Source organism: Nicotiana sylvestris, chromosome 4 (assembly GCF_000393655.2).
Source record: "Nicotiana sylvestris chromosome 4, ASM39365v2, whole genome shotgun sequence".
Classification (NCBI taxonomy): Eukaryota; Viridiplantae; Streptophyta; class Magnoliopsida; order Solanales; family Solanaceae; genus Nicotiana; species Nicotiana sylvestris.
In genome coordinates, this window is record NC_091060.1 from 4,388,039 (window position 1) to 4,460,127 (window position 72,089).

General features: G+C 38.3%; 2 protein-coding genes across 3 annotated transcripts; one reads left to right on the forward strand and one right to left on the reverse strand.

Annotated features, from left to right (window-relative positions):
• The first annotated feature begins 12,914 nt into the window (after window positions 1-12,914).
• LOC104216854 (putative late blight resistance protein homolog R1B-14) lies at window positions 12,915-27,983 on the forward strand. 2 transcript variants are annotated; one of them, XM_070171730.1, is made up of 3 exons: window positions 12,915-13,492; window positions 18,229-20,470; window positions 27,875-27,983. In XM_070171730.1, exons 1-2 carry the CDS (start codon window positions 13,004-13,006, stop codon window positions 20,455-20,457), a joined length of 2,718 nt encoding a protein of 905 aa, XP_070027831.1. In that variant the 5' UTR covers window positions 12,915-13,003; the 3' UTR covers window positions 20,458-20,470; window positions 27,875-27,983. The 2 variants fall into 2 exon arrangements, with proteins under 2 accessions (XP_070027831.1, XP_070027830.1); XM_070171729.1 differs by lacking the exon at window positions 27,875-27,983 and adding an exon at window positions 20,890-21,186 and having other exon boundaries at window positions 12,916-13,492.
• Window positions 26,924-32,138, reverse strand: LOC104232988 (subtilisin-like protease SBT5.4). Its single transcript, XM_009786271.2, has 10 exons — window positions 32,027-32,138; window positions 31,452-31,561; window positions 31,241-31,338; window positions 30,757-30,921; window positions 30,196-30,307; window positions 29,305-29,937; window positions 28,636-28,881; window positions 28,420-28,534; window positions 27,994-28,207; window positions 26,924-27,615 (listed from the first exon to the last, which is right to left on the reverse strand). The coding sequence occupies exons 1-10, from the start codon at window positions 32,111-32,113 to the stop codon at window positions 27,035-27,037; spliced, it is 2,361 nt and encodes a 786-aa protein (XP_009784573.1). The 5' UTR covers window positions 32,114-32,138; the 3' UTR covers window positions 26,924-27,034.
• Window positions 32,139-72,089: the final 39,951 nt, after the last annotated feature.

Consider the following 72,089-nt stretch of genomic DNA (forward strand, 5'->3'; position numbering starts at 1 on the left):
TAAAATTATCCTGAGTTTGGGCCATTGATGGAGCAGGGTTAGTTGGGTAAGATGGGGGTGACTGCCCTGTAGCTCTCAGCCATTTGCTGCTTGAGTTTAAACATCTCTTCTTTCATTTTCCCGACATCCATCTCCTCTAGCTCAATACCTGTGTCAACATCTGGGATAGACATACTTTCGGGTATTGGTCCTTTTGATCTCGTGTGATAATGATAATATGCCAGTATACTCTTTAGAGAAACTAACTGCTTGAATTCTGGAAATGAACAAACTTGTTAGTTTTGAGAATTTAACACATATATAATTACACGTTGAGATGCAATGCTCCTAGACAAATATCCCCTTTCTATTATGCATTTGCTCGACTGCTTGTGTCGTCCCAGTTTTCTTGAAAATTTTATTCACTTATATTTTATTTTATTTTATTATATATATTTTATTGTGGTGGTCGAATCTTTATAGAGATTGCCTACGTATCATGCCCCCGCACGAATCAGACCTTGCGTAGTTCGGACGTAAGGCAATTGTCAATACTTTTATTTATTTTACAAAGATGGAACAGTCATTACATTTGAAAAACATTATAAAAATGGTTTAAAACTCGACACAAACCCAAATCAAACAAAAGACATAATCAGGACTCATTTTGAAAAATGACACTCATAAATAAAAAGATCATTTTTTTTATTTATTTAACACCTTTTTTTTCAAGATTTAAAACTATTTTTGGGAATTTTCTAAAACAACCCATTTTATTCCTCGGCTCTCACAATGATTTCAATTAAGCTGGTCAACAAGCAAATCCGAGGCAAATGAATGCACAGGTAGCAAGTAGGATGCATCAGGATAGTCTTTTCATTTCGGGTTCACCTGTCCTAGACAGACCCAACCCCTGTGTTGAGTCTCCAAGGCCAAATGCACATGATGCAAATATACGTTCCTACTAGGGATCCGGTACATGGCTTAGTTATTCTAAGTGAAAAACCTGAGGCTGATTGTTCTAAACCTGGCTTACCCAAACGGACAGTTTGAGCCGAAGTGGGGGCAACGTACCGGGAGCACGAAAGTCTACCCGGCCTAGTTACTTGTCCCAACTTCGTCTTATTTGGTATGACTTCTAACAGAAAGGTGGGCCACGCGCACGTGTGCACCATAAATTCAGAAGACTCAGAAAGAAGAAGGGTTTCGTAGCAGTTTTATATACACAATTCAGATAATATTAAAGCGGTAAAAGCATCATTTAGCAAATTAGGCATATATCCTATAAAAATCAGATAATAAATAAAGCCAACTATAACAATTATTTTAAGCTCGAATTCTTGAACCCTGAACCAGTGGTTCTGGGTTACAGTTTTCACTTTTTTGTCCCTAGCAGAGTCGCCAGAGCTGTCGCACCTCCTTTTTACCGCGCCCGCGGGGGCGCAGAGAGTTTTCTCCAATTAAAGGACAGTCGAAACGGGATTTGTTTGTTTGTTTCAGAGTCGCCACTTGGGAATTTTAAGGCGTCCCAAGTCACCAATTTTAATCCCTGAATCGAGGAGAATATGACTCTGTTTATTATTCTGCGAACCAGAAATCCTGAAGTAAGGAATTCTGTTAATCCGGAAGAAGGTGTTAGGCATTTCCGAATTCCGTGGTTCTAGCACGGTCGCTTAACTGTTTTTATTCTTGGCTTAATTATCTCGATTTTACATTTTTATTGCATGATTTTGTTACCGCTTCTGTTTAGATTGTTTATAATTAAAGACCCTTCTTCGAATCGAATCACGCGTACGTGTATTCGTTTTATATATTATATATTTTTTAACGTGAGAAATCGTGTCACGCGTACGTGTACACAATGATATTGATAATATATTTATTATAAAAATAATTATTTTTTCGAAATTGTGTTTAAAAATAAAAACAATCGCCTTGCTTAAAATAGTGGACTGCACCTCTCGAGTTTAATGAAATCAACTTGATATTCTCCGAAGAAACCCATTTTTGTTAAATGTTCGCTCGAAGTTGCGCGAACGCATAATCCGAATTGCTTATAGAAATATAATCAGGTTACGCGAACATATCCCTAATCACAAAAATATTCTTGATGGTAGTATAAATTTGTTTACAAATTGTTTATTACATCCATATTATTTTTATGTGAAAATCATGAGAAATCCCCATTTGAGATGCCCTTAAATTCTTTGAAAAGAATTCACAATTTATTAAATGTTGACCGCTGATTATATTTTTACGTGTGAATTATATTCTTCCGAGCCATTCAAATTTTAGGAGTAAAAATAAACAAAGTGTGATTAATACTACCATTTTTCTCGTAAATCCAATATATGTATACCCAAAAAGTGAATTGCATATGAAACTAAAAAATTGATTTATGAAAGGAAGAGATGTTTTCGAAGAATTTTCATTATTTTATTTATAACGAATGCTATATTACATTCTTAAAATTGTTACAATTTATAAGCCTAATCTCCTTCCACATCACTTGTTCTTAATCCGATATGCATGATTATTTTAGTTAATTCTGCTTATGATTGAGTTTGGGATATACCTAATCGAAACGAATTTTATTCTCAACCTATGCGAACTATTAGCAAACACTAACTTTACACGTAAAAAAAAATTGTTGACTTATTGTTTACATTATTTTTTAAAGAAATGAGGTGATTGCATTCAAATAACTAGGCCATTTATTATTAAGAAAAGAACTAATCTACATGTTGTCTTTAATAAGACGATATCATATATAACATGAATATACCCCTACACCATTCACCATATTCCAACATTGTGAACCTAACGGATTTTATCAATGCATCTTTCGACTATTGATTATAAACATAACCATTATTACGCCATATATGAACAAAATGCAACCAACATCATCTAGCCTTAAACCACAACCAAATAATTAACAAAATATGCTAACAATGTATTTTCTTGACATTTCCATACTATTCTGTACCTAACTAACAATGTCACAAGACTTAATTAATGGCCAACTTTATGCCATGTTCCCTATCTTGACAATTCAGATATAACTATACTAATGAGATTTCGAAATGGATAACATTATTACAAAGCTTTTATACGAATTTCAAAATAAGATAATTAACTTATAGCCATCGTGTCGAACTCACTACTAGTTAACCAACATGAAACAAAGCTGAAATTTAAACTAACGAACTTAAATGTATAGAAGACAGAATTACAATTCGAGCTTCATTTATTTGTCATGTTGAAAGCTTTGCATGACATGAGTTTACAGATATGTACCTGGAAATGAAGGTAGAAGAAGTAAATTTCAGCAGTGACAGCAGTAACAAAATCAGCAGAAAATGCCAGTATTTCCACAGATTTGAGCAACAATACAGAACCCGAGAACCCAGACACAACGTAGAATGACTCTTTAAGAAATTTCAGACTTTAAACTCAACAATGGGATTTGAACAAATCCAGACAGATAAAACACAGTATTTCTGATTTTTCAAGACTTAGGAGAAGGCAAACTAACAATTTCAATCTCAGAAATTCAACCTTAACACTAACTTCTATTGTAGAAATCTGTTTTTTCCTGCTTCTGATTTTTCTTTCTTTATTTCTGTTTTCTTTCTTTTTCTTGAATCAGATTTCTATTTCTGCTTCTGTGTGTTTTTTCCTCTCTTAATTTCTGTCCAGATTTTCTCTCTGTCTCTCTCTGTGTATATGTATTTCTGTGTGTATTAAAATCTCAGTGCTCTCTCTCAAAAAAAATTGCCCCTTCTTTATAAACAGATCCCTGTATTTATACAGGTCTGCCTCTTTTCCTTTCAGTGCTGCCTGGACCCCCTTCTTCTTTTAAAAATCAGAAAATCCCATTAAAATCTGCTTTTACTACTTTAAATCCCATTAAGTGATCTTTTCCTGATTTTCAGCATTCCCATTACCCTTTGTTTCCCATTATCCTATTAGATTATAGCCATTAACAATCCACCAACAGCACACTAACATTATCATATGACTTTCACTGTTTCATTCCCAAAACACCCCTGAAATCCTACTGTTATTACTGCCCTTAATACAAAAATCAGAATCTAGTACAAAACAGATTTAAAAATCTGTTCAAACTTAATTATCAACCTGATTTAAAACAGCTATAACCAATTCTCTTAAGTTCTGGACTGAATCTTAACTGAGAATGCAATTTTCTAACACAATTGTATCTAATCAACATTTGTGAAATTGAATTTAAACCTAACATCACAACAACATCACACAGAATTCAACAGAACAATTTAAACTGAATTTGAAATATGTATGAATGCAGGGGCATTGTCAGTATGTTGACACTGCCTGAAACCAACTGCTCAGAAATTAATACACAAATGTTTGATAAACTTTCTGACTTATTAAACAAGAACCAACTAATTAGCAAGAACTAATTAACTGATTACAACAACATGATAATAGTCAATCAAAACAGGTGAGCAGGTTATTACAATGTATTATCATAAACGGGAATTCATAATGTAACTAATCGACGAACTTAATCGAGTCGATTACACACATTGTAAATAAACATAACCAACAGAAATAATTCACTTATTTGATCAAATATACGGGTATGAGACAGAATCACAGAATTTAAATAAATAAAAAATGTGAAAAATAAATTACACAAGCTACTGAAACAGGCAACAATATACACACAGAGGATACAAAAAGAAATAAGAAAAATACCTCTGAATCTTTAAATTTACACGGACTCAAGCTTGACTTTGAATTCGGACCTTTTTGAGGCTGAACAGACTTTATTCGAAGTATTCTCAATTGAGAATACCTCGATTAAAGTCTCTTAGACCTCAATCCCTTATTTAATTCGGGCAAATTCCATGTTTTGAAATTTTTAGGGTTTCTGATTCTTGGATCTTAAATTCGAACACTTCTGGGCAGATTCGAAGGGAACCAAAGATGACACAAGGGTGAGGGAGGCCTAGGGGTCATTTGGTGTTAGTTTGGAACGAATCTGAGTGAGTTCATGTTTGGTTCGAACCTTCAAAAGAAGATTCGAAGAACTCTGAGGTGATTCGAGCCAAACAAACACCAGATCCATAGCTAGGGTAGTTAGGGGAAGCTACGGTGTTAATTTGGAAGTCATCGGAAAGGGTCGAGTTTTCAGACCAACCTTCGATTTAAGATTCGAAGAGTTGGGGCCTGATTCGAAGGAAACTAATACTAGATCTGTGAATAGGGGGTTGTGAGGAGTCGAGGGTGTTCAGGTGGTGACCGGCGACATTGTTGCCGCCGGGTTTCAGGCGATGGAGAGTTAAGGCGGCTAGGGTTAGGGGTGTGATTCGAAGAGGATGATGAATAGTGGAAAGGGAGGGGTGTTTAGTTAGGGGGCCGGGGTAGGGATTTGGATTTATATAGGGATGGGGTGGATTGATACTGACCGTTAGATCAGGCAGAATGGATGGCCATGATCTATCTACTTACATGAACGGCGTCGTTTTGGTTTAGTTGGGAAATGGGTCGGCCTGGATAATGGATCGGGTAGGGATTACGGGTAAGGGATGTGGGATCTCAGCCGTTGGATGGATATGATCCAACGGTCCTTGATGAAATGTGACCAAACGTCGTCGTTTGGATTTATTCCTGAGTTGGACTGACCTGGGTTGTTTGGATTGGGCTGGGGGGGGTAAATTTGTTTGGGCCTGGATTTCAGTCCAAGTCCGATTTTTTTAGTTTTTTTTTTTAAAACTTATTTTACATTTCCTAATTTTAATCCTAAGTATAAAAATCCTAATAAAAAATTATAAAACAATTTTAACCTTACAAAAATATTAATTACTTTTTTAACAACTATTTAACACATAGACAAAGCGTTAATCACACAGTGAAATATTAAAACTAGAACAAATGCATATTTTTGTGATTTTATTTCAATTATCTTTTAAATGCATAATTAAATCCTAGATATGCATGCAACATGTATTTTTATTTTAGTTTTGTTTAATTATAACAAAGCAAACATTTACGGACAAACACAAACAATTAATAAACGCCGCATAAATTCTAAAAATTGCATACTAAGAGAATTTTATTTTATTTTTTGATTTATTTTAGAGTATTTTTCGTGAGGCAAAAATCACGTGCTCACAACCGCGTATTTGATTGAAAACTATTTGTTATCATCATTATTTGGGTTGAATGCCATATTTGGGCTTCGTGCCAACTCTTTGAACCCTTCGGGGCTTTTTATTGATATTTTCTCACTGTTTTAACTTTATACTCGAACTTAGTCATGTTAATTTCCACTGTTTTACTACTCGGCCATGTTTACTCAGTTTTTAAGACTTAAATGATATTTTAAATGATGTTTAGGCTGAGAAACACTGTTTTACTATTGCCTGAGAGTCTTGTGATGATATTTTGACTGAGTAAGGTCGGGGGCCTACATTATGAGGAAACACTGATACTGATTTGAGGCCGAGGGCCTGAGATATGTACGCCACGAGGTGGCTTGATTGATATGAGGCCGAGGGCCTGGATTTGATGCCATGAGATGGCTTGTTATTGCACTTGGACCGTAAGGGGCCCCTCCAGGAGTCTGTACACCCCCAGTGAGTGCAGGTACCCATTATGATGTAAGATTGAGCTCGAAGGGCTGTTATTGTTCTGAGATGTTGCCCGAGGGGCGGATGTGGTGATACTGTGCCCGAGAGGCGAACTTCTATTTGTTTACTTTACCTTAATTACCTGTCAATTACTTGTTTACTCATTGAAAAGGATTTTACTTGACTTTTCGTTAGTTTACTGCTTTTAAATGGTTTTAGTGCTTCATTATAGAATGTCTTGTGCCTTACGTGTTTTCTTACTTTCAGTCGTTAGTTACATTTGTTATTCACTGAGTTGGAGTACTCACTTTACTCCCTGTACCCTGTGTGCAGATTCAGGCGTAGCTGGTTCCGCTCTCGAGTGTTGATTCCTCCAGCTTCAGGCAGGCTTTCAGAGATTACGAGGTAGTTGTTGACGTCTGCAGCCCCGTGTCTCTACTCCTTTATCGTTTCTATTTCCTTTCAGACAATTGTACTAGTTATGAATTTAGTAGAATTGTATTATGACTTATAGATGCTTATGACTTGTGACACCCCGGTTGGGGCTGTGTCGGGTTGTACTTCCGCATTTTATTGATATTATCTTCTACTTCGTATTATTAAATCATGTTTTAGACTGTATATTGTTTAACTGTTTTAAAAAGTAAATTGGGTTTAATTGGCTGGCCTTGTCTTCACAAGAGACTCCATCACGACCGGGTCCAGGTTAGGGTCGTGACACTAACTCTCAGATATATTGTCACGACCCCAAACCGGCCCGGTCATGATGGCACCTCTCGTGAAAACAAGGCCAGCCGACACAACACTCACCTTAACCCTTTGAGCACTAAGAGTCATTTTTAAGTCTTTAAATTAAACAATGTTTCATAATAAAATCTTGGAATAATAGTGCGGAATAAAATACCAGCCTGACATCGGGGTGTCACTAGTCATGAGAAACTATCAAGGTCTGAATACAACAAAAGTCTAAAAATGTACTAAATACAGTAACAACAATGAGGGGAAGGAAGCGGTGCTGCGAACGTCATGCACCCATCTTGCTAACTCTGATGACTCCGCGACTGAGCTATCAACACCCACTACCGGGTTCCGATATTCCTGAATCTGCACACGAGGTGCAGGGAGTAATGTGAGTACCCCAACCCAATAAGTAATAAGAGTAAATAAAGGCTGAGCAGTAGGAAACAACGAATCCACATTCACGTTAGGCTCAATAAACACAACAGGCCTTCAAATCATAATACGAGTCAATCTTCCCTTTTAAAATTCAGCTTTTAGTAAAAATCATTTTGAAATACTTTCCAGCAGTTTCGGTAGGGGTTCAATACCATTTAAGATAATAATAGAGATTAAAGCCATAATCGACCCCTCGGGCAAAACATAGTTTGTAAAATAGCCCCTCGGGCAAAACAGTAATCATAAACACTTCATAACTTAAAAATCTCAGTGGAAATAACCAATGCCAAATCAGTGATTAATTTCTGAACATCTCATAAACCCCAGTTTAAATAAAAGTTGTTTTAAAATATTTGTTCAATTTTCCGATAGAGGCTCAATATAAAGATGAGTGAAAACAGACGATAAATCAACATATTCGATAGAAATTCACTTTAAAGAGGAGTGAAATCAATAAGTCCATAAACAGGCCTCTCAGGCAAAAACATCACTCATATGCATGTATATATCTATCGCCCCTCGGGCTAGCCTCTCTGTCACTCGTGACTCAACTCTTACCAATCAGTACTCGCACTCAGCATTCACGCTCAATTGGTACCATATAGTAACCGCTGCGGCGTGCAGCCCGATCCGTATATCTCTAACAATAACTGAAATCAAAGTAACCGCTGCGGCGTGCAACCCGATCCATGCATCGCTGTGTCGCACAACCCGATCCATATATATATACACATTGCTGAGCGTGCAGCCCGATCCATAGATATATAATCCTCACAACTAGGCCTTCGGCCTCTCTTAGTCATTAACCTCACCATCAGACTTTCAGTCTATCTCAGTCATCAATCTCACAATCAGACCCTCGGTCTATCTCAGTAAAACAGGGAACTCAACCCAAAACAATTTCCACATTTTAAGAACATAGTGATAAAGCCAAATTTGAGCAATAAATAGGTAAAACATGACTGAGAATATGCTTTCAAATAAATAGAGTGAGTAAAGATAGTAAAAATGCCCCTAAGGGTCTCAACAAGTCGGCACAAGGCCCCAACGTGGCATACAGCCCAAAAATATAATAATGTCAAACAATTAACTATCAAATATGCATTAAAATATTCATTCGGGATGGACTAGGTCACAATCCCCAGCGGTGCTCTACCCCACGCTCGTCATCCAGCGTGCAAGTCACCTCAAAGTAACACGACGACGTATAATCCGAGGTTTCAAACCCTCAGGACAGTATTTACAATCCTTACTTACCTCGATCCGGTCCAAAATCTAGCCCGCGATGCCTCGCCCGCATGAATCAACCTCTGGATGCTCCAAATCTAGCCACAATCAGTACATAATCATTAAAATATGCTAAGGGAGCGAAGCCCACTCGAAAATATCCAATTTAACATCAAAATCGCGAAATTGCTCAAACCCGACCCACGCTTCGGAATTCGACAAAACTCACAAAATCCGACAACCCATTAAACCACGAGTCCAACCATACAAAAATTACTAAATTTCGATAACAATTCGGCCTCCAAATCTAGAATTTTCGTTTTTGAAAAGTTTACAAATTTTCTCCAATTTCTTCCATTTGATTCACTAATTCTTGATGAAAATAACCATGGAATCATTAAATATAATCACTTTTGAATATAGAACACTTACCCCAATCCATATGGTGAAAATCGCTTCGAAAATTGCTTCAATCCGAGCTTCATAGCTCCAAAAATAAGAAAACTCTCGGACTGCCCGAATCATACACTGTCCAAAAAATTTCGCGGTTACTGTTCACGCATTTTACTGTTCATGGGTACTGTATACGGGGGTACTGTTCATATGTACTATACACGGGTACTGTACACGGATACTATTCATGTTATTGTACACGGATACTGTTCACGCAGGTGCGGTTACTGTTCACACGTGTGAAAAATGCAGAAACTGCCCAGAAAATTACAACAGTTTTTCTTTTCACTAAAAAGGCTCTAACTCCATCATACGAACTCGGAATTCGATGATTCTTATTCCTATGAGTCACAAATAATAATACGAACATAGCCCTTCAGTCGAAACTCAATTCGGAGCTCATTTGCTTAGTTCAATACCCATTTCGCTCGTTAAATAATTAACTCATATTTCGTGTCAAAAACCCAATCGCGACTTGATGAAATTAGACAAAACTTTTTAGATCAGTCCTATAATTCATTATCAAAATTCCGGAAGTCTCAAAATCAAATTTTGATCTCTAGAACTAAAAATGGACCTTTGGATCATTACATGCTTATGCTCAAAACGGCAAAAATCTTCCAAAACTTATCCTAGCCTCATGGGACCCCGACCAAACATGCCAACATAATTCATAACATCATTCAAACCTGTTCCAATCATCAAAACACCTCAAACAATATCAAATTACCCAAAACTCATCGAATTCAAGCCTGAGTTTCCAAAAACTTTCGAAATATACTTTCGATCAAAAACCCTACCAAACGATGTCCGAATAACCTGAAATTTTGCACACACATCACAAATGACATAACGAAGCTACAACAACTATTGGAATTCCATTCCGACCCTCGGATCAAAATCTCACCTATCAACCGGAATTCGCCAAAATACTAACTTTGCCAATTCAAACCAAATCCTTCCACGGACTTCCAAAATGCATTCCGATCACGCTTCTAAGTCATAAATCACCCAACGAAACTATCCAAATCATAAAATTTCCGATCCGAGCTCATAAACAAAAAAGTCAACTCTTAGTCAACCTTTCAAATTCAAAGCTTTCAACTGAGACTGTTTCTTCAAATTCATTCTGATTTTTTCCTGAAAACCAAAACCAATGATCTACATCAGTCATAATATGTTACACGAGGCAAGTCATGCCCGAGAACTGGCGATCAAAGTACAAAAGCTCAAAATGACCGGTCGTGTCGTTACATATATTTTTTCTCTGAGATTGGTGTGTAAAATGAGAGCCGAAGCTCTCCTTTTTATAGGCAGAGCCTCGCCTACTACATTTGACATTTCCTTCTGCACGCCTACCGAATTTGACACAAAAAAAAGAAAGAAACGTGGGCTGCTAATCAAGGAAGAATTTCTTCCTTGATTTATGGGATGGATCCCACAAGTAATACAACCAAAGCACATGTTCATAGTTTGGTTGGCTAATCAAAAGAAATTGCTCTTAAAGGAGAGATTGTAGTACATACACATAACAGTGACATACAATACATGCAGCTAATATGGGAATGGAGCAGTGAAAACATTGCAACACCTATCTGTGAATTGTGAGTGGATAGAAAAGATGAGAAGTGTGATAAGTCAATGGACAGGTATTCAATTGACAGTCAGGGGAGTTACACAGAGCCTACATTGGTTGATAAGCAGGAAATGGAAACAACCGAAAGAAGTAGAATCCATATAAGGGCAGCAACATACCACACATGGCAGACATAGAATTGGAAGATATTCAGGAACACAATTGTGAATACAGATATAGCAAATGCACAGCTAAAAAAGGAGCTCAAATACAGATTAGAGGATATACTAATAGGTAGGAAAACACAGCAATGGAGACAATTACTGAACATGTTATGTAATTAGAGGAAAGATTAGAGGTTAGTTTGTGTAGTTAGCAGCATTTTCGTTTCTATTTTTTTTTTTTTTTTTTTTTTTGTATTTGGAGGTTTAAATGTAGAGATGAGTGAACTGGAGCTATCTGAGCTTAAGAGATGTACTAATGTGGTTTGTTAATGGTAATATTTTATATTTATTACCAAAAAAACTCTCTCCATTCCATATTCGTTATTTACCCTTTTCTTTACAAAAATATTTGTTATTATAATCTTTTATAAAGTTTTATAAGGTATTTTAGTTATTTTAAGAAAAGAACAGCTTATAAACATTTTTTTACCAAACACATCAACTGCTTATTATCAATCTCAACACTTCTTTTAAAATACGTAAAAACATATTTAACAAATCAGTTTCAGCACTGCAAGCATAGGCGGATCCACCCCTTTAGGAAGAGGTGGCATGGCACCCGCTAAGATAATAATTCTTTTACATATCGATGCTAAAAAATTTTAAAACTATATTAAATATTTGATTTTGTCACCTGCAGTCGTCAACTAGACAAAGGTACCATGGCTGGTAGATCTTTTTAAAAGTTTTTTTCGAGTGTAAAATTCATTTTCTTGGAATTTATCTTGAACCTTATCTGACTTCCCCATTTTTTGTGCTTTTTATTTCCTTTTGTCCCGGTCATTTGCCCTCTTTCTTAATTTTACTAATTTTATATGTAGTATCTAGCATGAACGCTCAAAAAAGAGACTCCAAAACTTTAAAATTATATAAAATAAGCATTACTCTTAATCTTAAATTTATGAGTTTTCTTCTTTCAAATCCGAAAAAGTTGGGTCTTAATGGGAATTTTTGATTGAGAAAAAAAATCATCTTTTTTTAATTATATCATAAATATTTGTGTTATTGTATGGTTATTTAATATAACTTAATTTCTTTACTATTAAATTATAATAAAAATTTAGTAAGCATTGCTTAAAAAATGAGATTTATGATTTTGATTATTAGGAACTTGTACTTTATTTACTTTTGTACTTATGGGTATAATTTATTTATAGAAGATATTTTTTAAAAAATTTCTTATTCTAATTGATGTAATTCCTTTATGAAGATGTTATCTTACTTGTGTAAATTTATTTTTAATATACAGAAAAAGATGTAATTTCCTAGTAAAATGTTGGTTTTACTTGTATTGTTATAATAAATGTGTTATTCTTTAGTTAAAATACTAATAACGTTTGTTTTTTAATTTTTGAGATGTAATTTTTATATTTGTAAATAAAAAATACCTATTAGGTTGACCTGAATAACTCAGAAAAATCGAATAAACGTTCCTAACAAATTTCATATTAGTCATTACAAGGTATTTAAAGTAAATTATGACACTTGCCACCTTAAAATCCTAGATCGGCCTTTAACTGAAAACTTATCAACTATTTACAATCAGCTAGGCCTTTAACTGTAAGCTTATCAACTATTTACAATCCGCTAATACAAGCGAGGTCTAAGAGTCAACTTAAGAAAATGCATACAATCCAGATCTAAACATGTAGGTTCATATCTATATAAACAGCTATGGTGAAAGCAAGTATATATCCTTAATCCTTTCTATTTACGTTCTTCTTGTTTACCAAAGAAACTAAAGACAGATGGCGGAAAAAATATTGGTTGCAGCGGTGAGTCCAGCCGCTACTAAAGCAGTAAACTTTCTGGTGGACAGCGTTTCGAAACTGCTGATTGAAAATTGTAAGCTGATAGAAGGTGCAGAGGGGGATTTCAAGCGTTTGTTGCGTGAGATCGAACCCCTAAATGAGTTACTAGCTGCAGATTATGCAGAGGTGAAAAGCAATAGCATGATCAACTCGGATAAGTTTTTCCAGAACATCCAACGCACAGCGTATAAAGCTGAGGATGCCATTGACAAATTCCTGGTTCAGAAAATGATTGACCAGGACAAGACAATCGCTAAATTCCTTCCATTCTACAAATGGATCAATAATTGGAAAATGGCACCGGAGTTCAAAGAAATTCTTGAAGAAATGGGGGAAATTCGCCAACTCAGTCAACAAGCTTTTCAGAAAAGCACACAAACTACTCAGCACCCTGACAAAAGTGCCAGTGATGCCCAGGAAACGCAGGTATGCCTGAAACCCAACAATCTTGAAAACTTCTCTAAATAGAAGCTTTTTTCATCTTCTTTTTCAAATAAATTAGATATAAAAGTCAAACCTTTAGTATAAAAGTCTCGTTTATTCCAAATATTTTTGGATATTATAAAGAAACGTTGTTATAGATAGGGGTGTCAAATGAGCGGATTAAGTTGAATTTGGACGGATCAAAATGGATTAGGTCAATAAACGGGTACGTGCGTTGCACGTGAATAATATTTACTAGTAAAACTTCTACCTATTATCAACCACTTTATGTTTGAATAGTTTTGCAAGTCCTTTCTATATAGTGGTAATCATGATAAAAGCAAATATATGCCTTTACCAGGATCTAGTAGCTCTAATTTGATTGATCCCTAAATTCTTATCTTACTACATATCCTTTTGATATTATGATGGTTAATTTGGAAACTTTCATTTATGTATCATTTGCCTAATTTACAATTACTGGGGAAATATTCAACCTGCAATGAAATTAGTGAAAGAAAATTTCTCTTTATTCTTAATTAAAAAGTTCTTTTGACGCACTGAGCATATGCTACTGAGAGAAGATTTTCACTATGTGCTCACTTGCGTTTCCTAAATTGACAACCTATTCAAAGGTAATAGCAGTGGCGAAGCTAGAAATTTTTGCAAGGGTGTTCAAATTTAAAAGAAGTGAAATTTTTTTTCGACAAAAGGTGTTCAATATGTATTATATACCTCTAAAACGTAATTTTACTTATAATTATTAATAAAATTAAAACAGTAAATGAGGTAGAATTTAATCAAAAATATATAGATAGTTAAAATTATGAACTAAATAATAAATGTTGTAGCAGAACAAATTGATTCTCATTTAAAATAAAATTGTAATTTGGAAAAAAAAAATGTTGGAGCTTCCTAAACTCTCATGCTATAAGAATTGTCTCACAATTGATAAAAATATGTTAATATTAATCAAGGTGCTTGGTCCTGTCGTTACCCTTGAAAATAAATCTTGAATGTCAAGCATGTATTTCTAAAGTTTGTAATTTTTTTCATTACTTTTTTCTGATTTATATATTTTCATTCCTAATCATATTTAATACTATATGATAACTTTGATCTCTCTTTCATTCTCCTTGTTTGGGTTCAAGCGTTCTTTTCTTCATGTGAAGGATACATGAAAAAATATCACTCAGAGATCATACTCATTTTCTTTTAATCTCCCACTAAACCAATGAAAAAAAAAATAAATTAGAGTTTATTTATTTTGATAGCAATCTATGAATACTATATAAAACAACACACACAGTGTATATATACATAAGGATATGGTTGCTCAAGCACCCATTAACTTTGGAATCAAACACTAATATTTAGATTGAAAAAATAGTAATTTATATAAATTTATTAACTGAGCACCCAATCTTAATAGCAAATTCAAAGGAAAAATAAGCGACTAAGCAATATCCAATTTTTCTTTAACACTTGTACGCTTGAAGGACCATCCTCTACGGAATGGTACAAAGATAAGGTCTTTGATCTAACTCTTTTTTACATAGAAATGAAAATTCAAAAATTGAGAATTCATCTTTCGGATAACAATATTTTCTAGTAGTACCTACGGCAAAATGTCGGGAATATACATACTCATCATACATATTGACAGTACAATGCAATAAAAACTTCCCACTCAAATTTATTCAAAAAGAACTTGTGAATGAAAAACTCATAACAAAGATAATTTAGAAGAAGAGAACAAAACTCCTAAAGTGACATTGCGGGAATATGAACTGACCTTAATGAGTTTGAACTTTGAAACCTAGTCATTCTCTTCTTCCATTTCCTTTTTTAAATCTTATGGAAATTTTGTTTTTTTTTTTCTGTAAGAAAACAAACACTTAATATCTATTTACAATTTCATCTAATGTAGAATTTTTATATGAAGGGTAAAAAAGGTGAACGATATTTCGTTAAGGGGTTTCGTGCTTTAAACATAGTATAGATAGGTATAGATATAAATAAACGCCTTTGAAACTTTGTCTAGCCTCCCTTTTCATGGAGTTGAATGTCTTCCAATCTAACATTCATATAGATGAAGCTTTCTCATAATTAGTTTATGCTCCAATACGCCCAATCTTTTCTTTTGTTAAGTGTTCTTATATAAAATAACTATATGTATAATTATATAAATAACTATAAATCAACATGTATTGGAGTGTTGTTCGGAGAACGCTATTCCAAAATCGTCTTTTAATTGAATGATTTGATTTTGGTTTTAATCAATTTAAATAATATTAAAACTTTTTACATATTTAAATAAGGAAAATTTGAACTAAAATTTTAGTATATTTCAAACTCCTAAATATTAGGAAAAATAACTAAATGACTATTTTGTCTAGTGCGAAACAAACTTTTATAAGGGTAAAAAAGACGAACGATATTTCGCTAAGGGTCTTCGTGCTTTTAATATAGTATAGATAGATATAGATAAATAGATAGAAAAAATGTTATTGCAACCTTAAATGGACAAATTTACCCCTTATATGATATTTTTATATTTACTTCTATTTTGGATAACAAAACTAATTTATTATTTTCAAGTTCTCATCAATGGATGCACAACATTTAATCTAATCTTGCTACCCAGTATGATATGTATAAGAAAACTATAATTTAATTAGTGAACGAATTTATCATTTAAGCTTCACTTTTATTTTTTAAAATGGTGGCAAAACTATATTTTTGCGTTCTTTTGGACTTTCATCAATTAATTTAATTTAATTTCTTCAAATAAATTTCGGATCTTAAAAGAATGAGTATAAACAAATAATCCAAATGACTCTCTCTCTTTTTTTATGTATATTTTAAAATTGTATTTTCTTCTTCATTTGCTTATGTATAAGAATTGAATATGATTTAAGCATACCGAGTGGCATATATAGATGAATTGATTGTAAGGATCCAATGAAAAAATTAAAATAGAATAAGTGAGTTTGCTAAAACCTATGTTTCGTGGACTCTCCAAAATGTTGTCGTACTCGTATCGGATCCTCCAAAAATATATTACTTTTGGAGAATTCGCCACGCACCCAGCAATATTTTCTGAGGGTCCGAGCAATATAGGCCAGCCCCACATATTCATCGAACGAAATTAAAAAATAGCCAGATTTACAACTGGTCGTTCAAAAATAGCCCAGTTTCAAAAGTAATCGAAATTTAGCCACTTTTCATGTAAAGACAAATCTGAGCGAAAATACTGTTCAAAACCCGGAAAATACGCCAGTATATTATACTGGAGTAAGTATGCTTGAACTCCAGCATATTATACTGGAGTTCCAGGATAAGTATGCTGAAACTCCAACATAATATGATGGAGTTCCAACATAAGTACACTAGAACTCCAGCATAATATACTGGAGTTCCAGCAAGTATAATTGTCCAGTATAATATGCTGGAGTTTGGAGCACCGGTGCTCTAGTCTCCAGTATATTATACTGGAGTCAGCAAAGTATACCGGTCTAGCATAATATGCTGGAGTTCATACACAGGTGCACCGAACTCCAGTATATTATGCTGGATCGGTCTCTGTTGCAGCAAAATAGTGGCTATTTTTCATTGACTTCATAAACGCTGGCTATTTTTGAATGACTAGTCCGAAAACTAGCTATACCGTGCTATTTTTACATATTCATCTGCACCCTATCCAACTACGTCTACCTCAGTTCTAAGGATAAAAATTCAGCAGCTCAAGCTTCCTATATGTGCAGATGAGTTTCATCGAAAATAGATGTGATATATTTTCATTTTCAGTATATATAGAGGACAATTTTGTGGAATACTCAACCCCTATTGTAGCAACCTATCCCTAGTATTCAACTTCGCTTGTGCTATTAATCTCATTAAGAGTATCCATTTAGGAGCTCCAAGGTTATTATCAGTGGCGAAGCCGAAAAATTCAATAAACACCCTTTGCCAGTGGGCTATGCAAGGATATTCAAAGTCAATTTTTAATTAATAACAAGTAATATTTTACCTTATACATAGTATAATTTTTCGGCGAAGGGCGATCAGTTAACCACCCTTGGGTCAACATAGCTTCACCTTAGGTTATTACACTCTAATTTCTCCCATGACACCTTAGGGAAAACACCTCTAATCGAGATATACGTTTTCTTGATAGAAATATTGTCATTGCCTGAAACTCAGCTTCCCCGATTCCTGCTTGTTCTACATACCTTCTAGTCTTCAAAATTTTCTGCACTACCCCGGCTTGGAGACATCAGAGGAAGACCATCATCTCTATCCGGGTACGATCATAGCTTCATTCGTTGAACCTTGGGGACCACTATTAGCATTGAGTTCAATCACCACACTACCTCTATCATACATACGACATTACACGAAGCTTGTTTTAGTCCAGCTTGTTTATTTTAAGGTACAATAGAGTCTTGTAATACTAAATACAAGAGAAGGAAGGTTTGCATAACATCTAAAACCATAAGGGAACGAATTCCTATTTTTTGTAATCAAAATAACCAATATTTTCCGATCAAGTTAATATAACTTCTTGGAAGCGTTTAATTAGTTTGGAAATTTATATCACAAGACAAATATACTGCGAAGTTGTTACTACTCAACATGTTTAGATGGAATAGACTTTTATTTAGTTATAATCGCAACGGAAGAAGACTTTTAAATGCTCGTGTTTTGATATCCAATCTATTTGATCATTTCAAAAGGGTCCTGCGGAGGAGGATATCGAAGTGGTTGGATTTGATGAGCCTGCAAACGAAGTGATGAAGCGACTTCGTGAAGGATCAGAGGATCTAGATGTTGTCCCTATTGTGGGCATGCCGGGGCTTGGCAAAACTACACTGGCAAGAAAAGTCTATAATGATGATTACATTGATGATCATTTTTACAAAAGAATTTGGGTTTATGTCGGCCAGTCATATAAGCTAAAGAATATTCTTCTTGATATTCTGAAAGAGTTCGCGCCACGCACTGAAGAATTCAAAGACAAGAATGAGGACCAATTAACTGAGGTCATACGTAATCTTGTGGTTGAAGGAGGTAAATATCTCATTGTCTTGGACGATGTGTGGGAAGCAGAAGTTGTGGCTTTTGTCAAGAAAGTTTTCCCGAACAAGAAAGGTCGCTGCGACCGAATCATGGTGACCACTCGCCTAGACCGTGTGGCTAACGCTAAAGGCGCAGTTCCTCACGTTCTTGAACCTTTGTCTCCAGTGGAAAGTTTTGAGTTGTTAGAAAACAGAGTTTTTGGCAAAACAAATAAGTGTCCTATTGAGTTAAAAGAATACGGGGAGAAAATTGTAAAACATTGTGGTGGTGTACCACTTGCAATAGTGGTGATTGCAGGAGCTTTGGGAGGTTGTATGGACGAAAGCGAATGGCGAGTAGTTGAGAAAAATGTGGGGAAACATCTTATGAACAAAAACGACCATAAAAGCTGCTTGAAATTTGTTGAAACGAGTTATAATCATTTGCCTACAGAGAAAAAGGCGGCTTTCTTGTATTTCGGAGTTTTTCCTCAAGGCTTTGATATCCCTGCTTGGAAGCTGATTCGCTTATGGATTGCTGAGGGACTGATAGAGTCCGACTTTGAAGGCAGTGAAATCGAGGAGATTGCAGAGTCTTACTTGAGCGACTTTGCCAGTAGGAATTTAGTGATGGTGATGCAGAAAAAATCTAACAGTACTCAAATCAAAACATGTCGTGTTCACGACATGTTGCATGAGTTCTGCAATGTTGAGGCTAAAAGAATAAGTCTCTTTCAACAAGTAAATCTCAAACCTGGTGTTCGAGTTTTTCCTTCTATAGAAGATCCTAGTACTTCTCGTCGATTATGTATTCAATCATCTATTCCGTATAATTTTATCCCTAACGATAGAATTGTACAACATGTTAGGTCTCTCTTATGCTTTTCCTCAACACAAAAGCAAATCGACTTGACTAATCTAGAGGTCGACCTCATCCCCAGTGCATTTCCACTCATCAGGGTGTTGGACATTCAATCCCTCGTATTTGAATTCTCTGAGATATTTTATCGGCTATTTCACTTGAAGTATATTGCTATCTCAGGTGAATTCCCGGTCCTTCCTCCACTCATTGGTAATTTTTGGAATTTACAAACCCTTATACTTCATACCTCACATTCCACCCTTAAGATAGCAGATGACATTTGGAAAATGCTACGATTGAGACATCTGCACACCAACATTCCTGCGAAATTGCCGCCCCCTCCTACCCAAACAAGCAAAAGTTCTTGCCTACAAACTCTTTCTAAGGTTACACCAGACAGTTGCAAGGAAACTATGCTTGCGAAGGCTTGTCATCTCAAAAAATTGGGCATCGAAGGGAGATTGACATCTCTTCTTGGAACTAACAAGGGTGGATTCGACAGTTTCGAAAAGCTAAGATGCCTGGAACATTTGAAATTGTTGAACGATATTGATTGTATTGAAGAGCTTCACCTTCCTCCAAAATTCTTCAGTTTACAACAAACACTGAAGAAGTTAACTTTGTCAAGTACATATTTTGAGTGGAGTGAGGCAGATACGTTGGGACAATTGGAATGTCTTAAGGTCCTAAAGTTGAAAGACAATGCATTCACAGGAGAGACGTGGAAGCCGAAGAAAGGAAGTTTTAGCAAGCTCCAAGTCCTGTGGATTGACCGGGCAGAAAGCTGGGAAACTTGGGACGCATCAAATCGTCCCTTCCAAAATCTTAAGCGCCTTGTTCTTCTCTCCTGTTATAAGCTTAAGGCTGTGCCACATGAGCTGGCTGATTTACCTTACCTTCAAGAAATGAGGCTGGAGCGCACATTCGAAGCAGTCAATTCTGCAAAAGAGATCAAAAGAGAGAAACTAGGGAAGCAAGCTCCTGGAAGCAATTACAAATTCAATCTCATTATATTCCCTCAAGGAGATGCCAAGGCCATACAATGAAGTTGAAATTAAGGTCAGTAAAATTCATTCATTTTGTCTTGAAATGATTTTACATCTTCATCATAAATTGTGTTGGCCGTTTTCATAAAATAAGTTACTTTCTAGGTTGTACCAAATGTCGCCTTTTTTTGCCAATCCATGAATTCAATAAGTACTCCACCTTAGTATATAATTTTGGTGCCATCTACTTCATCATCATGATAACCAGTTTTTAAAACTTGTTACTACTAGTCCATATGGTTCGACCATGATTCAGAATAGAAAATACAATCTCTTTTTTTATTCTAACTAATATCGACTTATATGGTACTATATAGAGTATTGTGAATAATTTAGTGATTTCTTTCCAAACCATAAAATGGTCTCTTACCAAAGAAAACTATCAAAACTTCACTGGCCCTATCATATTTTTCTTTTTCCTCATTTTTGCAGGACAGAATTAAGGCATGATGTTGCTCATTGATCTGGAGTTTCTTCCTTTCTGCAATCCTTTCCTCTGATAAACTTGTTCCAATAAAACAAACCTTTTGTCTTTTATTTATTCAAGCATTGTGAAGTTGAAATTAAGTTTCTGCGTGGTTTTAGAGATGTTGAATAAATGCTCCACTATGGGCTTGAACTACCCTTCTTGCATGGTTTTTGAGTTTCATATCACGTGGAGCGTTTATTTCTTGTAGAACTCTTCCAGTTTTCATGTTTTGACTTTTGCTGCGCGTTGCATTGCTTCAATTCAGTTTCATTTTTTTTTTGTGCGCGCTTAAGATTGGATACCAATGTGAATATATATATATATATATGCATATATTTCTGCAGCAACTGGCTCCAAATACACAACAACAACCCAGTATAATCTCACCAATGGGGTCTGGGGAGGGTAGTGTGTACGCAGAACTTACCCCTACCCTGGGGTAGAGAGGCTGCTTCCGATAAACCCTCGGCATCCCTCCCTCCAAGAACTCCCCACTTAGTTGGAAGTGGAGCTTGCTCACCACTAGAGCAACCCGCTCTTGTCGCAACTCGCTCCAAATGCAGACTAACTTTTAGTAGCTTTTACAATGTACTACTAATTATAACTTCCCTTATCCTGTTCGGATAATTTCCTATAAATTTTGATCGACTGGGGGTAGATATATATATAGTATTAGGATTAGACATAGGAATAATGGGATGTGATTAAAGATTATTTTTCTGCTGCAGCTGATTGACTATTGATATTACATATACCATTATACTGTTGCGGAAGCCAAATGTATATAGTGTGAATAAGTCACAACTACTATACCAAAAATTATGACAGCCACCAAATAATAAATAAGACAATAAAACAACAATAAAGGGAACACCAGAATTTACGAGGTTCGGCTAATTTTGCCTACTCCTCGGACACAACCAATATTTTATTTCACTCCAAAAATACAAGTGAAATAATACTAAAGAGAGAAGATACAAATGCCTTAAACAGATGAGAAGGCAAATGAGAGGTGTGTTTAAATCCTAAACATTAAGCCTTCTTTTATAGGGGAAAAGTTTCCCACCAACTCCTTAACCCACCGATGTGGGATGGAAATTTGACATAATTCAACAAATCTCCACCTTGGCAAAATTCCACATCTTCAATTTTCTCTCGGTAACAAATTTTGGTTGTGTCTTCATCTTCAATCTTCAGTGTTCAACAATGTTGATCAAATCCAAACAATGTTGAAACTTGACCGCAGTCACCACCTTTGTCAGCATATCAGCAGGATTCTCCGTAGTATGAATTTTCTTCACCGTGACTCCACCTTCTTCTATGATTTCTCGTACAAAATGATACCGAACATCAATGTGCTTCGTCCTTGCATGATAAACTTGGTTCTTCGCTAATTGAATAGCACTTTGACTATCACAAAAAATTGTGATACCTTTTTGTTCAACACCAAGCTCCTTTAGCAATCCTTGAAGCCAAATTGCCTCCTTCACAGCCTCTGTAATAGCCATGTACTCTGCCTCTGTTGTAGACAAAGCAACTGTTGACTGCAAAGTAGACTTCCAACTAACTGGTGCCTTTGCAAAAGTAAACACATAACCAGTAGTTGATCTTCGTTTGTCCAGATCACCCGCAAAATCTGAGTCACAATATCCAATTACAGACTGATTGTCTTCCTGCTCAAAAACTAACCCGACATCTACAGTATTATGAATATACCGTAGAATCCACTTCACAGCTTGCCAATGCTCCTTCCCTGGATTGTGCATATATCTGCTAATAACTCCAACAGCTTGTGAAATGTCAGGCCTTGTGCAAACCATTGCATACATCAAGCTACCAACAACATTTGCGTATGGTACCTTTGACATATACTTTCGTTCAGCTTCATCCATTGGCGACATAGTAGTACTTAGCTTAAAATGGGAAGCAAGTGGAGTACTAACTGGCTTAGTCTTGTCATCTATGCCAAAACGTTGAAGTACTCTCTTCAAATATTCCTTTTGAGATAAACAGAGTTTCTTTGAACGTCTATCTCTAATTATCTCCATGCCAAGAATTTTCTTTGCCTCACCCAAATCCTTCATCTCGAACTCCTTCTTCAGTTGAATCTTCAACTTATCAATTTCTTCCAAATTCTTGGAAGCTATCAACATATCATCAACATATAGGAGAAGATATACAAAGGAACCATCTTTAAGCTTGTGCAAATACACACAATGATCGTATTTGCTTCTCTTGTACCCTTGCCGCAACATAAACTCGTCAAATCGCTTGTACCATTGTCTAGAAGATTGTTTCAATCCGTACAACGATTTTTCAAGTTTGCACACCATATTTTCTTTTCCAGCAACTTTGAATCCTTCTGGCTGAGTCATGTAGATTTCCTCCTCCAAGTTTCCATGTAAAAACGCAGTTTTTACATCCATCTGAACTAGTTCCAAATCCAATTGTGCTACCAAAGCCAACATAATTCTAATGGAGGAATGTTTTACAACTGGAGAAAACACTTCATTGTAATCAATTCCCTCCTTTTGAGCATATCCTTTGGCCACCAATCTTGCTTTGTAGCGAACATCTAATTGGTTAGGAAATCCTTCTTTCTTTGCAAATACCCATTTGCACCCAATTGCTTTCTTTCCCTTCGGGAGATTGGCCAATCTCCATGTATGATTCTGATGAAGGGACTGTATTTCATCATTCATGGCAATCCTCCACTTATCTTCTTCTGAACTTTGGACAGCGTCTTTATAAGTAGTAGGAACATCATCAGCTACAATTGAGGTTGCACAAGCAACCGTCTCTATGAGACGAACAGGTTTCGTTATTGTTCTTTTTGGCCTGCTGGTTGCTATTGATTCAAGTTGTTGTTGAGGTTCCTGAGTTGGAATCTCCTCTACTGGCTCTCCTTCCAGAGGGTAATCTTCATTTGTTTCCTCCTCTGCTTCTTGTGTAGGAAAAATAAATTTTCCCTCAAACTCCACCTGCTTAAAAGCACCTTTATTTTGTTTGGTATCTTCTGTTACCTTATTTACCATAGCAGATTCATCAAAGGTAACATCCCTGCTGAATATTACTTTCTTTGTCATAGGACACCATAAGCGATATCCTTTGACTCCAGAAGTAATTCCCATAAAAATAGCCTTCTTTGCCCTTGGATCCAATTTTGACTCCGTCACATGATAATATGCAGTTGAGCCAAACACGTGCAAAGAGTTATAATCTACAGCAGGTTTTCCATACCATTTTTCAAATGGTGTCTTGCCATCAATAGCAGCAGATGGTAGACGATTAATGAGGTGGCATGCATATGTAATTGCCTCAGCCCAAAATTCTTTGCCCAAGCCAGCATTGGACAACATACACCGTACCTTCTCCAGCAAGGTCCGGTTCATACGTTCTGCCACTCCATTCTGTTGTGGTGTATGTCTAACAGTGAAGTGTCGGACGATGCCATCATTTTCACAGACCTTATTGAAATGATCATTTTTGTATTCACCTCCATTGTCTGTGCGAATACACTTGATCCTCTTGCCTGTTTGATTTTCCACCATCGTCTTCCATTTGAGAAAAATTCCCAACACTTCATCTTTGCTCTTCATTGTATACACCCATACTCTTCGGGAAAAATCATCAACAAAGGTTACAAAATAGTGCTTCCCACCCAATGAAGGTGTTTTGGAAGGACCCCAAACATCAGAGTGTACATAATCCAAAATGCCTTTAGTATTATGGATCGTTGTACCAAATTTAACCCTTGTCTGTTTCCCTTTAACACAATGCTCACAAAACTCCAAGTTGCAAGCCTTGACTCCTTTTAACAATCCTTGATCTGATAGAGTTTTCAAGGATTTTCCTCCAGCATGTCCCAAGCGCATGTGCCATAGCTTGGTTGCTTCTGCCTCTTTGTCGTCACTGGATGTCACTGTCGCTGTCCCAATAACTGTACTGCCACAATAGCGGTACATATTATTATTCTTCCGATTAGCCTTCATTACCACTAGTGCACCGGAACATACTCTCATCACTCCATTTTCTGCAATGATTTTAAACCCTTTTGATTCCAGGGCTCCCACAGAGATGAGATTCTTCTTCAAATCCGGTACATATCGAACATCTGTTAATGTTCTGATCATTCCATCATGGTTCCTTAATCGTATTGAACCAATGCCATATGAGGTAAGAGGGCTGTTATCCGCTGTGTGGACGACTCCATATTCTCCTTCTTGAAATTCCACGAACCAGTCCCTGTTGGGACACATATGATAGCTACAAGCCGAGTCCATCAACCATATGTCTGATGATGTTGATGACTCTGTTGTAACTAATGAGAAGTCTGAATCATCACAATCAGCTACATTTGAATCCATAATAGCCTTTCCATTGTTATGTTTGGCCTTATTCTTCAACTTCGGACAGTCTTTCTTCCAGTGCCCTTTTTCTCGACAAAAGGCACATTCATCTTTGCTGGGTCTGGATCTTGACTTGGATCTTCCCTTCTTTGTCCTCGTTTGATTTTGAGGACGACCCCTCACAAACAGTGCTTCTCCTTCTCCGCCCTTCTGTTTTTCTCGCTTTCTTTGTTCATAGCTGTACAAAGCCGAACAAACTTCTCTGAGAGAAATTTCGTCATTTCCATGGAGTAGAGTAGTTTCAAGGTGCTCGTACTCATCAGGAAGTGACGCCAACAACATTAAGGCCAAGTCACCATCATCATAAGTTGTATCCATATTTTGCAAATCTGTGACCAACTTATTGAAACTGGTGATATGTTCATTCATCGTGGTACCAGGAACATAGGTGAAGTGAAACAGTCTCTTCTTCATGTACAATTTATTTTGACTATTTTTCTTCAAAAATTTATCCTCCAGTGCTTTCCATAATTTACTTGCAGAAGTTTCCTTTGTGTATGGATATTTCTGCTCTCTAGCAAGGTAGGATCGAATGGTACCGCAAGCAACACGGTTGATAATTCTCCAATCTTCTTCTCCAATAACATCTGGTTTCTTTTCTTCAATGGCCAGATCTAGCCCTTGTTGAAAAAGGACATCTAGAACCTCGCCTTGCCACATCCCAAAATGTCCGGACCCGTCAAAAATTTCTACCGCAAATTTCGCATTTGACACAATTCTTGTCATAAGCGAAGATGCCAATGATGACGTATTGTTGACACTTGATGTAGATTCTTCTTGTTTATTGTCTCCCATATTTGACACAAATATTATTTAATAGCTGACGACACAAATCAAGATTATTTCCTTTCTGATGTAGAAGATCAGACTAAGCTGCAACTACAGAGCATACTCAGACAGAACCTTGACTCAGTTACCAAGATAAATCTTTTCTGATGTGGAAGATCAGACTATGCTGCAACCACAGAGCATACTTAGACAGTACCTTGGCTCTGATACCAATTGTTGCGGAAGCCAAATGTATATAGTGTGAATAAGTCACAACTACTATACCAAAAATTATGACAGCCACCAAATAATAAATAAGACAATAAAACAACAATAAAGGGAACACCAGAATTTACGAGGTTCGGCTAATTTTGCCTACTCCTCGGACACAACCAATATTTTATTTCACTCCAAAAATACAAGTGAAATAATACTAAAGAGAGAAGATACAAATGCCTTAAACAGATGAGAAGGCAAATGAGAGGTGTGTTTAAATCCTAAACATTAAGCCTTCTTTTATAGGGGGAAAATCCCCCCAACTTTTGTTTTCCCACCGATGTGGGACAAACATTTTGTCAAATTCAACATATACCACATGTTCTTCAAGGCAACATTCCACTGTAGCGTCATTGATATTGCCTGAATATCAATGAAGCATTAAAGATTTGTTAAAAAGAGAATCTTTTTGCTAATACAACACCTTTTTTTTTTGGAATATTTATATTGGAAATGTCTCATACTCAGTAAAATGAAAGATTCACTCCGTCTAATATTTTCTTGAGAATGTCAACTTTAGAAGATAAATCTGCAGGGAATTAATACTCATATTTATGTGAACTTTAAAACTGACAAACAATTAAATAGAGATCAATAATCCACTAGAAATGATTTTAGGAAAAGCAGAAAAAATTATTCACATTTTAGCTAATTTCTAAGGCTTCTTAATGTCACTCAAAGAAGCCACTGCAATTGGACTTCTCACATAATGAAGGCGATCAGTCCATAGCAACTCCCCGGGCACATACCCATCTTTTACTGCCTTAGCATCCTTAACTTCAATTGTCAACTTGAAGCTCTTCTCTTGTCCAATGTGATCGAACATCAAGACGCTCGGCTCTACAGAAACTGAAAACATTCGTCGTGGCAGACGAACGTTGGCAGCGTATACGCCAGGGCTACCAACGTTTTTGAGTGTGCGAGTGATGGTGACAGGAGCTGAGGGAGAGATATTAGGAATTGTTATTGCAGGATTGTTGAAATCCAAGAGATTAAGACCATGTTTCTTGTGACACTGATAAGTTGATCTTGTTCCTGAAAATTTTGTAATGTTCTTTTGGTTGTAACCAAGTGAACAGAGAAAGTCCAAGTAGTCATTCACAGTCAAGTCATAGACCAAGCCAGGATTCATGGCGCGATTCGGGCGCATGTGTCCAGCACCATAATTAAATTGTGTTGCTTTGTCTTTCTCCGTTTCATCACGCATTGGATTACCAGTGTTGTCTCTTGTTCTGGCTGTAAAAAGGTACATTTTAAGTTAGTGAAAGAATGTTGGACAATTGCTAACTAGTAGAGTACCTAATAACCACGACGATCATCAGTAATGGTGGAGCCAAATAGCTGGAAAATTACACTATTTAGATAGGTAATTTTTAATGTGTGTGTATATATATACACACACACACTATGTATTGAGTCACCTTGAGTTATTGTGTATTTACTTCTTTATATTTTGACACCTCTTAATGAAAATCCTGGATTCGCTACTGATCAGGTGTCAGATTTAGCTCATGAAATTATAACTCGCTCAAGTTTGGACGAGTTGAGCTGGACATATATTCATTGGCGGATCAATTTGGGCATAGGAGATCAAGTGGCATTAGTTCAACGTACCTGTAGTCATAATAGCGGATCTAATGGCGGCGGGACTCCAATCAGGATGGAGGCTCTTGAGAAGGCCAACTACACCAGCGACATGGGGGCAAGACATTGAGGTTCCAGAAATCATGTTGAAGCTAGTCTTACGTTTATCGTAGTCTTCCTCTGTAGGATTTGCTGCTTCACTGTACGCAGCTATGATATCCACTCCTGGTGCAGTAACATCAGGCTGCAGGAATAGACAGAGACGGATCCAGAATTTTAGATTTGACGGCTAATACTTTTGAAATTATGAGTTCAGAATTTAATATTCGTTGAGACTATACTAAGTCTACACATATATTTATGTTCCATGATGCAGTTAAGGCTGCATCGGCCCTCAGATCAAAAGGGATGTTTGTTCACAGAATTGATTAGGACATTGAGAATGAAGTTGCTAACCTTGAGAATCTGAGGAGTTACAGAATTAGGACCAGTAGAAGAGAATGAAGCCATGAATGGAGCCGGCTTTGTGCGCAACACTGTCTCAGGAGTTGTGATATACGCACGAGGATCTCTGTAACAATTATCGGCAGTTAGAATTACAAGTACTTGAGGATATACATATATACATTGACACTGAAAAGAAGGAAAAGAAAAAGAGATATATAGACAGACTTAGAAGAACCGATGTATTCAAAGACTTGAACGCCATCTGTATAATTGACATGTATCGCTGGAAGGACGTGAGGGATGGCGAAAATTTCGCTTCCAGTAGTCTTATTGTTACAAAGGATCATTCCAACAGCACCAGCTAGAGCTGCCTGATGTCCTTTATCAATTAACGCGGTTTCTCCTCTGAGGCAGGCTAATATCTTGCCTTTCACTTTCTTTGGATCCAATGTTCCTTTCTTACACCTTATCCTGCATCAGCAAATTATAATACATGTCATGATCACAAAGAAAAACTAGTATAACGTTAATAAGCGAATAATACATAGCATATTACAGTAGTACTCCCTCCATTTTAGTTTATGTGAACCTATTTGACTGGACATGAAGTTTAATAAAGAAAGACAAACTAGTGTGAGGGCATCCAGGTGCAGTGAGCTCCGCTATGCGCAGGGTCCGGGGAAAGGCCAGACAACAAGGGTCTATTGTACGCAGCCTTACCTTGCATCTCTGCATATGTCATGACATTGTGTGACTATAAAAAGATTCTCACTAGGGTAAAATAGGAATTTTGAAGTTAAATTAGAAAGCTATCATTCTACTCGGGATAGACTAATAAGGAAATAGTGTCACATAAACTGAAATAGAGGGAGTAGTAATTAATTTCATCCTTACGCATCATTGGTCGAGGCATTGGCAGCTTTAGCTTGTGCAGCACTGATTAGTGGATAGAAATTTTCTTCGGGCGTGGTTGGTTTCGAAAGGCTTGTTCCCTTTAAGAGCAATCCATTCTGCAATTGAACACTGTTTTGTATATTGCGATCCAGGGTGCTTGCTGCTACTGTTATAATCCAGGGAGCAACATTTGTAACAGTTCCAGAATCAGGTCCATCATTACCAGCTGATGCAACCACAACTATACCATTCTTGACAGCGTGGAACGAACCAATGGCGAGCCCGTCCTCCAAGTAATCAGAAGGCGTTCCACCAAGCGACACAGATATCACATCAACCCCGTCGTGTATGGCTGTATCGAAGGCTTTGAGAATGTCGGCATCCATACATCCTGCACCATCCACAGGAGGCCAACAAACTTTGTATGCAGCCACTCGGGCATGAGGAGAACCTCCCTTTGCTGTCCCATTCGCCACGCCAAGTACACTCGCTCCGTGGACTATGTTTCCAGCAGCAGTTGATAAAGTATGAGAGCCATGACCATCATAGTCGCGTACTGTGCTCATTGATGCACTTACATTTCCTCCGCTCGCGATGTAGCCTTTATTGAAGTACCTCGCTCCAATAAGCTTTCTATATACATTATAGTAAAATTCTTGTTAGCATATTTCTTTAGATCATACTAGTGGTGAAAGAAAAAGAAAAGGGCAACCCGGTGCACTAAGCTCCGGCTATGCGCGGGGTCCGAGAAGTACCAGACCACAATGTTCTGCAAGAGGCTGTCTCCCCTGCTTGAACCCGTGACCTCCTGGTCACATGGAGGCAACTTTACGAGTTACACCAGGGCTCCCCTTCACTAGGGGTGAAAGAGGGATAACAAATAAAGCATACTTATTGCAAGAAAAACCAGCAGTGGTGTTGTCATTTTGACAAATCCCTTTCCATCTTGAAGGAATTGGTCCAAACCCTTCATCACTAAAGCTCTCTGATTCAGGCCAAACACCTGTTGAAAGAGCACAATTATTTAAAACAATGTACTGCAGTAAAATGATGATATTGTTTACTGAGACAAATTAACAAGTTTAACTTCAATGCAGGATAGTAACACTATCACGTCAGCTAAAAGATTAATTAGCAGTCCATAAAAAGTGGTACTAGTAACGCGAAAAATAAGACAGGTTAATAAACTAACGTTGTATATAAGTTAAATCCAAATATCAATGGTGCAGCACAACAAACAGACTAGGAATCATAAAAAGGGCAGACCCGTGCACTAAGCTGGGTCCGGGGAAGGGCCGAACCAGGGTCTATGTATTTTTGCAAGAGGTTGTTTCCACGGCTCGAACGCATGACCTCCTGGTCACATGGAGGCAACTTTACCAGTTACGCCAAGACTCCTCTTCAGACTAGGAATCATGATCGATCAAAATAGGTCTTGGTGGGCATAATTACCTGTATCAAGATTCGCGATGATAATGTCTTGGCCAAATCGAGCCTTCTTCCACAACGAACTTGGATGAACGACGCCATTCTTTTCCAGCATCATGAATTCCCATGAATGAGTTGTGTGTAGTTTTCTAGCTTTATTCAAGAAAATAGAGATCACACTCGGATGCCCTGCATTATATTTTTTTCACAAACTTAGTATGCCTAAAACAACAATAACAACAACAACAACGATCCAGTGCAATCACATTTGGGAGGTTAGTGTTAGAGAGGCTGTTTCTGAAAGACCCTCGACTCAAGAAGACGAAAAGAGACAACAATATATAAGTATCATCGATAAAAACCATAGAAAAAAATAACATCATAAGAACAAGAAAATAGACGAAAAGCACAACAATAACCAAAAGATAAAATCCGGCCTAAAACATTAATCATATATTAATATTACTAGATTAGATTAGTGTTTCAGAGTTCAAAATACAATACACACGTTGAATCTCCTCCACTTGATCATCTTCAAGGACAGCAGCAAAACCATTTATGTGTCTTTTATATGAGTAGAAGATGGCATCCTTAGCCTTCTCTTTACTGCAATATTTTTTTTATACTGTCAGTACATATAACTTAAACTGAAGAAAGAATAGAATTAAAATAAAAACGATGATAAACAAATAATTGACAATATGTAGCACGATAAATACCTTCCCAAAAACGAACCAAGAAACTCATGATGAGAATCTACCACACTATGAAGATCAGCAGATGTTACTCCTGGACCATGAGAGTGCTCCCCCAAGTACACTATATATGACTGTTTAATAATCCCGAAAAAAAACCCACAAAAACTAAGAAAAATAAATGGGATAAAATTAATTGGAAAGAATTAAAGCTAATGGTTATATACAGAGGCAAATCCAGGATGTAATAATAGGTTCAACTTTTAAATACATACTATTGAATACATCACACATTTGAAATTATAAGTTCAACACTTAATATTTATGTTCCTCTAAATATAGTCAAATCTCTCTATAATAACCTCGTTTGTTCTGAATATAAAGATGATGTTATAGAGAGATTTGACTGTATATATAAAAAGTCGACTAGTGGTGCTCATTGCATGCTACAAGTTTTCTGAGTTTTTTGGCTCTGCAAGCTACAAGTTTTTTTCAGTTTTTCAACCAATAGCCAATGGTGAAATCAGGATTTTTGTTTAGCAAAAGTAAAATATGACTTATACACAGTAAAAAATTTCGGCGAAAGGCAAATAACTTACATTCTTGACTGCAAGAGCTGGTGTTAATGATACACAAAAAAGAATTAGGACCAATATTAGATAATTTGACAGTTTGGACGATAACATTCTGCTTCTTCGATGCAAAATTAAATCTTCGTTGGTAATCATGGCAAAAAAATGATAAAAAGGAAGAAGAAAAATTATGCAACTTCTAAAGAGAATATATATAAATATATACTGTACTTAATAGTGGCTTACATCTACAAGGAGTCTTAAAAGGATTAGAATTTTTATGTTATTAGGAGACGGTTAATGGCAAAGTAAAACCAATTCAAATCAAGAGTCGTCCTATGTAATAGATAGCTAAGTACTTAACGGATAATAATTACTATATCATATCATCTTATACAATTAATAACAATAAAAGGCAGCCCGGCGCACTAAGCTGTCGCTATGCGCGGGTTCCGGAAAGGGGAAGGTCCGGACCACAAGGGTCTATTGACCGCAGCCTTACCTTGTATTTCTGCAAGAGGCTGTTTCCACGGCTCGAACCCGTGACCTCCTGGTCACATGGCAACAACTTTAACAGTTACGCCAAGACTCTTCTTAATGACAATTGATGAAAATGTCAACGTTAAATTACTAATTACCTCTCATCTAATTGATGAATTCTACAATACCACTTGTTCAGTTCAAAATTTTTATGATAACATGCCATATTTTTTTCAGACTAGTCTTAGGATACGCGCGTTGCGCGTGTACTTTAGCTCAATTGAGTAAATTATTTTTAAAAATTGCCTAAATATTAATATTAAAAATTGTGTTTGAGTTATAAATTGAAAATGTAATTAAAATAAATTGGAATTGAAACTTTTGGTCAGTTAGAGCACGAAATAGGTTGCATTTTCTTTTATAACTTCTAAAAGATGATAAAATTTGTAACTAAAGGGAAATAAGAAAATTATTTGTAACAATTTATAGTCTAAAGATTAACTAACGGTGAACCAATATTCCACCAAAACTAACTAAATATAAAGACTTAGAATTAAATACTTATATTAAATTAAGAAAGAACCATAATTTCTCATATCCTATAGTTTTGCAAGTAACAAAGATCAACAAAATTAGAAAAAAAAATATAATTAGAAAATACTTTTACTCATTTAAACAATATTTTATTTAATATGAATTGTGTATCTAACCATAACTCATTCTTTACTGTAGTTGAATAATGTATTTAAATCCGGCTACACGAAATTTTTGGACTCCAAGTTTTATCATAAATTATTGTTTTCACTATAGCAATATTTTGATGTGAGCCAATGGCAATCACTAAAAAAGGTGACCTCAAAGTTCATTTTTTTTTTATTTCTACTCAAACATAATGCTACTTCTTTTATTAAAAAAATTAAGAATTGTTAACTGGTAATTTTTTTTATTTTGATGTATTCTAAAATAAGTAATAAACTTGAAATCTATCCTAATTTTACATATTCCGATGAAGGCTTAATATGTTTAAATTTAATTGGAATAACTCAAAGTTCAAGATCTCCTATTTCAATGCAAACTCGGTACTATATTATTTGTTATTACTATGAGTTTATTCATGTTTTTCGACTGGAGTATATAAAAAAATAGCCTCCTCATATAAAGAAATAGTTTTTTAATAGTAATTAAGATGGTCAAAATTCCATAACAATAAAAGTAATAATTTTGTAGTTAAATTCAAAGTTGTTTTTAATAAATGTTTAGTTCATTAAAATTTTAAAATAACTGCAATATCTGACCCAACTCCTACTTATAACCAAACATCAAAAATGAAATACTCGTAATACTGAAAGAAATTAAGACAATAATGTGTGATGGAAAAAATTAAGATAAACAATGTATAATGAGCGACATTGTATTTTTTAAATGTTTTTCTTGTTTTAAATGTGAAGTGGTTATTTGAATTCAAAATATGAAGCAAAAAATAAATATCAGAATTCAAAATATTTTTTACAAATATAATTTCATTCTTTTATTATTTATTAACGGCTATACTTGTTTAACACATCTCTTTTTTCTTTTCGTTTTCTTGCCATCTCGTCTATTCTTTCATTTATCTGTTCTGGTTTCTTCTTCTATCTCTTTCAAAGGAAAAATCAATTTGCCTCATGTCCGATTTTATAGTGAAAATTTCAAATATTAACTCTGTATATTAAGGAAGAAAATTATATTTATTATACATGATTCAACTAACACTGTGTTTGGATCATTGTTCCCCATCGTTTTATAATGTATCGTATTGTATTGTACTGTACTGTATTGTATCGTTTTGATGGATATAACGTTTGGATAGACTGTATCGTTTGCTGTTGTTAAATAACATCTTTATTGTTTGGCTTGACTGTATTGTACTGTACTGTACTGCTAAGTTTACTAAAATACCCTCAATTATTTTATTAAAGGTTGTAAAGAGGTATAACACTTGAGACTAATGGTAGGGTCGAAGCATCTATATCTATGATTATTTTTTGCTATTTACATGTTAAATGGCATGTACTTGTCAAAATATGTAGTCTAAATGCTATTCTTTGAAAAATGATATATCAGATCTAATACGGACACAAGTAGAAGATAATTAAACAACCACAATATAGAGAAAACACATGAAGTGGAATGATATTGTTCCATATCTCAAATAATTCCAAACTTAAAGTGCATAATATAATAAAAATTTCTAGCAACATGACATATAAAATTCATATCGATCTAGTCAAAGTCTATAAAATCCTCAATAGCTAAAGCACAAAAAATATTTAGTCTAACTCAATTGCCAGGTGACGACATCAAGGTTAGTAAAAGAAATTTGTGGTCTTCCAATGGACACCCAATCAGTGTGCGGCACAAGTCTACATGTTTGCAAAAAAATATATAAGCTTTCATGTGCATACTAGGCTCTAAATCCAACACTTGTACCATTTGCCATATCTCACTCTCAGGAATAGGTGGCATAGTTGAAAGGCGATTAATTGCATTAGCCAAATTATTCATCCCACCTCTCAACATATCAGTCATGCCTTCAAGATGATCATGTTTAGATTTTTTATTCCTGCTAGAAGTCGGTACCTCTGAATATGCATTAGATTTACGTGCTTCCTGAGTTGATTGATATTGCTCATGTTGTCCATGTTCCTCGATATTTTCCAAAGAGGCAGCATTCATGGAAATTAGTTCATCTACCTCATCAATAGTCAATGGACTATCACGTGATTTTCTCAAATTATTACAAGCATCCCTTCTCAAATTATTACAAAGCTTTAATTATTTATTCATCACATCTAACTTTCCCTATATAAATATATAAAATATTTACCTTCTGGAAGTTTTAGCGGGTCTTGTCTATTTAACGCTTCTTTCATGAAAAAACAAGCAGACAAATACACCCCATTAGCAATCTGAAGTAGTTCAACATAAAACGATATGAAAGTGATGTAAATTATACAAATACATAATGATATGAAAGTGATAACAAGCAGACAAATACATAAAGTAGTTCAATGTAAAGAAAGTGACGTAATAAGAGCTGTGAGCACGTGATTTTTGTTTTTACGCGACAATCACTCCGAAAGAAACAAAATAATAGCAATTGGTCTTGCTGTACATTTTCTGGATTTTTACATGGCATTTTTGCTAGTTATTTGTGATCTTGCCCGTGGTTATCTTATTCAACAAAAATAAAAAATAAAAAAATATATATATATATATATATATATATATATATGTCGTGTGAACCGTAATCCGTTAATTAAAAAGAAAAATAAAATGTGTGCATCTTTCATTGTATTTTGTCATTAAGTGTTTAGTATAATTAAATGTTAATCGTGTGATAATTGTTGTTCAATGTTTTATATAGTATTATTTGGCAAATTAATTTAATAAATTAAAGAAAAAAAAGAGAAAGGGAGAAGGATTTTCGGACCAGGCCAGTCCAAGTTAAAACAAAACAGGCCCAAAACTGAACCAAATCAAGCCCAAAACCTGTGCTTGCCCCGGTCCAGACCAGCCTACTTCAAGAACTTCCAAACGACACCGTTTTAATCTGGTCTGATCTGGGCCGTTGATCTCTGAATGATCAACGGCCAAGATCTCACACCCCGTACCCACGAACAGATCCGACCCGTCTTACCCGAACCAACCCAAACCCTGGCATGTGAAACGACACCGTTTCCCCATCAGGTGAAAGATCTTGGCCTTCCATCTCGCCTCATCCAACGGCTGAGATCAATCCACCCATTCCATATATAAGCTTCCTACCATACCCTGCCCCCCTATCCAAGACCTCCGCCTTTGTCCTCATCCCCTTCCCCACGAAACCCTAGCCGTACCCTTTCCCCTCACTATTAATCCCGGCGGCATAAACGCCGGTGGCCCTCACCTTAACACCATAGATGCTCCTCACCATCCTGAACCCAAATCCACCAACCACTTAGCTCGAATCCCCTCCTACCTTCTCGAATCTTCGTTTGAAGATTCGAGTCGGAACCTGACTTACACCAATTGACCCCAGTTTCACACCAGACAGTCCCCGGACCCCCTCGTGACCAAACCATGCTTGGTTTGGTCCGAATCTAACCAGGGAAACATGAATCCCAGATCTGATTTTGGGAACCCTAGGGTTCCTCGTGACTGGTCTGTATCCATTTGAGCCAAAGCATTTAGGGTCTAATGGACTTTAGTCGAAGTGTTCTCAGTGAGAACACTTCGATTAAAGTCCTTTCAACCCCAAGAAGGGTTTGTTCGAATCTGAGCTAAGACTTTTTGATTCTTCGGGGATTTAAGGTGAGTTTGTTTTCCTTTTTCTTTATTCAGTCCATGTGCCGATTAAAGGTCTGTTCGTTGGCCAAATGTCTTGTTTAATTTGTGTTTTGAATTTTTACCAACTGTATCCTTTCCACCTTGCCTGAACCTCTGTTGTTTGATCGAGTCTTTCTTCTATTCATTGATAATGTGTAGATGTGTATGTGCTGTGCAATCAATTGAACCTTGAACTTGACTAATTAACTGATTCCCCGGTACAGTTTCTGCTTAGACAGTGTAATTTGAATCGCATGTTTGATACTGTTAGATTTCTGATCATGGTCTTTGATTGTATATGTTATAATTAGTATAGTCGAGTCGACAAATGTCGTCAATTAATTTCAGTAATTTGAATGTTAACAATTGAATTTGTTGCCTGCTGCAATTTTGTTTGAATCAAAGTAAGAATCAAGTATGGCTACTTATAGTTGCTGTGTTTGAATCTGAAAATAAAAAGGTTAGGTTGTTAGCTGCAATCTGAATTGGAGGGCATGTGCATTTGTGCACAACATGTGCATAAAGGCCCTTTTGGATTAAAATAGTTTGACAGCACATGTTGTCAGATTATATTCCTGCTGCCCATGTCTGCTTTTAGTTAATAAAATGGGAAAGGGGACTATCAGGGAATGTCATGGGAAGGGTTTTATTTTAAGTAATCGAGTGGAAAGAAAACAGATCACATGGGAGTGTGTTTGATTGGTCTAACAGGCTGTTAAAGGGCTGATTTTAGGCTTATAAAAGGGGGGGATACACATTGAGAGAGACACACACACAGACAGATTTAGAGGGGACTGAAAGTTGACACTAAATTTCAGAAGAAGAAGAAATAGAGAGGACATACAGATATACATTGAGAGAGGCATAACACAGAAAAATAGGAACTGCATTTCCATCGTTGTCTTGATTCTCACTGGTCTGGATTTGCCTGTTCCATACTGATTTCTTCTGAGTCCTGATTGAGGTTACTGGTTGTGTGTAGCATTAGTTCATTTCTGGATTTGTTCTGCCTAAATTCTGATTCCATACTACTGGGTATTTGCTTCATTCTGCCATTTTTCCATCGGCTCTAACTGCATCTTGCACTGGGATTTGTTCTATTGGTTACCTGTTGTTACTGCTGCTGCATTTGTTGCCATTGTTACTCTGCTGACTTCTCTTCTTCTTCAATTGTAAAACACTTCCAGGTATACAACTTCTGAAACCATATGTTGTTGAAAGTTTGAAGTTTGAAGCAGAAATAAAGAAATGAATGTCTGTTTACTTTATAATACTTGTATTCAAAATAGGTCGAATGTTAGTTTGGCCTGTATTTGTTTGACTTCAAACTGCAAATACTCTGTATGAATTAACATACATTCTGATTTGAGATGAACTATTAGATAGCATTTGTTTGTTAGATCAGACGTGTTTTAATGCATACAACCATTAGGTTTTGTTTTAGTTATGACATTATAACATAGAATCATAGCAAGCATCTGTATGTATTTTTGTCTAGATCTCTGAACTGTTAAATCTGTTATATTTGGTCCCATTTGATTTCAAGATAAGTGTACCCCAAACTAATTCTCATGCGGCGTTACGTTAGCAGGGTGATAATGTATGCCAACCCTCTTGTTAGATTACTTGTTCCTATATAGGTTCGATATGGGCTTCAATATAGATTCATTGTTTCGAAATAATGCGATGACTTTTGAGGAAAACTAATAGGCAGTTTCGAATCCAATTAGTAGTAGTTTTCTTAATAAATAGCCGATTTCATTTATCAAGCCTAAATAAGTTAATTTTAAAATTCAAACTTGAGGGTCGTTTAATGTAAATTTAGTATGTGTTATTAGTTTGCTTGCAACCTCCCTTATCAAATTAACAAAGCTTATTCACTCTTTGAAGACAAGGCATGAAATAATTCTCACCTCATAAACAACCAATTAGGTAATCAAGCAAAATTCGGATTCGTCAAACATAGTAGAGATTTAGTATGTTAGTTGCTTAAACAAGTAAGTTTGGTATTTTTCTCTTTTATTTTTAGAGACAAATGTAATAGAAATGTAGTCGCTTTAGGATATCCTTTAAAAGGTAATGGGACGAGCCTCGTCAAATAAAGACACACATCGCGGGGCCCTCAACAACCGCTTTTAATAAATACATAAGTTTTGGGATGGACTGTCTAGAAAAGTTCACTCCTTCCCCAAAGATAATAACGCGTTAGGCCCTTTAGGCGCGGCTTAATTAAATTACATTCTTAAACTCGGGTGCACATTGATGTGACCCGAATCCAAATCTCAACGGAGTCGAAATGTATTAATAACTACGGGTGCATTGATTGTGACGTGGTTCGAGATGCATTTTCACGACGTTGCAATTCTATAAAAATAAATGATAATAATAAAAGCGGTTTTAAACTTAATAAAAGCACATAAGTCACAACATGTATTTAAATCAGATATTTAGCCATTATAACAATTTAAGCGACCGTGCTAGAACCACGGGATTCGAGGGTGCCTAACACCTTCCCTCGGGTCAACAGAATTCCTTACTTAGAATTTCTGGTTCGCAGACTTCATTTGGAAAAGTCGAAAATTTCCTCGATTTGGGATTCAAGATAAACCGGTGACTTGGGACACCAAAAGCCAAACCTTTCCCAAGTGGCGACTCTGAATTAAATAAATAATCCCATTTCGAATATTGTCACTTAAATTGGAAAAACTCCTTCGCGCATTTAACCCTTCGGGGGCGGGCGCGCAAAAAGGAGGTGTGACAGCTCTGGCGACTCTGCTGGGGATTTTTGGTGGGCCAGAACCACTGGTTCAGGGTTCAAGAATTCGAGCTTAGAATAATTGTTATATTTGGCTTTATTTGATATTTATTACATGTTTTGACATAACGTGCTAAATGTTGTCTTTTACCGCTTTGATATTATCTGAACTGTATATAAACTGTGCCGGAACCCTTCTCTCTTCACCTCCGGGGAGAAGCTCGCTGGTCGAGGCTCCCTATTCTGTTAGTGTCGATACCTGAAATAAGAAAGAGGACGGATAAGTTACGAAGCCGGACGGCCTTTTGGTTCCCGGTAAGTTGCCCCTCCTCGACTCGAGTTGTCCGCTCGGGTACACAGTCTAGAACATCTACCCAGGTTATAAACCTAGTATAACGAAACCTCATGCCGGATCCCTAGTAGGAACGCTTATCTGCATCATGTTGCATTTGACATAGGGGACTCAACACAGGGGTTGGGTCCGTCTAGGACAGGCAACCTGGAATGAAAAGACCATCTTGCTGCATCCCGTTTGTTCTGCGCATCTATTTGCTTCAGATCTGCATGTTGACCGGTTTCCGAAAAATTTTCAAAAAAAAATAGCAGGGTAAGGAGATAATTACTTATTCTTTTGGAAAGAAAAAAAAACATGTACGAGTAATGTCAAACCTAACCGGAATTTTCTAAAATATATAAAAAATGATAAAAAAAAAAGCTTGTCTTTCAGTTTGACTATTCCTTTTAATCACTTTCAAAATCCAAAAAAATATATAAATCAAATTTTTATTTTTATTTTTGTTTCATTTGTAGCACCTTTGTAAAAGATTTGCGAAATTTCAAAAAAAAAAGAGGAGGTTTAAAATGTGTAAATATTTCCTTGGTCTCTTTTCAAAAATAAATAATAAAAAAAAATATAACAAAACTTCAAAAAAAAACAGTTATTCTTCTTTTCTTTAAAGGGCTTTATTTTTGTTTCCCCTATTTTGATTCGACCGAACTACGCCGGTTTGATTCTCGCACGGGGTGAGATACGTAGGCAACCCTCATCGGGTCCAACCTCCCGTTTTTGCAAAAAAAAAAAAAAAATCTCTAAAAAAAATCTAGATAATTTTAATTTTTGAGTCTAATAAAGTTTATCACCCTAAATAAATGTGCAGGATGAGCACGATACAAAACGAACCGTTTTCAATAATGACCAAGATCCCTTTTGAGTTGCGATTATGGTGGAACGACTTAGGCAAGGAGGGGCAAGGCAAAGTGAGGAAATATCTGAAAAATCTCCCGGATTTACTAGACATTCAGCCTCGGGGCGATATTATCAGATCATTGGTCACTTACTGGGATTCGGCGCACAATGTATTTCATTTCTCAGACTTCGAGCTCACCCCGACTTTGGAAGAAATAGCGGGATACATTGGGGGTGATGAAGCTCCGTTAAGGTTCAAATACTTGATTGCACCTAGGGCCGTCACGGTACACCGGTTTCTGGATTTTCTGAAAATACCCCGAACATTTCACCATCCAGATCTTGCCAAAGGTTTCTGCAGTCTCCACCTCATGTATGCTAGATACGGTCACGAGGGCGGGTTCAATAAGCCGGATTTCAAACTGTGTAGTAAAGGCAACCGACAAAAGTGGGACGAACACAGGCTGTTAGCTTTTATGACGGCCTTCTTGGATCTTATAGTATTCCCAAGGAAGGACGGCAACATCGATCTAAAAATAACTGGGGTCGTCAGTACTTTGCTCACCCAAGATAAAAGTACTCTAGCGCCTATGATTATGACTGACATTTTCCGGGCTCTCACCGCTTGTAGAGCCAGGGGCGACTTTTTCGAAGGATGTAACCTACTGTTGCAAATATGGATGACCGATCATTTATGCCATCGCTCCCCGCTCTTAGGTTACGGTTCGCCCGAAAAGACTTGTATTGGAGAATTCTACACTAGAGTCAAAGGTTTCAATCTACCTGAGGGCGTCGCATCATGGACCTCATTTTTCCGAACTCTCACTGCTAGCCAAATCCAGTGGACGCTCGGATGGTCGCTTGTTGAGGAAATCATATACATGCCGGCAACCAGGCCCCATTTTCTGTTGATGGGACTTAAAATCATCCAACCCTACGCACCATATCGGGTTTTGAGGCAACTTGGGAGATATCAAGTGGTGCCGAAAGATGAAGATCTGAGTACCCAAGTGATTGAAATCAGTCCAGACGGTCGTTTCCCCGAAGAAGAAGTGCGCCAAATCTGGAGTGAGTGCCAACATCTGACAGCAAGCACTTGTGTGATGGATATAGCAAAAGGGGAAGTTGCCCCAGGATATCACGCTTGGTTCAGAGGCGACCTGTCTTGTGAAAGACCAGCTAAGAGACCGCATCTCAAAGATTTTGTGGAATCATCTCAAGGGCAATGGAACTGGTTAGCAAAAGAAAAGGGGTATCGGGCAGAGATCGGTAATTTGAAGCTACAAATTGACAGTCTGAAATTCAATAACAGCATATAAATCGCGGCGGATAAAAGCGAAAAGAATAAATTGGTCCAAGAGAATGAAGAACTTAAGGCCCAAATCCAAAAATTGAGATTGTCTCTTGATGAACAACCCAGAAGTCGATCAGACTAGCAGTTGATTAGGGGTTTAAAAAGAGAAGTCGCGGAATGGCGAGATGGTTTAGAAGAATCGAAAAAGATTATGGCAAAGCTCAAGGCACAGTGGGGAATAAGAGTAGAGAAGCATCGCCGATACTTGAACCAATCGAAACGCGACCACGAGAAAATTGTTGCCAAAATGAAGAGAGAGATGGCTATACTTGAGATCAAAGAAGCTAATCAGGCCAAGAATTTCCAAATTGAGAGCAGATACTGGTACGACTCGTTAGCCCAGATGAAGTTAGAAGTACGGCAACTGAAGAACCAGCATATACAGGATTCTCAGGTATTCAAGATGTGTAGCGATCAGATAAGACGCCTACTCATAGAGAAGAAGCAAACCAGAGATAGGATCAAGGCCATTGCCCATGCCATCACCAGACGATGTCTACGATGTGAGAACATGACCAGTGTTACCGTCCTCTCGGCAGTGATGGGTTATGTCAAGCAGACCATGCATGAACTGGAGCAGCTTGAGAAGGATCTCACACCTAGGACCGCGACAAGGCCGAACGATGCCCCGCGGTCACCCATTTTCAAAACCATAATGTACTCATAAGTCCAGTCTGTATCTTAGCATCTTCTGCCTGTTTTTCCCCATCAGGGGGATTTTAGTCTATTTTGAGTCTAGGTTTATTTTCAAAGTTTGCTCTTTCTTTTGCAAAATGTAGTTTGTAATAGACCGTTTCAACAATAAAAAGGTTGTTTCTTTTACGCTCATTTATGTTTTTGAACTACGTAATGATCTGATTCACGTGGCGTCGTGATACGTAGGCAATCCTCATCGGATCTGGTCGCATTTTTACCGCAAAATAAAAACATAAAAGAAAAACAAAAATAGAAGAAAAAATGATAAGAAAAGGGAAGCCTAAAAAGAATGCCGGAATGATGCATGCTTTCGTCGCAAACATGTAGAATTCACTTAACTGTATAGGTGCATCATGCTCAACGTGAGGTTGCCTATCTGTTATTTATTTCGAATTAACCGCTCGTTCGTTGTAAGCATTTCCAGGTTTTTGGAAAGACGGTTGGTTTGGTGAAAATCTGGCCTCGCACTCATACTTCACGAGGTCAAAGAGAAGTGTTCAACTACCTGTTGTTAAGACCGGAAGCAGTACTCACACTTACTTCACCAGGTCAAAAGGAAGTGTGGAAATGTCTTCAGAAATTCCGTTGCAAACAATCCCTGTTTCTGAGGAGAGCTCGATCTCAGCCGTCCTCACACCTGAATCCGCAACTGTGGAGGAAAATAGAATCCTACGGCTCCGCATGTTGGAAATGCTGGACGACTGGAATAATGGGAAAGAGCCGCCAAGCGTCATCCCCGGATTCCCTGAGTTATTCTCCAGGTCAAGCGGGACTTCTAATGTCCCCATAAATTATCCTGCTACCCCATTCGGGTACCCAGCCACTTCAGTCTTCTCTGCTGGATCGCCTTCTGAGCCTCATCCCCGAATGTTAGCCACCGATACAAGCACGAACATCTTTACTGCACTGCCCTGCCCGATTATGGCACAGCCTGCTACGTACAAGCCAAACTTTGACGCATCCTCTTTTACATTCCAAGCACCATCGTTCTCAATGGAACCAACTAGGTTCGCTACCAGCACTAATCCTCTACCGCCTCAGTGCGAGCTTGCACCCGGGCAGGATCAGAACCCCAGAATTGCAGAACAAAATGAGATTGCCAAGAGAATGAGAAGCCTTGAACAAAGTTTGAAGAATATGCAAGGATTGAGCGGACAGAAGAGCGTCTCTTACGCCGACCTGTGCATGTTCCCTCACGTGCACCTGCCAACGGGTTTCAAGACCCCAAAGTTCGAGAAATACGATGGGCACGGTGACCCCATTGCACATCTTAAGAAATACTGCAACCAATTGCGGGGAGCCGGCGGAAAAGAAGAACTGCTAATGGCATATTTTGGGGAAAGTCTAGTAGGGATAGCCTCGGAATGGTATATGGACCAGGAAATGTCCCGATGGCATATATGGGATGATCTCGCCAGAGATTTTGTGAAACAATTCCAGTATAACATCGACATTGCACCAGACCGAAATTCTCTGTCGAATTTGAAGAAGAAACCTTCAGAAAGCTTCAGAGAATATGTTATTAAGTGGCGTGAGCAGGCATCGAGGGTGAAGCCTCCCATGGATGAGGTAGAAATGGTCACTACTTTTCTCCAGGCTCAAGAGTCCGATTATTTCCAAAACATGATGTTAGCCATGGGAAAGTCGTTCGCGGAAGCAATTAAGATTGGAGAGATGGTGGAGAATGGTCTGAAAACAGGTAGGATTCTGAGTCAAGCAGCCATAAGGGCGACCTCCCAAGCCGTCCAAAGCGGGTCCGGAGGAATGGCAAGAGGGAAGAAAAAGGAAGAAACGACCATGGCAGCCTCGGAAGCAAGGGAATATCGTCATCCCAGGCCCCGTTTTCCGGAAAGAACCCCACAACACTACTATCCCCATTCAAATCTGGCATATGCTCATCAACCCTATATGGTCATGAATGCCCAGCCTTATGTCCGTCCGCCGCAACAAGCCAACCGAGGCCAAGCTCTACTTCCCAAAAATCAGCCTCCTTACCACAACCACTATAACCCACAACCTCCGCAGAATAACTTCCGCCCTCAGGAGCCACCTAGAAGGCGGACTTTCACGCCCATCGGTGAACCATACTCTACTTTGTTCCCGAAGCTAGTCCAGTTGGGTTTCTTGCAACCAATCCCTCAAACAAGGCAAAACCCGACGTCACCTTCTTACAAAGCTGGAGTCAGATGCGCCTATCATTCAGGGGCCGAGGGACATGATACAAATGACTGCTGGTCGTTGAAAAGAGTGGTCGAGAATTTGATAGAGCAAGGGAAAATAGTGCTAAGGGACGAAGAGATCCCAAATGTGACTAACAATCCATTGCCTGCTCACAATAATGGGCCGCTGATCGGAATGATTTGCGAAGACAAAGAATTCGACCCTGCTTTGAAAGCCATAATTGCCATTGTCGACACAGCGAGGAGGCCTGAAACAGACCAGAAATCAGAAAGGGGGGAGGAGGCCAAGGCTGCAGAAAGCAAGCCCGAAAAGAAGGTGGAGAAGAAAGTAGTACCAGCAAAGGGTGGAGTTCTTTACATACCACGAGGTCAAGCCAAGAAGACGCAGAACTTCGGGATCAAAAAGGCAAAACCTATGTACGTGCCAAAAGGGGCCTATGTGGTCCGGGGGACGATTCAACCACCTCGGCTGAATGAGCCAGTGGTTATCGGACGCGTGCCACAAAAGCCAATGACCAACCCGTCCACAGTGCCGTGGAATTATCAAAAGACTTTGGTAATGTACAAAGGTAAAGAGGTCATGGGAGAACTTCCAGAAAATACTTTCATTGGAAGGTATTCAAATACCCAAGAGCTGAACAACGCCACACAAAGGCGCTTCCCACCAAAGAAGCCTGTAAGCGTTGAAGAAGCGGAAGTGTTCTTGCAACAAATGAAAATGCCGGATTACGAAGTGATAGATCAATTGCGCAACTGCCCCGAGCAAGTGTCCATGCTATCATTGTTGATGAAGTCGGCCGAGCATCAAAAGATCTTACTGAAGACCCTGAATGAAGCATACGTGCCAGTGGAAACCTCGGTTGAACAACTGGAGCGGATGACAGAAAGATTCTTCGCCGTCAACCAAATCTCTTTCAGCAAGAACGATTTACCCCCGGAAGGAGCGGCACACAACAAGGCCTTGCATCTAACAGTTAAATGCGAGGACTACTATGTCAAGCGGGTAATGTTGGATGGGGGATCAGGTGTTGACATTTGCCCGCTCTCCACGCTACAAAGAATGGAAATTGGGACCGGAAGAATCCGACCCAATAATGTCTGCGTAAGGGCTTTCGACGGCATCAAGAGAGATACCATGGGGGAAATAGACCTGTTGTTGGTCATAGGACCAGTCGAGTTTGAAGTAACCTTCCAGGTGCTCGACATGGATACATCCTACAATTTTCTCCTCGGCAGACCTTGGATCCATGCGGCAGGAGCTGTGCCTTCCACTCTTCACCAGATGGTGAAGTTTGAGTACGAAGACCGAGAGATCGTAGTCCATGGAGAGGACGAGCGTGCCATTTATAGGGACCCATCCATCCCATATCTTGAACCAAAAGAAGGGAGCGAACATACGGTCTATCAAGCTTTCGAGATTGTACTGGCAGAGCAGCATGAAGAGGGAATACCCTGCCCCCAGCCTTTCTTGTCTAATGCCTCGGTCATGGTGGCCAAAGAGATGATCCGGCACGGGTTCAGGCCAGGGAAAGGGCTTGGACGAACCCTGCAGGGAATAATAGAACCCATCACCTTGCCAACCGCCAAGAAACCATTTGGACTAGGTTTCAAACCCACTCCAGAAGATGAAGAGTGGGCAAAGAAAGGAAAAATGAGGGTTGGAAGTTACCTCGACCATTGCCGGGTTTATATGAAACCTTCATCAGGCCAAGATACACCGAAGAAGAAGACGATGAGGTCTTCAAAGCTGAGGAAATTGAGGAGATATGTAGGGCAATGAGAGAAATGCTCTACGAGACTCACATGGTTCAACCAGGTGAAGGCACCAGCACTGCCGAGATGCTATACGTGGGGCCGAACGCCAAACTTCGAAGCTGGGAGGCCACGCCATTCCCGACTAGATGGAAGTCCAGGTAGACCTGTCCTGCCACCTTTCCTGTGTCACAAGTTGTCTCCAGGACATAACTTGAACGTTTTCTTCCTTTCAATTGTTGTTTTGAAATCCTAAGTTGTAAACATTGTTGTCTTCCAACTTTCCAAAGAAAATAAAAAAAAATCATCATTGCTTTCCCATTCTTTCTTTTGTTCTGATTTTTGTTATTTTTCCTTTTATCTTTCCTTTCAGTTATAATAATGCGGCTTTAAATATGACATGCTTGCGGACTTCACGCCCAGATCACAACGAGCTATTTAACTGTGAATTAATGAACCCAGAACCAGAATATGATGAAGAAGAAGCTTTTAGGGAAATAAACCGAGAGTTGGAACATTTTGAGAATAAACCTAAGCCGAATCTGAATGACACCGAACCGGTTAATTTAGGAACTCCTGAAGAAATTCGGGAGACCAAAATAAGCATTCACACGGACAAGAAAACGCGAGATGCGATAATTCAACTTCTTTTTGAATTTAAAGACGTGTTTGCTTGGTCATATGATGACATGTCGGGGCTAGGTGTTGATCTAGTGGTTCATAAATTGCCAATTCATCCTGATTGTCCTCCAGTTCAACAAAAGCAACGAAAGTTCAAAACTGAGGTCAGTGACAAGATTAAAGAGGAGATCACCAAACAACTGAAAACGGGAGTAATTCGGGTAGTCCAGTATACAACATGGTTGGCAAATGTGGTTCCAGTCCCGAAAAAGGACGGGAAAACTCGGGTATGTGTAGATTACCGAGATCTGAATAGAGCAAGTCCCAAAGATAATTTTCCACTGCCCAACATCCACATCCTCGTTGATAATTGCGCCAAACAAGAAATACAGTCTTTCGTAGATTGTTACGCTGGGTATCATCAGGTATTGATGGATGAAGAGGACGCCGAGAAAACTGCCTTCACCACGCCTTGGGGCACCTACTATTATCGGGTCATGCCGTTTGGTCTGAAGAATGCCGAGGCTACTTACATGAGGGCCATGACTGCCATTTTTCATGACATGATGCATCAGGAAATAGAGGTGTACATGGATGACGTGATAGTCAAGTCCAGGACGCAGGATAATCACATCCAAGACTTGAGGAAGTTCTCGAGAGACTAAGGAAGTACGACTTGAAGTTGAACCCAGCCAAATGTGCTTTCGGAGTTCCGTCGGGCAAACTTTTGGGCTTCATCGTAAGCAGGAGAGGTATCGAACTAGATCCAACTAAGATAAAATCTATCAGAGATCTACCTCCCCCGAGAACGAAGAAAGACGTGATGAGTTTGTTGGGCAGATTGAACTACATCAGTCGATTTATTGCCCAACTGACAAGCACGTGTGAGCCCATATTCAAGCTGTTAAGGAAAGATGCGGCAATCAAATGGACAGTTGAGTGTCAAGAAGCCTTTGATAAAGTCAAAGAATACCTTTCGAATCCCCCAGTTTTAGTCCCCCCAGAGCCAGGGAGACTGCTGTTCTTGTATCTGACAGTCTTGGAAAACTCTTTCGGTTGCATCCTCGGACAACATGACATAACTGGAAAGAAGGAGCAAGCAATCTACTACTTGAGCAAGAAATTCACTGGTTATGAGGCCAAATACACTCTGCTGGAAAGAACCTGTTGCGCTCTGACATGGGTTGCTCAAAAGCTGAGACATTATCTTCAAGCTCACACTACCTTCCTCATAAGCAGGTTGGATCCTCTGAAGTATATATTTCAGAAACCAATGCCTACTGGAAGACTGGCTAAGTGGCAAATCTTGCTTACCGAATTCGACATAGTCTATGTTACTCGCACGGCAATGAAAGCCCAGGCGCTAGCAGATCACTTGGCCGAAAATCCCGTCGATGAGGAATACCAGCCATTGAGTACCTACTTTCTCGATGAAGAAGTAAACACCGTAGAAGTGGTCTCGGAGGACGCTCATGTTTGGAAGATGTTCTTTGATGGAGCCGTGAATGCCAAAGGTGTAAGGATTGGGGTAATTTTGATTTCGCCTTCTGGTCAGCATTATCCCGCCACAGCTAGACTGCGTTTCTTTTGCACAAACAATACAGCTGAGTATGAAGCCTGCATTATGGGCATGCATATGGCGATCGATCAGGATGTCGAAGACTTACTGATTATGGGAGATTCTGACCTGATTATCCGGCAAGCCCAAGGCGAATGGGAAACTCGGGATGTCAAACTTATCCCTTACCGGCAGCACGTGGAAGACCTCGGCAAGCGTTTTAAATCAATAGAATTCAGGTATATCCCGAGGTGTCACAATGAACTGGCAGATGCACTTGCTACTCTGGCTTCAATGCTACCCTACCCGGGCAACGCCCACGTCGATCCTATGGAAATCCAAATCAGTGAAAGACACGGTTACTGCAATGTAATCGAGGCGGGATCAAATACGCAGCCTTGGTACCATGACATCAAGAGGTTCTTGAAGATGCAAGAATACCCCGAGCATGCTACTGGAGATCAAAAGAGAACCATTAGGTGACATGCAAGTGGTTTCTTTCTGAGCGGTGAATTGTTGTACAAGAGGACCCCGGACCTCAACCTCCTAAGATATGTCGACGTCGAGGAGGCGAGAAAGATCATGCACGAAGTACACGCAGGTGTGTGCGGACCTCACATGAACGGGTATGTCTTAGCGAAGAAAATCCTTCGAGCAGGTTATTACTGGATGACCATGGAAAAGGACTGCTTTAGCTTCGTTCGGAAGTGTCATCAGTGTCAGGTGCACGGTGATTTGATTCATGCACCCCCCACGGAACTGCATCTCATGTCTGCACCTTGGCCATTTGTCGCCTGGGGCATGGACGTCATTGGACCAATCGAACCAAAGGCTTCGAATGGACACAGGTTTATACTGGTTGCCATCGATTACTTCACAAAATGGGTAGAGGCTGTCACTCTCAAGTCGGTCACTAAAAAAGCTGTAGTGGATTTTGTACACTCAAATCTTATCTGTCGTTTCGGTATTCCTGCGACTATCATTACAGATAACGCAGCAAACTTGAACAGTCACTTGATGGGAGATGTATGCGAGCAATTCAAGATAACGCATAGGAATTCTACTCCTTATCGGCCGAAGGCCAATGGTGCTGTGGAAGCGGCGAACAAAAACATCAAGAAGATTTTGAGGAAAACGATCCAAAGTTCCCGACAGTGGCATGAGCAGTTACCATTTGCATTGTTGGGGTATTGCACTACGGTACGCACGTCAGTAGGAGCAACTCCTTATCTTTTTGGTTTATGGGACTGAGGCTGTAATACCGGCAGAGGTAGAAATTCCTTCGCTTCGAACCATTGTCGAAGCAGAAATCGAAGACAGCGAGTGGGTCAAGACTCGGTTAGAGCAATTGACTTTGATCGATGAAAAGCGAATGGCCGCGGTTTGTCACGGACAGTTGTACCAGCGAAGAATGGCCCGCGCCTACAACAAGAAAGTCCAACCCAGGAATTTCGAAGTAGGTCAGCTGGTACTGAGGCGTATTCTGCCACATCACCAGGAAGCGAAAGGGAAATTTGCTCCAAATTGGAAAGGCCCATACATCATCAGAAAAATATTGCCGAGAGGAGCATTGTATCTAGGTGATATCGAAGGAAATGACCCCGAAACAGCAGTAAATGCAGATGCAGTCAAGAGATACTACGTCTGAGTGACTCCTCGGCGATCCTGACACATTTGAAATGCTGAAGGTTTTTATTCCCATTACCGACTCTCTCTACAAGCCTTTGATCCGCTTGCAACTTCAAAAAAAAAACATTGATTAAGGCCTGAACTACGTTTGACTTGATTCCGAAAGGATACGTAGGCAGCCTCTCCCTGAGGTTCAGTCACACCAACAATAAAATCCCATTTACCCTGAAATTGAAACCGGGGCACGTCGAGCGGTTTAGAAGTTAGTATCATCTACCTCTTTTTACCAAGCACACGCCTTCAGATCAATTACCAAAGATAGCGGGAAGCCAATAAGCGTCACGAATGGAGACCGACACACTTTAAATTGAGAGATAAAATGAGAGAGTCTTGTTGGTGAAAACCTTCGGGCACCGCGAGACGACGGGAGTAGAGAAACCAAAATGAGAGAGCTTGTTTAGTAAAAACTCGCAAAGAGTGCTATCAAGCGATGACAGGAAGATAAATGAGAGAGGTCAGCCAGCGAAAACCCGCAAAAGGGCGCTGTTGGCCGAAAAGAATGACCCCACCCAAGGAGATCTCGGCAAAGTTCCACCGGTTTGGAATCACAAATCCGTTTTGGTTCGGCAGGAAACGCAAGTTCATTGAAGATCAGGCGCCAGTCCAAAAAGCATGTCATGTCCATTTAAAGCTAGCATTGTCTTCCTCAGATAAGTCTTTCTCGTCCCGAAGGCGATACTCCTTTTCTGAAATTCGTTTTCTCTTTTCTTTGTTTTTCTTCAAATCTCTTTCATGTTTAACCTCAAGTTCTAGATATACCGGAAAGGACAGGTGGCAGGTTTGGTTGCACAGAATTCCGTTTCATGAAGGAAAACACCTCGTTTCGTTGGTACGTTTGTCCAAACCTGAAGAATCATGATGTTTGACGGCGTTCGAAGTAAAGAGGAAAGAGAGAAATTTCCCCAGCAAGTCCGCCTCGGACAAATCCCCACAGGGCTTCCCTTTGTACGAATCCGCACAAAGAATCCACTTTGTAAATATTCCCTAAAAGGTCTGCTCCAGCGAAATCCGCACAGATTTTCTCCTGTACAGATCCCCACAGGGTCTTCCCTTTGTTAAAAAAAAAAAAACGTTGGAATTTCCCCAGCACATCCCCAGCGAGTCCCTTTGTAAAAATTCCCCAACAAGCTTACCCCAACAAATCCTAGAAAGCCCGCTTTGAAACAAATCCCCAGCATGCCCCGTTGTACAAAAATCCACACAAAGAATCCACTTTGTAAATATTCCCCACAGAGCTTCCTTTTGTACAAATCCCCACAGAATACCTCCAATAAAATCCCCGTTGAGAATCTCCAAACAAAACAGGACACACAAAAAAAAGAAAAAAAGAGCCTTACGAGGCAAATCATCACAGAATCTGGAAATACAAGCCTGAGCAGTCTAAAGGGTTTCGCCATTTAAATCCAATCAATGGCAGGACTTCGCAACAGAAATAAGGACGCAACAAAGCAACTGGGAACGATCAAGGTCACCGAACCGACCGTCATTTCCGAACTAACAATTGTTCTTTGTCTGAAAAGTTGAAACCGGTATAATCCAAGACAACCGTGCAAGAAGCAGCTGTCGCCCAAAGAAGAAGGTACATTGGTACAAGAAATATTTTGGCAATAAGGAATTCACTCGAAAGGTAAGTTTCCACGAGATTCCCTTTTATCTTCTACTAAAACAAGAAAATTCAAAAAAAGAGGTCAGTTGGTATTCTCGAACTTTGTCCCCAGCCAGTCAGCATTAGGGTTTATGCAAAACCTGGTGTTGCAAACACGGCCCTTCAGCGTCTCGGGGACGAAGATTTTTTTTTTTAAGGCTGTGTGGGTCAACTGGACCAAATCTTAAAATGACCCAAAGGTGGCTGTTTATGCAAAGTCAGCCTTCCGGCGTCCCTTTCGGGAACATTCGGCCATTTATGACAAAACAGCATCACCTGACTTATTTATAACTCTTTTTATCGTTTTCAAATTAGAAAAGTCAATATTGCAAACACGGCCTTTCAACGTCTCGGGGATGAAGATTTTTAGGCTGTGGGGGTCAACTGGACCAAGTCTTAAAAATGACCCAAAAGTGGCTGTTTATGCAAAGTCAGCCTTCCGGTGTCCCTTTCGGGAACATTCGGCTATGTCTTGATAAAACAGCGTCACCCGACTTCTTTATGAAATTTGACATATATATTTTTGCTATTTTTTTGTAAAAGGGGAAGTTGGACATCACCCGACTTATTTATGAAAAAAAATCTTGACATGTTTTTTATTTTCATTATTATTTGTTTTTGGCTTTTTAGCAAAAGGGGGGTTGGACCCGATGAGGGTTGCCTATGTATCTCACATCCGGTGAGAATCAAACCCGCGTAGTTCGGGCAAATGAACTATTTTTCGAGAAGACCCTTGCCTATTTTTTCTTTTATTATTATTTTTTCACAACAATCAAATAGACTATTATTTTTCATTCATAACAAACAAACAAATTAGCGAAAAACACAAAACACTTTTTTTTTTAAAAGGTGGGGTTGGACCCGATGAGGGTTGCCTACGTATCTCACATCCGGTGAGAATCAATCCCGCGTAGTTCGGGCAAATAAGAATAAGTAGGCAAATAATAATAAGCAGATGAACTAACTTTTTTTTGAATTTTCGTTTAAAAGAACTACTTTAAAAGAAGCAAGGAAATATTATTTTTTGATTGATTTTCTTTTTAAAAGAAAGACTAATATTTTTTTTGAATTTTCGTTTTTTTTTTATTCTAAAGAAAAGAAGAAAATATTTTTCGGAATTTTACCTTTAATATAAGAAATGCTTCTAAAATGTTTTTTTTTTTGAATTTTCTTTTCAATTTTTGAAAGAAGAATCAAAATATTTTCGGATTTGTTTTTTTTTATATTATATATTTTTTTATTTTTTTTTATTTTATTTTTTAAAGAAACAACTAGAAAGACTTTCTAAAGAAGTCAATAATGGAAAATATTTTTGGATTATTTGTTTTGAAAATTGGGATTCTAAAAACTTTTGGTAAGACAAATGTTCTTGCAACAGATAAAGATATATATATATATATATATATATATATATATATATACATATTTTGGAAATAAAGAAAAACTTTTTGGATTTTATATATATATATATATATATTTGCAACAAATAGTAAAACTACTTTCAACGCCCAACTCTTTTTATTTTATTATTTTTATTTTTATTTTGACATTTTCATAAACAGATAAATAAATAAAAACCCATTTTAAAACAAAACCTTTTTTTTTATTTTCATTTTTATGGCAAAACAAACTATTTTCTTTTCTATATTTTTTTTAAAAAACAAGACAGAACAATGATGATTTTTTCTCTATTTTTCCTTTGCTTTTAATATAACAAACTAATAAGACATTCATTTTCATTTTCTCAAAATTTCGGCAGAGTTTCGATACTACTCGGACATTGATTTTTCTCTAAAAATAAGTAGTTATATCTCTACACTGTCATTTTTTCTCCTCTTTTTCACGATTTTTTTTAATCTGTGGAAAATAATGAAAACATACAAAATCTTTTTGAATTTTCATGCTTTGTTTTATTTGTAATTTTATTTTTTATATTTATTATTTCTTTCAAAAATGTGGCGTGGGAGACATAACGATTTCCAAGACTTCTTGGATTCCGCAAATGCTCCCCATGCGCTTTTCCCAACATATGAAGCGTGGGGGACATATGGGAATTCCAAGACTTCTTGGATTCCACAAATGTTCCCCATGTGCTTTCCCAAAAAGCAAGCGTGGGGGACATAGGGAATTCCAAGGCTTCTTGGATTCCACAAATGTTCCCCATGCTTTGATTAAAATAACATCATGCTGGAAATGACCAAATGACCCATACGCCCTTGACTAAATACAACATGTAGCACATAGGATGCCGAAAGATTGTCTATTATTTTCAGGTTGCTTGTCCTAGACGGACCCAACCCCTATGTTGAGTCCCCTAAGTCAAATGCACATGATGCAAATAAACGTTCCTACTAGGGATCCGGCATGTGGCTTTGTTATACTAGGTTCAAAAACCTGGGTCGGTGTTCTAGACAGTGTACCCGAGCGGACAACTCGAGCTGAGGAAGGAGCTCCTTTCCGGGAACCAAAAGGCCAGCCGGCTTAGAAACTTTCCGAGCCTCTTTTATTTAGGGTATGACACTAACAGAATAGGGAGTCTCAACCAGTAAGCACATCCCCGGAGGTAAGAAGAGAAAGGTTTCGGCACAGTTTATATACAGTTCAAATAATATCAAAGCGGTAAAAGCAGCATTTAGCACATTAGGCTCAAAACATGTAATAATCAGATAATAAATAAAGCCAAATAATAACAATTATTTTAAGCTCGAATTCTTAACCCTGAACCAGTGGTTCTGGGTCATATCCCCAGCAGAGTCGCCAGAGCTGTCACACCTCCTTTTTCCGCACCCGAGGGGGCGCAAGGGGAGTTTTTTCCAATTAAAGGACAATCGAAACGGGATTGGTTTAATTATTTCAGAGTCGCCACTTGGGAGATTTAGGGTGTCCCAAGTCACCAATTTTAATCCCGAATCGAGGAAAAGAATGACTCTATATTACAGTCTGCGTACCAGAAATCCGGATAAGGAATTCTGTTAACCCGGGAGAAGGTGTTAGGCATTCCCGAGTTCCGTGGTTCTAGCACGGTCGCTCAACTGTTATATTCGGCTTATTTATCTGATTTTAAATACAATTATGAACCAATGTGCCAATTTTAACTTTTTACCGCTTTATTATTGTTATTTCAAAAGAATGTGAACATCGCTTAAAACACGTCTTTGGATTGCGTCACATGAAATGCACCCACAATCCGGAACGCATTTTATTTGATGTTTTGAGATTTGGATTTGGGTCACATGAAATGCACACCCAAGTTTAAGAAAATAGATTATTAAACACGCGCCTAAAGAGACTATCGTGTTATTATTTTGGGAAGGCCGTGAAATTCGCTAAACGGCCCTCCTGAATTCTAAGTAATTTAAAACAAGTATTTACTGAGGGCCCCACAATTTGTATTTTTATTCGGCGAGGCTCATCTCATTCTTATTTTTTTGAAGGAATTTGCAACGACGTGGAAATGCGTCTCGGGCCACGTCACAATCAATGTGCCCGTGACTAGAGACATATTTCGACTCCGTTGAGATTTGGATTTGGGTCACATAAATGTGCACCCGAGTTTAGGGAGATAACATTATTAAAGGCGCGCCTAAAGCAACTAGCGCATTATTATTTTTGGGTAGGGCCGTGAAATTTGCTAAACGACCCATCCCGGAATCTAAGTATTTAATACATATATTTTGAGGACCCGCGGCTTGTGCATTTTTCCCTTTTTTTTTCTTTTTTCTTTTTTGCGAGGCTCGTCTAATTTTTACTATTAAAGGCAAACTTAAAACAACTACGATTTCCTACTAGTGAAGCCATCCGAGATTAAACCAAAAAAACAAATTCTAATAGGTAATAATATCCATGGTAAAAATGAAAAGCAATTCAACAAAGATGATACACAAACACTGCATAGGAAATCCATATCGTTTCATTCCATTTAAGCAAATATCACAAGTTTAAAAATGCGTATGCACCTGTTTGAAGCAAGAACAACAACCAATTGGACCGACAACTATCGGAAACCTCTCCAACAACAGAACGACGGAACCTCGACGTCAAACTCAACGTATCGGACCTCGACGAACCAGAGGCGACCTCGATGGAAATAGAAAGCTTGGACCAAAACTGTTGCTGCTACTGGATTTTGCGACGCAGCAGGCTATCTCGAGAAAATGCAACAGAAAGGGGTCGTTTGGATGCGAGGAAGGAGCTGGGTTGGGCGGTTGTCGACCGGAAAATGATGACGAGGGGGCTGGTGTCGTCGGGGCAGGTGTTCGACAGTAGGGTGGAGAGGCGGGGAGGATGGAGCAGCTATGGAGGGTTGTTTGGGCAGTGACGATGGTGAGGGAGTTGGGAGGAGACGGGGTGGTGTTCGGAAGCTGTCGAGGAGGCAGTGGTTGTCTGACGACAAGGAGGGGAGCTGCTAGTCGTGGTGTCTTGGGCAGTTATGGAAGAGTGGTCGTGAGCTGAGGTTGCGACGATGAGGAAGACGATGGCGAACAGTGGTCGACGGACGCGAAGGAGTGGGTGTCGCGGCTGGTTTTGGATGTGAGGGAGTGGTGATTTTGGGTGTAGGGTTGTTGGTGGTTATGGCGTGGAGGTGACGGGTTGTTTGGTCGTTTGGTGGTGGTGTTTGGACGATGCAGGCGAGACGGAGAGGGGTCAGCTGGCCGGGACGGAGTGGTCGTTTGGTGATGGGTGGTTGCTGGTTGGAGGTGGGTCACGATGGGGGAAGGTGATGGGTTGATTTACAGTAGGGTTTTTTGGTTTTTCAAAGGAGGAGGAAGGTGAACAGTGATCCTCCTCCAAATTTTCAAAATCTTCCCCTCTTTCCAAAATGTTTCATCCGTGTTTTGTAATGGGTTTGCCCAGAAAAATGAGCCCCACGCGTGGTGGGGTTCGAGACTTATGTCCCCCACGCGTGGTGGGGTTCCCCATGTGTCAGGGACTCGGTTTATTATGGGCTAGGTCCGAAAATTAGGCCTAAAACCGGGTAGTTTGAACCCGAATATTATTCTTTTGCCCGGACCCGAGAAATAGGAACATGTTGCTTAACTAGTCCTATGTAAGCAAAATAACTACCAAAAATAAGACTAGTATTTAAACAAAACTATATCTTTTTAAATATTTTTCAAGATTTAAAATAGCTACAAAATATAAAACTATTTTTTGTAATTTTCGTTTTATTAAATATTAAGATAAAATATGAGGTAATATTTTTTGTATTTTTCAAAGTTAAAATGACTATAAAACCTTAATAAAACTATATATTTTTTTTGTAATTTTCGAAATTATATAAAGTACAAAAATAAAGTGCAATTTTTGTATTTTTCAAGTTTATGAGAGATACATAAACTAAAATTTATATATATATTTTTTTGAAATTTTTCTTTTTGCAACGAAATAAAGTAAAAATAGTTAAAATAGCTATACTAGACCCAATTTCACATATTCACGCAAAAAATGTGAAAATTCTCGGGGAGGGTCAAAAATCACGTGCTTACAGCTGCCCCTCTTTGACTGGAAACACGAAGAGTTTTCCGACAAAGAACGACTAGACGTGTTTTTGACCCGACCATTACTTGGACGGACTACACTTAAGGAAAGGGAGGGAATGTGACCGAGCCCTGGTATCTGAGCTGCCTACATATCCTTGGTTTTACAGGAATCAGGCCACGTGTAGTTCGGATATGAGAGAGATAGTGAAGTGTACCGAGGTGAAGAGCCGATCGAGGTGCCGTTCCGTTGAAGGTTCCGGTCCGCGGTCCTGTCATTACAACAAAAATGAAAACTGAAAAAGACTAACTAAGCCTATCAGCTACTAGTTACAAGGATTCCTATCTCTAAGTCTTCTGAAACTTGATCTTGAGTCTTGAATGGTGCTTCATACAGACTTTGGATTTGAACCTTGATACTTGCTAGTTGTAGGCGCTAGTTCTTGAGCAGATCACATCTGTTCTCCACATCCGTGCTTCGGATTCATTCATTTTTTTCTTTTTTCTTTTTTTTTCTTTTTGTTGTGTCCAGCTTTTGTCGACCATCTCAGATGTTGACTCGCATTCTTGAGGCGAGCTTCTGCTATTTATAACTTGGTTGAATGCTGGGGATTTTTGTTGTAGCCTTCTGCTTCCCGGAGCTGGGGATTCCTGTTGTAACCTTCTACCTTCCGGTGGGGTTACTGATTTCCAAAATCTGCAGTATAAGACTAAAAAGTATTCCTCTTGTTATACAGGTGGGCGCCTGAAAAGAAATTTAAAGACTGAAAAGTATTCCACTCGTTATGTAGGTGGGCGCCTGACAAGAAATTTAAAGACTGGAATGTATGCCTCTGTTCTATGGGCGGGCTCCCAATTTCAACACTTGAAAGTAAAGACTGAATGTATTCCTCTGTTATTATGGGCGGGCTCCCAATTTCAACACTTGAAAGTAAAGACTGAATGTATTCCTCTGTTATTATGGGCGGGCTCCCAATTTCAACACTTGAAAAGTAAAGACTGAAATGTATGCCTCTGTTATCTGGGCGGGCTCCCAACTTCAACACTTGAAAAGTAAAGACTGGTATGTATTCCTCTCGTTATACAGGTGGGCGCCTGGTTTCAGGAAAATGACTCTTTTTTTTTCAAAATGTTTTTTTTAGCATCTTAGGAGAAAGATTCATCAGACTAAGATTTTGATCCTAGGAGAAGGCTCGTCAGACTAGGTCTCTATCTTAGGAGAAAAATTCGTCAGACTAAGATTTTGATCCTAGGAGAAGGTTCATCAGACTAGGTCTTTTCTTTTTTTTTTTTTTTTGGTATCTTAGGAGAGAGATTCATCAGACTAAGATTTTGATCCTAGGAGAAGGTTCATCAGACTAGGTCTCTATCTTAGGAGAAAAATTCGTCAGACTAAGATTTTGATCCTAGGAGAAGGTTCATCAGACTAGGTCTTGTTTTTTTTTTTTGGTTATCTTAGGAGAGAGATTCATCAGACTAAGATTTTGATCCTAGGAGAAGGTTCATCAGACTAGGTCTCTATCTTAGGAGAAAAATTCGTCAGACTAAGATTTTGATCCTAGGAGAAGGTTCATCAGACTAGGTCTTGTTTTTTTTGGGTATCTTAGGAGAAAGATTCATCAGACTAAGATTTTGATCCTAGGAGAAGGTTCGTCAGACTAGGTCTCTATCTTAGGAGAAAAATTCATCGGACTAAGATTTTGATCCTAGGAGAAGGTTCATCAGACTAGGTCTTTTCTTTTTGTTATCTTCTTTAACAACCACTTAGGAGTAAATGCATCTCCTATGGGTAAAACATAAACTTAGGAGGAAATGCGTCTCCTATGGGTAAAAACGAACTTAGGAGGAAATGCATCTCCTATGGGTGAAACTTAAACTTAGGAGGAAATGTGTCTCCTATGGGTAAAACTTAAACTTAGGAGGAAATGCATCTCCTATGGGGGAAACTAAAACTTAGGAGGAAATGCGTCTCCTATGGGTAAAACTTAAACAACCTTAGGAGGAAATGCATCTCCTATGGGGTGAAACTAAACAATCTTAGGAGGAAATGCATCTCCCATGGGTAGAACTCTAATGATTGCGTCTCCTATTAATGAAACCTTCGCTTTCTCTTTTTTTTGAATTATTTACTTACCTGCGTTGCCCTCCCTCGAAATTGTTGGGGATTATTTAGATGGGGATGGCTTTTTACCCTTTTTTCTTTTTTTTTCATTATTATCTTTTTATTCTTCTTTTTTGATTTTATTCTTTTTTTCGCATAGCTTCTTCCTTCGAAGACTACCTCCCTTGAGAGTCGTTTTGCCTTTCCCCGAAAGGAACCGCTAAGGATACCGACTTTCCAACCTTGTGTTGGACCCCTCGCAACTGCTAGGGATAACACTTTTGAGGAATTATTTACTTACCTGCTAGGGATAACACTGTTGGGTAAAATGTTATCAGCTGGGGGTACCTGACTTCCAGAAAATTTTCTAAATGGAAAGAAAATTTTCTTCCCCAGTTTGATAATATCCCTTGTGGCATGCAGTTCTGGCATCAATGCCATTTCCTTTACCTGTTTCAAATCAAACAAAATTGTTAGTTTAAAACATGGTGGTTGGTTGTGATACTCCCAACGGGATGACTTTTCCTTTTTTCCTTCCTTGCTTTGCGTTGCACAACTTGTTGGGGACGATTTTATTTGCTGGGTACAATCCCTTTCTGATGGGGATATCCCTCTTCTTTTGTGGCATAGCTCGGAAACTGGCATTTCCCCGACCTTTTAGTCTAGTATGGATTTCGCCAAATCATGCTCACTGCTTTCCTTGCTTTGTTCATGGGCCTTGTCTTTGAGGTTTATAACCTCGGTTTTGGCAAGGATATCCCTCTTGACGCTTGTCAATCCTTTTGTCAATTCCCTTTGCTGGGGATATCTTTTTGACACTGGCCTCGCGCTTGTTCTTTGCTGACTATACCATTTGGAGGTACTAGTCAGATCTCATCTGGCATAATTGGAAAGCTGATGGCATATTTTGAAGTCAATTCACTTGTTCTGACCAGACAGACTCTATTGGGGATTTTTCTATGAAAGGAAAAAGATAAAAGGGAACAGAATAAAAGACAAAGGAAAAAAATGACTCTTTAACAAAAGAAACTATAAATAAAAACCTATCAAATGCAGATACCGACTCTAATGGTCATGACATGCATATGTGGCCTATCCTCCGCCGTTAATCGTCTTTCTAGATCTTCAATTGGCAATTCCCCATCTGATTCTCAATCTTATTCAACTTGTAGTGCCCGCAGGGTTTTCACTAGCAAGTCTCTCTCATTTTTGGTTCTTCTCTCAGCTTTCATCGCCTTATGGTGCCTGTGAAGGTTTTCACCGATAAGACTCTCTCATTTGTATCACTTTCCAGCTGGGGATTTGGAGTGTTGCCGGTATGACTCTTTCTGTTGGAGATTAGAGTCCTTTCTGCTGTGGAACAGAATGTTATGTTCGCCGGTAAGACTCTTCATTTGTCTGACTTGGCATCTTTTGGAGACTGATCAGAAGGTCTTTCTTTGGACCGTAATGTGGGTTTTGGATAGGCTAGAAAGAAAGGGTATAAAAGGCTCAAAGAATACATTAATTTTGGGTTATTAGTTACAACCTTCGGAATTAGATTTATTTACAACAAATGCAACATTTGCCCCAGTTTCTTGCTTGGGGATATTTTAATTGATTTTTTTTTCATTTCTCAAAACTATGACCGAGCCGTGAAGCGCCTACGTATCCTCTTTGAGGAATCAGGTCAAACGTAGTTCCCAATTCCTCTTTTTTCATTTGACTTTTTTTTCATTCTTCTTTTCTTTTCTTTTCTCCTTTTTTGTTTTTGTTGTTTTCTTTCTTTCTCTCTTTTTTTTTTCGTTGCTACTGATTCCGAACGAGGGGTATGAAAGAAAATAAATAAGGCTCAAAAAGGGGTAACGAAGGATAAAGTGTTTAGGTAGCAGAATAAAATGCCTTCGTCATTCCAGTCTTCAAAACATGCCAAGTGCAAACAACACAATTAAACAATAGATTTATAGTCTCTTCCGATGGTGTTGGACTTGACAATTATATTCAACATCTGTTTGTTCATTTGTCACTTCTAAAGCACCGTTGGGAGACACTCTCTTTCTCATTATTATGAACGATCCTCATGCCAATTTGGTGAATCTTGCTTTTAACGGTTTTCTTTGTGTTTCACTTGCCCCTAGTTCCACATGACTCGGGCTCTGAATAATCTCAAACCGTCCTTATTTTCTTTAAATGGTCTGATCGCCTTTCCAGGGTTTTATGATTAACTTTAAAGACTAGGCCCAAAGTGTGTGCGCATGTCATGTCCCTAGAATCGGCATTGAACGAAATGATAAAAGGACTAAACAAAAGACGACTGGAACTAACAAAAGACCGACTTTGTATTAGACTACCGGCGAAATGGTTTGAATAACAAAACAAACAAAACAATCCCGAACAAAATCCTAAAAACAAACTGGATAAGACAACATCCGACTCATAACCCTAATAATCCGAACAACAGAAATGACAACAAAATGAGCCACCACAAGCTTCTCTCTTGCTGACCAAGGAACAAAACGTCCTCCCACTTTATCAAAATTGGCATTTTAGCCACTGAGCTTTGCATCAATATTACCAGCTTCAACCTCATCAACCTCCGTAGGCAAGTTCTCGATAGGGTTCGAGTGCTCCATGTCACTGTTATTGATCACAATCCGCCCTTCTTGGATCATTCTTTCTATTTCTCTTTTCAAATCCCGACAGCTTTCAACATTGTGCCCCTGGGCATTGGAATGGTATTCACACCTTTTAGAAGGGTCAAAGCTTCTTGCACGTGGGTCCACACGATTTGGAGGAATAGGTGCAATCATGTCATGATTCTTTAATTTCTCAAATAAGCTTTCATAGGACTCTCCTATTGGTGTAAAATTATCTTTCAACCTTTGTTCCCCTTTATACCACTGGCTTGGCTGTGGGTTATAGGGCACCTGAAAATTTTGTGGAGACTTCTGGAGATTTTGTGATGCTCGTGCTCGCCTCCTGGGGTGTTTTGGTGGCTGGACAACATACTGAGGTGGAGCGACAGAGTATTGAGCGTCCTGAGGTGGATAATACTGCTCAGGGGAGCCATAGAAAATTTGAGGAGGCTGCTCATACCCTCGAGATGTTCTCCTGGGACCTCTTCTAGACCCTGATGTCATCATGATTTCTTCAATCTCCTCATTTGTGCCGCTAAGATTATCTGACTCAACCCGGACAGCCTGAGTTGCGGCTTTAAGAACAGCTTGACTTATAATTTTGCCTGTCTTAAGACCATTCTCTACCATTTCTCCAATTTTGATTGCTTCCGAGAAGGTTTTGCCAACTGCGGACACCATGTTTTGAAAGTAATCTGGCTCTTGCGCTTGAAGGAAGACAGTAATTAGCTCGTGGTCATCCATGGGTGGCTTAACTCGAGCTGCTTGCTCTCTCCATTTTATGGCATATTCCCTGAAACTTTCACTTGGTTTCTTCTTCAGGTTTGAAAGGGACATGCGGTCTGGGGGAATGTCGATGTTGTATTGGAACTGTCTGACAAAGGCATGTGCCATGTCATCCCAGACATACCAGCGAGACGTGTCTTGATCCATAAACCATTCGGAGGCTACTCCCGTAAGGCTTTCCACAAAATAAGCCATCAACAATTTTTCATTTCTTCCTGCCCCTCTCAGTTGATTGCAATACCTTTTCAGGTGGGCTATGGGATCTCCATGTCCATCGTACTTTTCAAATTTGGGGGTCTTGAAACCAGGCGGCAAGTGGACATCGGGGAACATACATAGATCTTTGAAGGCAACACTCTTTTGGCCTGCTAGCCCTTGTATGTTTTTCAACCATTGTTCTAAGCTTTTCAATCTTTGGGTCATCTATTCCTGTACCATCTTTCGGGCAGGCTTCTCAGCTTTTGCAGCAAGATCAAACGAGTACGAGTGATACTCAGGAGAGTGGTACTGCTCTTGTTGTGTCGCAAATTGTGACTCATGACGAGGAACCTTCCCACTCTGAGTCTCTGGAGCACTTGTAACAGCTTCGACGTTAGTTGTCATTTTTCTTTGAGGCACAAACCAACCACCTCAACTTTCTTCACAATTCAAAACCAAATATGTTAGAATGGACTCAGTCGGTCCTTATTATTATCAATATATATATATATATATATATATTTATTATTATTATTTTACCTTTGTTTTTCTTTTTCTTTTTTTTCTCTTTTTCATCATTTTTTTTGTGTGTGGTCGAATCTTATGGAGATTGCCTACGTATCATGACCCCGCATGAATCAGACCTTGCGTAGTTCGGACCACTAAAAGATAAACAATACTAAACATTTTTTCATATTAGAACAAACTGGGTTTCAAAGGTTTGAAGATGACCTACAAACTCGAAAATCAAACAACCCACATATTCTAATCAAAAGCTTTACAAACTCAAAAAACAAAAGGCTAGCTCCCTTTCTCTGTTCGACAAATGCAACCAAACGGTTATTTTTGCAAATGTGGCCCCTTCCGAATTTCACATGAATTTTGAGGCCGGGGAGGATTATTTTATGACACTTTACCAACTTGTCCATTCTTTTACGAAAATAACCTTTCGACAACTGAAAGATACTCTAAGGCTATTTCGGCAAGAACGGTTTAAGATGCGGCCGAAGCTGGCTCGACTTATTATGACAAAATTTGGACGGTATTCACCTGACCGCCGACTCTTGGTTTTTTTTCAAATTAACATGAAACCTGGTGTTGCAAACACGGCCCTTCAGCGTCTCGGGGACGAAGATTTTTTTTTTAAGGCTGTGTGGGTCAACTGGACCAAATCTTAAAATGACCCAAAGGTGGCTGTTTATGCAAAGTCAGCCTTCCGGCGTCCCTTTCGGGAACATTCGGCCATTTATGACAAAACAGCATCACCTGACTTATTTATAACTCTTTTTATCGTTTTCAAATTAGAAAAGTCAATATTGCAAACACGGCCTTTCAACGTCTCGGGGACGAAGATTTTTAGGCTGTGGGGGTCAACTGGACCAAGTCTTAAAAATGACCCAAAAGTGGCTGTTTATGCAAAGTCAGCCTTCCGGCGTCCCTTTCGGGAACATTCGGCTATGTTTTTGATAAAACAGCGTCACCCGACTTCTTTATGAAATTTGACATATATATTTTTGCTATTTGTTTTTGTAAAAGGGGAAGTTGGACATCACCCGACTTATTTATGGAAAAAAATCTTGACATGTTTTTTATTTTCATTATTATTTGTTTTTGGCTTTTTAGCAAAAGGGGGGTTGGACCCGATGAGGGTTGCCTACGTATCTCACATCCGGTGAGAATCAAACCCGCGTAGTTCGGGCAAATGAACTATTTTTCGAGAAGACCCTTGCCTATTTTTTCTTTTATTATTATTTTTTCACAACAATCAAATAGACTATTATTTTTCATTCATAACAAACAAACAAATTAGCGAAAAACACAAAACACCTTTTTTTTTTTTTAAAAGGTGGGGTTGGACCCGATGAGGGTTGCCTACGTATCTCACATCCGGTGAGAATCAATCCCGCGTAGTTCGGGAAAATAAGAATAAGTAAGCAAATAATAATAAGCAGATGAACTAACTTTTTTTTTGAATTTTCGTTTAAAAGAACTACTTTAAAAGAAGCAAGGAAATATTATTTTTTGATTGATTTTCTTTTTAAAAGAAAGACTAATATTTTTTTTGAATTTTCGTTTTTTTTTTATTCTAAAGAAAAGAAGAAAATATTTTTCGGAATTTTACCTTTAATATAAGAAATGCTTCTAAAATGTTTTTGTTTTTTTGAATTTTGAATTTTCTTTTCAATTTTTGAAAGAAGAATCAAAATATTTTCGGATTTGTTTTTTTTTATATTATATATTTTTATTTTATTTTTTTATTTTATTTTTTAAAGAAACAACTAGAAAGACTTTCTAAAGAAGTCAATAATGGAAAATATTTTTGGATTATTTGTTTTGAAAATTGGGATTCTAAAAACTTTTGGTAAGACAAATGTTCTTGCAACAGATAAAGATATATATATATATATATATACATATTTTGGAAATAAAGAAAAACTTTTTGGATTTTATATATATATATATATATATATATATATATATATATATTTGCAACAAATAGTAAAACTACTTTCAACGCCCAACTCTTTTTATTTTATTATTTTTATTTTTATTTTGACATTTTCATAAACAGATAAATAAATAAAAACCCATTTTAAAACAAAACCTTTTTTTTATTTTCATTTTTATGGCAAAACAAACTATTTTCTTTTCTATATTTTTTTAAAAAACAAGACAGAACAATGATGATTTTTTCTCTATTTTTCCTTTGCTTTTAATATAACAAACTAATAAGACATTCATTTTCATTTTCTCAAAATTTCGGCAGAGTTTCGATACTACTCGGACATTGATTTTTCTCTAAAAATAAGTAGTTATATCTCTACACTGTCATTTTTTCTCCTCTTTTTCACGATTTTTTTTAATCTGTGGAAAATAATGAAAACATACAAAATCTTTTTGAATTTTCATGCTTTGTTTTATTTGTAATTTTATTTTTTATATTTATTATTTCTTTCAAAAATGTGGCGTGGGAGACATAACGATTTCCAAGACTTCTTGGATTCCGCAAATGCTCCCCATGCGCTTTTCCCAACATATGAAGCGTGGGGGACATATGGGAATTCCAAGACTTCTTGGATTCCACAAATGTTCCCCATGTGCTTTCCCAAAAAGCAAGCGTGGGGGACATAGGGAATTCCAAGGCTTCTTGGATTCCACAAATGTTCCCCATGCTTTGATTAAAATAACATCATGCTGGAAATGACCAAATGACCCATACGCCCTTGACTAAATACAACATGTAGCACATAGGATGCCGAAAGATTGTCTATTATTTTCAGGTTGCTTGTCCTAGACGGACCCAACCCCTATGTTGAGTCCCCTAAGTCAAATGCACATGATGCAAATAAACGTTCCTACTAGGGATCCGGCATGTGGCTTTGTTATACTAGGTTCAAAAACCTGGGTCGGTGTTCTAGACAGTGTACCCGAGCGGACAACTCGAGCTGAGGAAGGAGCTCCTTTCCGGGAACCAAAAGGCCAGCCGGCTTAGAAACTTTCCGAGCCTCTTTTATTTAGGGTATGACACTAACAGAATAGGGAGTCTCAACCAGTAAGCACATCCCCGGAGGTAAGAAGAGAAAGGTTTCGGCACAGTTTATATACAGTTCAAATAATATCAAAGCGGTAAAAGCAGCATTTAGCACATTAGGCTCAAAACATGTAATAATCAGATAATAAATAAAGCCAAATAATAACAATTATTCTAAGCTCGAATTCTTAACCCTGAACCAGTGGTTCTGGGTCCTGATCCCCAGCAGAGTCGCCAGAGCTGTCACACCTCCTTTTTCCGCACCCGAGGGGGCGCAAGGGGAGTTTTTTCCAATTAAAGGACAATCGAAACGGGATTGGTTTAATTATTTCAGAGTCGCCACTTGGGAGATTTAGGGTGTCCCAAGTCACCAATTTTAATCCCGAATCGAGGAAAAGAATGACTCTATATTACAGTCTGCGTACCAGAAATCCGGATAAGGAATTCTGTTAACCCGGGAGAAGGTGTTAGGCATTCCCGAGTTCCGTGGTTCTAGCACGGTCGCTCAACTGTTATATTCGGCTTATTTATCTGATTTTAAATACAATTATGAACCAATGTGCCAATTTTAACTTTTTACCGCTTTATTATTGTTATTTCAAAAGAATGTGAACATCGCTTAAAACACGTCTTTGGATTGCGTCACATGAAATGCACCCACAATCCGGAACGCATTTTATTTGATGTTTTGAGATTTGGATTTGGGTCACATGAAATGCACACCCAAGTTTAAGAAAATAGATTATTAAACACGCGCCTAAAGAGACTATCGTGTTATTATTTTGGGAAGGCCGTGAAATTCGCTAAACGGCCCTCCTGAATTCTAAGTAATTTAAAACAAGTATTTACTGAGGGCCCCACAATTTGTATTTTTATTCGGCGAGGCTCATCTCATTCTTATTTTTTTGAAGGAATTTGCAACGACGTGGAAATGCGTCTCGGGCCACGTCACAATCAATGTGCCCGTGACTAGAGACATATTTCGACTCCGTTGAGATTTGGATTTGGGTCACATAAATGTGCACCCGAGTTTAGGGAGATAACATTATTAAAGGCGCGCCTAAAGCAACTAGCGCATTATTATTTTTGGGTAGGGCCGTGAAATTTGCTAAACGACCCATCCCGGAATCTAAGTATTTAATACATATATTTTGAGGACCCGCGGCTTGTGCATTTTTCCCTTTTTTTTTCTTTTTTCTTTTTTGCGAGGCTCGTCTAATTTTTACTATTAAAGGCAAACTTAAAACAACTATGATTTCCTACTAGTGAAGCAGCAGGCTATCTCGAGAAAATGCAACAGAAAGGGGTCGTTTGGATACGAGGAAGGAGCTGGGTTGGGCGGTTGTCGACCGGAAAATGATGACGAGGGGGCTGGTGTCGTCGGGGCAGGTGTTCGACAGTAGGGTGGAGAGGCGGGGAGGATGGAGCAGCTATGGAGGGTTGTTTGGGCAGTGACGATGGTGAGGGAGTTGGGAGGAGACGGGGTGGTGTTCGGAAGGTGTCGAGGAGGCAGTGGTTGTCTGACGACAAGGAGGGGAGCTGCTGGTCGTGGTGTCTTGGGCAGTTATGGAAGAGTGGTCGTGAGCTGAGGTTGCGACGATGAGGAAGACGATGGCGAACAGTGGTCGACGGACGCGAAGGAGTGGGTGTCGCGGCTGGTTTTGGACGTGAGGGAGTGGTGGTTTTGGGTGTAGGGTTGTTGGTGGTTATGGCGTGGAGGTGACGGGTTGTTTGGTCGTTTGGTGGTGGTGTTTGGACGATGCAGGCGAGACGGAGAGGGGTCAGCTGGCCGGGACGGAGTGGTCGTTTGGTGATGGGTGGTTGCTGGTTGGAGGTGGGTCACGATGGGGGAAGGTGATTGGTTGATTTACAGTAGGGTTTTTTGGTTTTTCAAAGGAGGAGGAAGGTGAACAGTGATCCTCCTCCAAATTTTCAAAATCTTCCCCTCTTTCCAAAATGTTTCATCCGTGTTTTGTAATGGGTTTGCCCAGAAAAATGAGCCCCACGCGTGGTGGGGTTCGAGACTTATGTCCCCCACGCGTGGTGGGGTTCCCCATGTGTCAGGGACTCGGTTTATTATGGGCTAGGTCCGAAAATTAGGCCTAAAACCGGGTAGTTTGAACCCGAATATTATTCTTTTGCCCGGACCCGAGAAATAGGAACATGTTGCTTAACTAGTCCTATGTAAGCAAAATAACTACCAAAAATAAGACTAGTATTTAAACAAAACTATATCTTTTTAAATATTTTTCAAGATTTAAAATAGCTACAAAATATAAAACTATTTTTTGTAATTTTCGTTTTATTAAATATTAAGATAAAATATGAGGTAATATTTTTTGTATTTTTCAAAGTTAAAATGACTATAAAACCTTAATAAAACTATATATTTTTTTTGTAATTTTCGAAATTATATAAAGTACAAAAATAAAGTGCAATTTTTATATTTTTCAAGTTTATGAGAGATACATAAACTAAAATTTATATATATATTTTTTGAAATTTTTCTTTTTGCAACGAAATAAAGTAAAAATAGTTAAAATAGCTATACTAGACCCAATTTCACATATTCACGCTAAAAATGTGAAAATTCTCGGGGAGGGTCAAAAATCACGTGCTTACAGCTGCCCCTCTTTGACTGGAAACACGAAGAGTTTTCCGACAAAGAACGACTAGACGTGTTTTTGACCCGACCATTACTTGGACGGACTACACTTAAGGAAAGGGAGGGAATGTGACCGAGCCCTGGTATCTGAGGGTTTTAAACCCTGAACTGAACTCTTTCCTTTAGTCAGCATTAGGGTTTTAAACCCTAAACTGAACTTTTCCTTTCAGTCAGCATTAGGGTTTTAAACCCTGAACTGAACTCTTTCCTTTAGTCAGCATTAGGGTTTTAAACCCTAAACTGAACTTTTTCCATTCAGTCAGCATTAGGGTTTTAAACCCTAAACTGAACTTTTCCTTTCAGTCAGCAATAGGGTTTTAAACCCTGAACTGAACTCTTTCCTTTAGTCAGCATTAGGGTTTTAAACCCTAAACTGAACTTTTCCTTTCAGTCAGCATTAGGGTTTTAAACCCTGAACTGAACTCTTTCCTTTAGTCAGCATTAGGGTTTTAAACCATAAACTGAACTTTCCTTTTAATCAGCATTAGGGTTTTAAACCCTAAACTGAACTTTCCTTTAGTCAGCATTAGGGTTTTAAACCCTAAACTGAACTTTCTTTTAGTCAGCATTAGGGTTTTAAACCCTAAACTAAACTTTTCCTTGAGTCAGCATTAGGGTTTTAAACCCTAAACTGAACTCTTTCCTTTAGTCAGCATTAGGGTTTTAAACCCTAAACTGAACTTTTCTTTTAATCAGCATTAGGGTTTTAAACCCTAAACTGAACTTTTCCTTTTAGTCAGCATTAGGGTTTTAAACCCTAACTGAACTTTTCCTTTCAGTCAGCATTAGGGTTTTAAACCCTAAACTGAACTTTTCCTTTCAGTCAGCATTAGGGTTTTAAACCCTAAACTGAACTTTTCCATTCAGTCAGCATTAGGGTTTTAAACCCTAAACTGAATTTTTCCTTTAGTCAGCATTAGGGTGTTAAACCCTAAACTGAATTTTTCCTTTAGTCAGCATTAGGGTTTTAAACCCTAAACTGAACTTTTCCTTTCAGTCAGCATTAGGCTTTTAAACCCTGAATTGAACTCTTTCCTTTAGTCAGCATTAGGGTTTTAAACCCTAAACTGAACTTTCCTTTTAATCAGCATTAGGGTTTTAAAACCCTAAACTGAACTTTCCTTTAGTCAGCATTAGGGTTTTAAACCCTAAACTGAACTTTTCCTTTAGTCAGCATTAGGGTTTCAAACCCTAAACTGAACTTTTCCTTTTAGTCAGCATTAGGATTTTAAACCCTAAACTGAACTTTTCCTTTCAGTCAGCATTAGGGTTTTAAACCCTGAACTGAACTCTTTCCTTTAGTCAGCATTAGGGTTTTAAACCCTAAACTGAACTTTTCTTTTAATCAGCATTAGGGTTTTAAACCCTAAACTGAACTTTCCTTTAGTCAGCATTAGGGATTTAAACCCTAAACTGAACTCTTTTCCTTTAGTCAGCATTAGGGCCCCAACCCTAAACTGAACTTTTCCCTAGTTGGTCAGTATTAGAGTTTCAACTCTAAACTGAACTTCTCCCCAAATAGCCAGTACTAGGGCTCCAACCCTGAACTGAGCATTCATATCTTCTTTCATCGATTTTATGAACTTCCTGGCAAATAATTCACGAAATTTTCCTAGTGAAACTGGGGCAGAAAATTTCATTCGTTTGTTCTTCCCCGCAGGTCTAACCTCGAGCCACATGGATCGAAATGACCCACGAGATGAGTCTCAACTCAGAATCAAAGAAGAAAAAGACAAAAAGAAGATGTCCCGAGATATCGGAGTAAATGGAAGGCGGATCGACTCCAACATTTGATTAAGGTCCTGAACTCTGCCAGTCGCGTCTCACTCAGCATCCCAGAGATTAAACAAGCACCTACAACTCGCAAGCATCATGATTCGGATCGAAGTCTGCAAGCAAAATCAGCTAAGACCCTAGATCAAGTCGCAAAAGAATCATAGATAGGGATCTTGTAACTAGCAGTTGACATGCATATAAGTGTTTAGTTAAGTTTCAATCTTTCTTTGGTTGTAATAAGGCGGTCAGTAAAGCAACGGTGACCACAGCAACAGCAGTAACAGCAAGCATTGCAGTCCCATGGTAGTCCCAGCTATCAAGAATTTCCCGAACTACATTGACCTGATTCCTGTTTAGCCCAGGATAAGTAGGAAATCTTTGAAGCAAAGATTCGGTCAGATCTTTCAAAACATGCTTCACACGGAGTAGTCCATAGGCAAAAATTGCTCATATCCGCTCACTTTATCTTTGCACGAAAACTCTTCGTGTTTCCGAACAAAGAGGGGCAGCTGTGAGCACATGATTTTTGTTTTTACGCGACAATCACTCCGAAAGAAACAAAATAATAGCAATTGGTCTTGCTGTACATTTTCTGGATTTTTACATGGCATTTTTGCTAGTTATTTGTGATCTTGCCCGTGGTTATCTTATTCAACAAAAATAAAAATAAAATATAT

Coding starts and splice junctions, on each gene's coding strand:
- LOC104216854 (XM_070171730.1), top strand. CDS start 13,004: ATGGCGGAAAAAATATTGGTTGCAGCGGTGAGTCCAGCCGCTACTAAA. Junction 13,493..18,228: donor GTGATGCCCAGGAAACGCAG/GTATGCCTGAAA, acceptor TCATTTCAAAAG/GGTCCTGCGGAGGAGGATAT.
- LOC104232988 (XM_009786271.2), bottom strand. CDS start 32,113: ATGTTATCGTCCAAACTGTCAAATTATCTAATATTGGTCCTAATTCTT. Junction 30,308..30,756: donor CATCGCGAATCTTGATACAG/GTAATTATGCCC, acceptor CTCTTTCAACAG/GTGTTTGGCCTGAATCAGAG. Junction 27,616..27,993: donor ATCCGCTATTATGACTACAG/GTACGTTGAACT, acceptor ACCTTTTTACAG/CCAGAACAAGAGACAACACT.